At 40.2% G+C, this 60,948-nt stretch overlaps 3 protein-coding genes across 4 annotated transcripts; 2 read left to right on the top strand and 1 right to left on the bottom strand.

Moving 5' to 3' along the window:
- Positions 1–9,090: 9,090 nt before the first annotated feature.
- On the top strand, positions 9,091–24,048 carry cdcp1b (CUB domain containing protein 1b). The gene is made up of 9 exons (XM_053612302.1): positions 9,091–9,821; positions 13,253–13,468; positions 14,560–14,904; positions 16,773–17,138; positions 19,853–20,050; positions 20,863–21,243; positions 21,318–21,671; positions 21,787–21,874; positions 22,894–24,048. Exons 1-9 carry the CDS (start codon positions 9,770–9,772, stop codon positions 23,429–23,431), a joined length of 2,538 nt encoding a protein of 845 aa, XP_053468277.1. The 5' UTR covers positions 9,091–9,769; the 3' UTR covers positions 23,432–24,048.
- Positions 24,049–24,351: 303 nt separating this feature from the next.
- exosc7 (exosome component 7) lies at positions 24,352–32,911 on the bottom strand. The gene is made up of 8 exons (XM_053612314.1): positions 32,770–32,911; positions 32,429–32,530; positions 31,763–31,857; positions 31,296–31,461; positions 27,812–27,882; positions 26,887–27,010; positions 24,754–24,909; positions 24,352–24,528 (listed from the first exon to the last, which is right to left on the bottom strand). Exons 1-8 carry the CDS (start codon positions 32,824–32,826, stop codon positions 24,424–24,426), a joined length of 876 nt encoding a protein of 291 aa, XP_053468289.1. The 5' UTR covers positions 32,827–32,911; the 3' UTR covers positions 24,352–24,423.
- A 1,873-nt stretch (positions 32,912–34,784) lies between these two features.
- On the top strand, positions 34,785–45,519 carry hgh1 (HGH1 homolog (S. cerevisiae)). Of its 2 annotated transcripts, XM_053612311.1 has the most exons (7): positions 34,785–34,846; positions 38,672–39,276; positions 39,369–39,469; positions 40,444–40,542; positions 43,222–43,313; positions 43,455–43,577; positions 44,405–45,519. In XM_053612311.1, exons 2-7 carry the CDS (start codon positions 38,735–38,737, stop codon positions 44,666–44,668), a joined length of 1,221 nt encoding a protein of 406 aa, XP_053468286.1. In that variant the 5' UTR covers positions 34,785–34,846; positions 38,672–38,734; the 3' UTR covers positions 44,669–45,519. The 2 variants fall into 2 exon arrangements, with proteins under 2 accessions (XP_053468286.1, XP_053468287.1); XM_053612312.1 differs by lacking the exon at positions 34,785–34,846 and having other exon boundaries at positions 38,635–39,276.
- Positions 45,520–60,948: the final 15,429 nt, after the last annotated feature.

Genomic DNA, 60,948 nt, shown 5'->3' with positions numbered 1-60,948 from the left:
AAAGATGTGTGTGAGTGCAGGTAATAGTGTGGGAGAGATGGACTGAAGAAGGTGAGAAGGGATAGGATCAAGCGGACAGGTTGTGGGACGACTAGAGAGGAGGAGTTTAGAGACATCAGTCTCTGAGAGAGGAGAGAAGGAAGTCAGTTGGGAGTTACATGGAGGAGGAGCCGGTCTATGCATCTATGACAGAGAAGAGAGGAAAAGGTTTTGAAGAGAATGCGGGTGTTGGGAGAACTACCAATCTTCTCTTGGTAGGATGTGGCTTTAGCAGTGGAGATGCTATTGGAAAAAGAGGAGAGTAGTGTCTGGTAATTGGTTAGGTCATTTGGGTTGTTTGATTTGCGCCATTTCCTTTCAGATGCTCTTAGTTTGGCTTGGTTGTTACACAGAGCTTCTGAGAGCCAAGGGCTAGAGGGTGATGTGCGAGCAGGTCTGGAGGTTAGGGGGAATATGCTGTCAAGAGAAGATGTCAGAGTGGAACATAGCATGTCTGTTGCGGTGTTTAAGTCAAGTGAGGAAAGGTGGCTATCGGAGGGAAGTAAGGTTGTGACAACGGAGGAGAAATGTGAGGGGGAAAGGGAGCGAAGATTGCGACGAAAAGAAATAGACGGAGGAGACAGTGAAGGGGGTGGGGGGAGACAAATAGAGAACTGGATAAAGAAATGGTCAGAGGTGTGGAGAGGAGCAATGAGAAGATTATGTGTGGTGCAATTACGTGTGAGAATGAGCTGTTTGCCGGCTTTGTGGGTTGCTGGTGTGGTGAGCTGCTTGAGGTCAAATGTGGGAAGGAGAGCAAGAAAGTCAGCTGCATGTGGCTTGTCTAGATGAATGTTGAAATCACCAAGGACCAGAAGAGGAGTTCCATCATCTGGGATGGTGGACAGTAGCGTGTCATAACGCTAGTCATAACGCTAACCATAGCGTGTCATAACGCTAACCAAATCATAAGCCTAGAGACCTGGCAATCAGGCCAAAACTTTATGATGCTCAAACTTTCGGTCCGATCGCCAGATGGTGGCGCTATAGAGAGCATTTTTAGATAAATAGCCGTATCTTTTGAACCGTTTGTCACGAACTCAAGTGTCATATCTGTGGAATCCTTGGGACCAGATGAACATAACGTATATATCAATGTTCAACAGCTATTAGACGAGCTTAATGAAGGCCAATATTTCTTAAAATTATCTTGGTTTTCTTTTATTTAGCTGTTTATAGGATTGCCAAGTATTAAGTAATATCTTTTAACATCTTTAAGGGCCCTAAATGGCTTGAACCCTGATAATTGCTGCTTGCAGCTATGGTTGTTTTTATTATTATTATTATTATTATTATTAGGGGTCCAAGCACAGAAGGTGCGCAGACACCCTATTGTTATTCAACCTTTGCTTTTTCTTCTGCTTCTTCTGGCTAGGGTGTCTATCCATAGAACCATTGTGTAAAAAGTTGTGAAATTTGGCACACTGGTTGGAGAGGGTCTAAGGAATATTCTGACCAAATTTGGGCCAAGCCAACAGGGCCAAGCCTGAAACCTGTCTGAACAAATTTTATCAAAGGACTATTGATATTCAAAACCGTTCTCCTGTAATGCACTGGCAAATGCAAAAAAAAAAAAAAAACCCAGAATGTGAAGGTGTCTCAGCAATGCTTCTACATATCATCATGAAACCTGACGAATGTTGGTAGCCACCTTCAGGAACATCACCTGAGGCTATGAAACAAATTTTGTGACTTTTGGGTCAAAAGTTACAATAACATGCTGAAAGTGCCATTTTTCCTCCTCCAGAGTTTGTTTAATCTTCACAAACTTTGGCTCACATCATCATCTAAACTTGCAAAAAGTGATGGAAAAAGGCCCAGACTAATGAGAAAAAACGTAAATACCTTTGATGTTTTTAAATTGTAAGAAGAAAAACCATTTTCAGGTCAGAGCAGTAGCAATCACAACCAAAGGTCAAAGCAGCAACCCACATAGCCATTTTTTTCTGGCCCAGCTCCGGTCCACACATCCAATTCTCCCTCAGCCCACATACCACAAATAATGGCAGCCCATATTCGGTTTACAAACATGGGCCACACATAGGCCATAACTATCCCAAATGTCAGCCAATTAAAAGCCCATACATGGCTCCGCACAGGGCCAGAACAAGTTTCAATACCGGAATACCAGTCTTAACCATATCATCACCAGCCTGTAAACACAAACCCCAAAACTGAGCAACAACCCAGCCAACTCTTGCCCAAATCATGTGAATGAATAAATCGCAAGAAAACTGAATTACAGCGGCAGTGGCATTGGATAAGATGTTGGGCTACTGATTGGAAGATTGTGTGTTCAAATCCCAGCCCTGCCAAGCTGCCACTGTTGGGTCATAAACAACTATGAAAGTCAAAAAAACAGTATGACTGCTAAAATTTGTGTGTGTGTGTGTGAGAGAGAGAGAGAGAGAATCTTGGTTTATACATAGCAGGACTATAAATCCCAATCTGTCCAGAATCCCAATCTGATTCTGAATGTGTCCTGCAATCACTAGAAAGATCTGGGCCACACACACCATCCACAATCAGCCCAAGTGTTGTGAAATGACTGAGACCAAAGTGTACATTTTTATTCTTGAATAAAAGCACACTTGTGTTTCTTTATAATAATATATTTTATGAGTGTTTATTTTATATATCAAATGTGTTCCTTTCAGTAACCACTTGAATGACTCTCTCTCTCTCTCTCTCTCTCTCTCTGTCTCTCTCTCTCTCTCTCTCTCACACACACACACACACACACACACACTTCTTTATTTTGTATCGTCTGATATTTGGACTTCGCACACTTTACACAGTCCTACACAGTGTTTGTTTAGCAAATGAGACACATTTGCTAAACAAACCTTTAAATGGCACTGGAGGGGGAGGGGTCAGCTTGTGTGGAGAGTAAGAAGAGGGGCTCCTCGTTTTTTTGGGGTTTTTTTGGGGGGGGGGGATTCTTGCCCATTTTTAGGGATTCTAGTGTTTTGAATGAAAACGAACTGTATTGAAAACGAACAGGTATATGGGTTGCTTCTTTTCTCATTAAAGATGATATCGTGTAGAAATTCAGTACTGATAAAAAATAACAAGCTGATATTGTTGAAAATATAATGGCTATTTGTGTTTAGTGCTGCACTTCAAATTGTTGAAGAAATACCACATGAGGACGATGAAATGCTAAAAAGATTCAGAGTGAGTTTCAGTCCAGATTGCAGTTACAAGTGTCAGTCAGCACCATCAGGAGTTCCATAAAGCAACTTGAGGTTGTGAGTTCAAATCCACTGCTGGGCCCTTGAGCAAGGCCCTAGTGTTAACCCTCACCTGCTCAGTTGTATAAATGAGGTAAATGTAAATTGCTCTGGATAAGGGTGTCTGCCATAAATGTAACTGGATGGATTTATGAGAAAGCCTGGTAAACAGCTTTGAACATGGTTATGCAGTTAATTTTCCATATTAATCATACAGCCATACAACCTTTTATTTAGTGAAATCTTGTAACAGGACTGACCCTGTGATCCACGACCACAACAAGGCCCTGTGTCTTGGCCAAGTTCAGCAGTGAATGGCTCTCCACAAGACCTTCGACAACATGATCTTTTCTGTAGCATTGCAGCACTTTTCTTTGATGTGTTCAAAGAAAAAGCGTCAGCAGCTTGTGAAGCCGAAAGCTGAGCATCCCATAATGATTCATGTTTGGGTAGGGTGACCAGATGCAAACGGACTAAATGTGGGACAAGTGGTAGGTTTGTGTGGGACAATGTAGGACATATTTCCAACACCCAAAGGCCTCGCATTTTGATGTCTACCTGAGTGAATAAGAAACATGTACACTCGGCCCGTTTATATTTATTTATATTTATGTCTTTTGTATCAAACGATGTGACAAAGAGAAACATTACTGCATAAAAAATTAAGTGGGAAAAAAAGGATTTCTGTGGCTTGACCTCATTTGAGCCCAGTTTGAGTGACAGCTGACAGCTCTTTGATGACAGGCTTCAATACTTTCTTCACATCCATTGGATGAATGTCAGATTTGGCCACCACCCGCTGGGGACGATTGATTCATCAGCTATGCAACTGATGTTTTCCATCTATTTCAGTCTATAACTTACTGAAATATTATGGTAGAAACATGACAAAAAAAACAACAAAAAAAAACACTTTCCCAGATTCAGGTAGGGAATGATGAAGCTGGAGACAGCCTTGGAACAGCTCAAAAGGTGATGTATTCTTTATATTTCACATTTCAGCAGTTTTATTTTATAGACACACACATGCACACACGGCTCTGTGCTGGTTGGCTCTCTCTCTCTCTTTTGAGGCGGCTGTCTCTCCTGTTTTTATTCTCGCCTCAGCTCACTGCAACACAGAACGTTCATTAGTAGAATTCCCCACAGGTGTGCAATCCTTACCATTCACCTTCTCCGGATCTGCCCTCCATTCACAAACCGGCGTTGGAGCAGGCCCCACTTCCAGCCTTGGTCTGTTCAAACTCTTTATTTCCAGTCAAAATGTGGGACATCATCTCAAGTTGTGGGATGTAGGACAAAGGACTAAAATGCTATGCATTACAACACACAGTGGGACACCTGGCCACTCTAGTTGAAGAGGACAAGGGAATGACCCACAAGGGATTTGCTGTCCAGTGGTCTGTAAGAATGGTTGAGGCCAACCAAATAGCAAGTGAGAACAGCAGGCAAGCAAGTGCATGGGGCAAAGCTCAATATGGCCTGAAAGTCAAAGGTGTGGTTGTAAAACCCATAGACAGATTTCTTGCGCATGGAGGTTCAGGAAAACTCAGATCATACTGGGAGAACACCATTTATGTTGTTAAAGAGCAGGTAGCAGACAACCCTGTATACATACCGAGTCCTGAGAGCAGGAATAAAAAAGGAACAAGAAACCTACACTGTAACCTACTATTATTGGTAAATGTACCTGTTGATACACTTCCGCATCCGAAGGAGCCTGCAAAACAGAGACCAAGCAGACAGAGCAACAAAGGGACAAAGGACATAGATCGATTCGGATGAGGACAGCTCTGGAGGTCTGCAAGTTGGACAGGGCAAAGGAGAGAGGATACTTATGTTGGTCCAGGAGAATCCTCGTGTCTAAAATCATACACAAGTACCACTGAGAAGGAGAGACCGTGGATGGAGAGTCAAACACCAAATGAACTTAGCTCTGATCCAATACCACCATCAGGGGGCGATAAGGAGAAATCAACTGGCAGCAGAAAGCCATGCTAAACTGACTTGATCTTCAGGAGGGAGAAAAGCCAAGACAAATGTTTAAATATATTAAACATTTATATTCATACTGTAATTTTTGGTGTATACCAGAGTTAGCAGCTGTAGCCTATTTTATTTTGTCAGGGAGGATGTGACACGCACAAACGTATGTGCACATTTGTGTAATGTACTAGGTTCTTTTCTTCACACTATTCAGAATGGAAGTCATGTCTGTTATTTGTTTAATTTTGTTTGTGATCAATTACAGTGAAAATGCAGTTCCCAGTTTCCGGTTCCTGTTGAATACAGTGTGGCCTCCAAAGGACTACAACACCCAGGCACCCACCACAGACTCCCTCACGTTCACCTTTGATTACATACACCTGGACGTGTTTACATTCTGGCAGTATATACGGACTCTCGCCTCTCCCCTCCCTCACTGTGACGTATATGTTCTGTGTCTTTTGTTACAGTTGATGCCAAGTCATTTATTCGTTGAGTCTTTCTGGTTTTCTCATTTGTTCATCGCCTGACCTTTGCCTGAATCTTCACTCTGCCTTTGGATTCATCTCTGTTTTGTTTGCTACTTTTAATAAAATATTGAATACCTGCACTGATATAATTAAACATGTGTATAAATTGTAAAACAGAGGGATATTTTTTTCACCCACAAAAGTGAACTCTTCTTCCACTCAACTGTATACTGCTGAGAAAAACTGTGTTATATAACCTATCACTTATTTGTCCCTCTATCACATCTATTCATTCTGCTTCATGTAGTCTATGCTTTATCTCTGATTCATGCAGTATTTCTCATCTTTATGCATCTTTTCCCCTCATTTTTTATTTCTGATTTCTGTCATGAATTTTGTAAAAGTTATGATTATGATCATTACCGTTATTGTTGTTGCTGTTGTTAATCCAGATACAGAACCAAATGTTTCTTCATGTCATAGTGTTCATATTACATGATACCAGATGCAACATTCACCAAGATCTTTGTGAAACCACTTCTTATATAATAACAATAAAGATGGGAAATGTAATCGGAAATGCTGCTTTGAGATTACTCATGTTCATTCTGCAACACTGGAAAGTTCCATTAATGGAAAGAATACATGGAAAGGATGTGAGCACTTTCAGAAATAGTCATTCATGGGGTTACTCAATGATTCTTCACTTCCTAAGCTTTACTTGGAACACGTTATGATAGTGAATCACTGCATGTGTAGGTTTCTATAGAGCCTTTAAGGATTCAGCCACAGAACAAACAAAGAGCTGTTAAAGGCTTGTAATGTTATGTTTGGAAACTACATTATATGTAATGTATTGTTTTTTTGTATTGTTAATGTATTGTTGTAATGTAATTGTTTATTCATCAAAAACCCAGATGTGGATATGTTACTACAAGGACAAAGGTTACATCTGCAACCATAAAAAGTGTTTAGGTCATCCCTCTTGGCAGGGAAGTCTTAACGGTTCTCTGGAGATTCCTACAACAACCTGATTATCAGAAAGAGATCCAAACTACACCCCTATTAGGAAGCGTAGAACCTTTAAGGCTAAACACTGGCAGACGTAGCTGCCAACTTATAAAATTCACTGCAGATGCTCATGACAGGTGACAAATTCATGACGTCATACAATTTCATAAACTGCATAGCTAGCTCAAGAGAATATGGGGAAAAACTACTCTTTTGACCAGAAATGAAAAATCAGATGTCTTTCCTCTTGACTTCTTTCCTTCCTGGTGACCACACATAAGATATATCTGCAAAATAAAAAAGAACAAAAATTTCAGGCAAAATAAAGTTTGCTCTTTGCCATCACAGCCATCTGTGACATACATGAATCCATTTTCTTTCAACACTTCAAATACATAGCAGCATGGCGACTCACTGGCTGCTTCAGGAGCTGTATATATCAGTATAGATCATATTTTAATGGTGTTTTTGTGGAGATGCCAATGATCCTGACCCTTTCTGCTCTCCAGACCTGCCTGATCCATCCTGATGCCCTACGTCTGGATGGAGCTCTCATCAACTGGAGGCTACAGCCTGGAGATTGCTGAGGATGGTACCGCTTGAAGTACCATGGAAATGGTTTTGGACCTCAATTCCACATGGATGTTCTCGCTGTGGTTGCTGGGATTCCGGTTGCTGCGGTGGCCTTGGGACTGCAATTACCACATACAGTTTTACATTCAGGTCTCCTGAAGTGAACAGTGGACTAGTACAACAAAGACTTTGTATAAAAACCATAATGAACTTTCTTTTACTTTCACACTATCTGTTGTTCCCCAGATGAGGACGGGTTCCCTTCTGAGTCTGGTTCCTCTCAATGTTTCTTCCTCATATCATCTTAGGGAGTTTTTCCTCGCCACCGGCTCGCTCAATAGAGATAAATTCACACACTTAAAATCTCTATACTGTGTTTATATGTTTCTGTAAAGCTGCTTTGAGACAATGTCCATTGTTAAAAGTGCTGTACAAATAAAACTGAATCGAATTGAATTGAACTATATACTGTCATATTGTTGCTGACATGAGTCCAAAATGATGTAAACAATTCTGTCTTCCCCTGGGGGGAAAACCTGAAAGCTCATACTGTACAGTGACATGATCACAATGTGCCACACTGTTAATAATAATAATAATAATAATAATAATAATAATAGAAACTAAACACATCATAGTGTGCTTCTCCCCTACTTTTTGTGTTTACAAATCAACCAGAAACACTGAGTCTACTGCTTAAACGTTTTAGGCATTTTAAATAGTTTGGGTTTGTCGTTTTTATTTCAGCGCTGCCTTGGGATGAGTGGGGTGTGAATGTGTGAATGTGTGTGTGTGTGTGTGTGTGTGAGAGAGAGAGAGAGAGAGAGAGAGAGAGAAAGAAGCAGACGAAAGTAAGAGAGAACAAGAAAAATGAAATGCACAGTTGCTTTAAGTTGTTTGGATTAGAAAATACTTCCACATAAACTGCTAATTAATGTCACACAGCTGTGTATAATAATAATAATGATAATAATACCATATGTGACTGTAACCATATCAATGGCCCTTGAGGATCCAGTAAGAATTTGCCTTGGATATTTGTGTTGGTTATTAAAAAAGAATTAACAAGGAACAAGGACATAATACCATAATTTGTAAGAGACGTTAAACCTCAAAGATAGATGAATGAAGACGTTTCCTGTTGTGGTGAATCCCACAATAAACTGAAATGAGAACTAGTGGCAATTGGCACACTTCCTCATTTCAGCTAATCGGATTATTAATTAGGCGTTTGCTGATGAGGCTGTGCTGCCCTCGTGTGGTCACCTGCCACCACAGCACAGTATTTTCCCAGAAGAAATGTTGTGGTTCTTTGTTACGATTATTTCGTATGATCAAACTGACTCTAAAATATGGGTGTAGTCAATATTTATGTCCCCATCTATTCCTATCTCAACATAAACAGTGTGTGGTGAGAGAGAGAGAGAGAGAGAGAGAGAGAGAGAGAGAGATTTATGTTGGAATTCGATTTCAATGCATTCGAGCTGCAGTGTGTGGAAAAAAACATGGACGCTTCAATGTTCATCTTTTGTTTCCAACAAGCTAGCCAGCTAACCGTGATGAGTGATGTATATTTACCTCCTCAAAACAGTGAACTGTAGACAGTGTTATAGATTTTACACATGAACATGTCTGTGTGTTGATTGATCTAAAGCGAATACCCATGTAAAGATAAAGATGTGCTACAGTGTTTAATGTTCAGACTGTGAGCCGCCATGTTGGTGTGACGTCACCTGCTGAACTCGGGGTTGAGAAGACCATCCGAGTTCTCGTGGCGGAATTCCGAGTTTTCTTTAGACTTTCCTAGTCGGGAATGACAAATCACCTGAATGCAACAATAGAGACGATCGTGTGAAACTGGATATAACTGATTTACATTAGTTTGGATGTTATTGTTGTTGTTAGGTGGCCTGTACAGACCCACGGGGTTATTTTATTGCGTTCACAGGAATGTGTTCGGGCATGTGGAGACAGTGAAAGAATCCAAGTTTAGGAACTGAATGTCAGCATACAGAGCAGTCCGGTAACCATCACCTGGTGCATTCTGGGGGATTGAGCAGTCTTAAGTGTGCGCGTGAAAAGCACATTAAATAAATAAAATAGCCTCTTCGGTGAGCAAATTAAAAGAGTCGGACGTTATTTCTAACACGACTTTTCCGTCAGTGGGTTAAGATGGGAGTTGGTTGTCACGTTCTCAGGTTTTGCGCTTCAACTCGCCCGTCCACGTCAAGTTCGGGCAGGTAGCAGGTACACGCCCAGCCAGGTGTGTCAACCCGGAAGTGGAGCCGCAGCTCAGCTCCAAGGGCTACCGAATAACCCATTACAATAACGTGCTTTTAACCGACATGTTAAGGAGAGCCGAGAAGTCTTGAAGACAAGTGGAATATTGTCCTCCTTTTTATTCTCTCTCTCTCTCTCTCTCTCTCTCTCTCTCTCGGATGGTGGATTAAAAACAAAATGAGTTGGCTGCTGTTTGGACTGCTCCTGGCTCTGACTGCAGAGAGTTCAGGTGAGAATCTAACAGCTCCAACTAACTCTCAGTCCAGGTCCAGGTCATGGGCTTTCAGGTGTGATGGGGTTTTAACTAGTAACCTTGAAAAGTGCCAGTTTTAATAGGCTGTAGAGGGATTAAAACATGATGGAGAGGTAATAGCAGCACACAGGACACCTTCTTATTCTCCACACGTTGTTTTAATTAAGTGTTTCTTGAGCCAAAAGATCCTGCTGTAATCATTATCGGTTTTATTTCTCATTTTGCATTCGTTTCAATTCTTTTCCCCACACCCGTGGATCTTCAGGTCGATTCCCTTAGATCGTAGAGATTTAATGATGGGGCTTGCAGAGAGAAATGAACATCCAATGGTCAAAAACGATCGATATTATATCTCTTACTGCAACCAGCTACACAGTGTAGACGCACTATGTGCAACACGTTCAGACAGTCATGCATTGTGCATTGAGTAGGATAATGATCCTGACGGATCACTGTGCTGACGGCAGTGGTGGTGCAGTGGTGTGAGTGGGTCACACACGGTAATGATGCTGGGATTTATAACCACTGCTGGGGTGAGAAGTCACGCAAGTACAAACATCCAGCCAGCAGGAGCCTTGTGATCAGAAACTGACCATTGAAGGGCTCGGGGGAGAATGTAACGCTCAGTACGTATGGGAAAACAATAGTGTGTAATAGTCTCTAAGTGTACAGCCACAAGCTGCATTATAAGGCAGGTGTAATATATAATAAAATGTTCACTAAGGGAATACACACTGCTTAAAAAGACAAGCGTTGCTATCCCTTCCCATTATACACTGTCCATGACTTCAGTAACAAGTGGGTTACAGTGAGTACAGTAACTGCACCTGTGTGGTAGGGCTACATGAGAAAATGGCCAGTAGTGTACTGTAGGTACGATGTACTAACTACATACAGAATTAATGAAATAAATGTGTTTTTGTGTGTATGTATTTATAAATAAATGTGTTCGAATGTGTTCTGATGCTGCGTATGGGATTCATACGCGTGGGATTAGTTTTACATCAGGAAGTCGTCAAACCGGAATACCCGTAATCGCAGCGGTGCGGGAACAACAAAGAGTTGTACTATTAAATGTCACGCTGTTGAATTGTTCGGAATGGCTTGTGCCTCTGTAAACATGTCTCGTACTAAAGTACGGCAGTATCAGGATCTGGTATGTTTGCCGTGCGTTCTCATGATTGGGAAAAGATTGACATATTGGCTTAGAGACTTGCTGACCTAGGATGATTAATAAAATAAATAAAAAATAAACACGTTCTATCTGTTCTAGTCAATTCTATGTTTATTCTTGATTTGGGATTCAGTATATTTATGTCTATATCGAGTTTCAGTCAGTGAAAAAAAATGTTTGTGTGTATGTATACAGTCGTGAAAAAATAAGTACACCTCATGTAAAAAATGTTTTAATGTATTTAGACAAGCAAACATTTGATCCTGTTTGAAACAGTGCCTATTAATAAAGTTGATACACTCTATCAAATGACACATAAAATTGACATTTTGTAGTAATTTTCACAATTTAAATGAACAACAAACAAAACAGATAAGTCACAGGGTAAAAGTAAGTACACCCCTACATTTAACACAGCTTCAAATCCATAAAATTTTAGTCAAGATTGAGTGCCAGTGATTAGAACCTGCTTTGGAGTGCAGGTGGAACCAGTCTTATTTATACCACTCTCATATCCAGTGTCTGGTGTTCCCTTTGTTATTGAGGTGTGTGGTGTCATCATGCCAAGATCTAAAGAGATCTGTAAGGCCTTCAGATAAAAAGGTCATGGATGCCTATGAGTCTGGCAAGGGATTTAAAAATATCTCCAAATGATTTGAAATACATCATTCCACTGTAAGGAAAATCATCTACAAATGGTGCAGATTTCAAATAACTGCCAATTTGTTCAGGACTGGTCATCCCATTAAAATCAGCCCAAGAAGTCTCCAAGATCCCCAAAACTTCCACTACAGGAGCCGCTAGAAGGATCTTGCAGCTGTTGGTGTCAAAGTGCATGCTTCTACAATCAGAAAGAGATTGTAAATTTGACCTGTATGGGAGGCGTTCCAAGAAAAAGCCTTTGCAAGACTACAGTTTGCCAATGAGCATATAGGCAAAGACCAGGCCTTGTGGAATAATGTGCTCTGGACAGATGAATCAAAGATAGAGATGTTTGGTCACAGTAACAGCAGACATGTTTGGTGCAGACCAAAAAGAGCTTTTCAGGGGAAGCACCTCATACCAACTGTGAAGCACGTGGTGGAAGTGTTATGGTTTAAAACATGAGGGAGGCCTCATGTTAGAAGTTATGCTGGGTTCCTTTGTGAGCTCTTGCTCTTGGAGTGATCTTTGTTGGTCTCCACTCCTGGGGACGGGAACAATGGTGTTGAATTTTCTCCATTTGTACACAGTCTGTCTGACTGTGGATTGGTGGAGTCCAAACTCTTTAGAGATGGTTTTGTAACCTTTTCCAGCCTGATGAGCTTCAACAACTCATTTTCTGAAGTCCTCAGAAATCTCCTTTGTTCATGCCATGATACACTTCCACAAACACGTGTTGTGAAGACCAGACTCTGATAGATCCCTGTTCTTTAAATAAAACAGGACACTCACTAACTCACACCTGATCGTCATCCCATTGATTGACACCTGACTCTAATTTCACCTTCAAATGAACTGATAATTCTAGAGGTTCACATACTTTTACTCACAGATATGTAATGTATGTAATATATAGTGTCTGTATATAATATTTACTCTGTCATTACTTTATTTACAGCCATTTTTGGAGAGTCCATCCATTTTCAGAAGCTCAAAAGTAATCGGACAATTGACTGATAAGCAGTTTCATGGCCCAGAAGTATACGTGTGTGTGTGTGTGTGTGTGTGTGTGTGTGTGTGTGTGTGTGTGTGTGTGTGAGAGAGAGAGAGAGAGAGAGAGAGCGAGAGAGAGAGAGAGAATCTATGTTACCCTTTCGAAGTTTGTTCAGAATTTCTTGCATTATACTGAAGGTCTAAATATGTGCACCATCACTTATGCAATATTTATGCAATCAATATCTCTCAAGCCTAGACTTGTGAGGAAACCTATTACTCTAGAGACATGGAATACCAGCAATAGCGCAAGCTAATTCTTCTGGTAATAAGGAAAGTTCTTTCTTTTTCATCAAAGTTCAGACTAATTCCAGATAAAACCATTTTCCAGAAGCACATTTGATGAATTATATATTAACCATCTAGCATCTGTGTATCACTTTATCACTTGATCACTAGGGAATAGGTGAATCATGTTAATATACAAATTATACAACGATCACCTAATCAGCAGTGGTTTTCAACTCCAGATGGGGTACTTTTAAGATAATCTAATGGAGCATTTCAGCTGAAAATGCACCCCTTTTTGTTGTTCCAGAGGGAAATGCAGTAAGTGTGATCACAGGACGTTACACCAAGGTGATCATAAGCAGATTGAAAGAGGGCCCCAACTGTTCAGTGTGTGTGGGTGAAGGCTCCTCCGAGGATTGTAATACACAAACCATCACCATCAATGAGGCTCAAACCACTCAGGTGAACTTCACCTGCAGCAGACCTCAGGACATCTTCACTATTAATATTTCTAGAAACTTTGGTAAGAGGCGACAAAAGAGCTTGCTAGTTGGTAGTTGTTTCCTGTTTCATTCTGTTTCTTTCATTATTGCATGTGCGTACGCAACGGCTGTACGTTATGGACCTATACTGTGCACCGAAATCAGTATTTATTCTGTCAGGCGTACTGATATTTACGGTAAGTGGGTTGAGAGCTCCTCGTAATCAGTTTACACTTTTCCTTTGCTACGGGTTCTTGTATATGCATGGTCAGGTCATGCTAATTTAACGATCTATATCTGTTTCATGCTGATTTGTTTATCATTGTAGCCACGTAAATATTTTGAGAATGTGGCCATTCACTGCACTACATAAATAGGTAGTGTTCCCCACTTTGCTATCTCATGTCTAAAAACCCGGGGTCTCATTGATCTCTTACTACATGCATAGTTTTGTGCATAAGGCGTTTCTGTGCAGAGAATGTGATTCAACAAGTTTTTCTTGTGCACATGCATATGCGGGAGTCCCTAGTGGTAGAAAAATGTAATTGCAGGTAAATAGATTTGAGGAGCAGGTATTCTTTTCTTTTTCATTCTGATATTCATATCTGCTAATTGAAAGACTGATTTCGGTCAGAACAGGGTGCAGACAGATGACACAGATGAAACGTAAAGAACATTATTGTCTTTTCCGGCAGCGGAAAAGAAATTGGGACATGAGATTGTTTATGGCTACATGTGTGCAATCGTATTTATTTAAAATTTATAAGACCACTCGTAAAAGTGCCAAATAAACCATTTTTGTTTTAGTCTACGTCCTGCAACAGTATCTCTACTTCACTGTCAATTAAGTTCATCAACTTAGACCTTTTGACATGCTCCATGCTGTCTGTAAGTAAGGAGCGGCTAAAGGTAAAGTTAAAGGAGAGTTGTTCTTTATGCATAATGAGTGTGGCTGTGCATGGGCAGAGCAATTTAGTATGTGTAGGGTTTAACCTCCATCGTGTACAGCTGTGCGTATGCATGTGTAATAAATGCCGATTTTATTGTTTACCTCATTTATCAAAAGCCGCAGTTTCACATATTTGACACATTTCTTCATCAGCTTACACTGAGTATATTTTGTTCCTCGTAGATTGTTCAAAGAAGTGCAATGATCCCATACAAGCAGACTGGCCCTTCTTCCAAGATTTCAACAGAATCTTTACATGGGAATTGAGAGTCTCGGCAATCACCAAGTCATATCAGCTAGAGTTTCCAGCTCCAGGAATGAGACAGATCCAGTCATTAGAACAATGTCCTGACAAACACACTTACTCACTCTTGATGTATGTACGGGCAGGACCTGTAAACCTTGGCGCGTTCTGTCAAAATGGTACAATCTCTCGCATCCAGGTTCCTTGGAGAGGGCGCATAACTCTGGAGGTTCCCGGAGAAACAACCCTGAGCTCATATTCCTTCAAGTACACTGAGGCTGTTGGTAAGGAACAACAGTCCACTCATTCACTCGCACTTAGTAACCACTTTATCCTGGTCAGGGTCGCAGTGGATCCAAAGTCTATCCCGGGAACGCTGCATGTGAGTTGATAATGGATAACGTTTTAGTCTGAATATTGAGTTATGAATATTGAGTTATGGTCAATGGTAGTTTATTTATTTATTCATTTACTCTGCATAAGATATGTACGGTGGTGTGAAGAAGTATTTGCCCCCACCCTGACTTCTGTTTTTGTGTATCTCTCATAATAAATAGTTTTAGATCTTCAAACAAAATACAACATAAACCAGAGGCAACCTGAGTAAACACACAATACAGTTTTTATTTATTTATATTTTTATTGAAGCAAAAAAAGTTATCCAACACCTATCACCCATGTGAAAAACTAATTGCCCGTTAAACTTCAAATCTGGTTGTGCCACCTTTAGCAGCAATAACTGCATCCAAACTCTTCCGATAACTGGAGATCAGTCTTTCACTTACTTCTAGGACTAGGTCTTACTCCTACGTCTTGCTGTGTAATCCAGTTGCGCTTGAGTTTCATCTTACAGACTGAAGACCGGACATTCTCCTTTAGGATTTTCTGGTAGAGAGCAGAATTCATGTTTCCCTCAATTACTGCAGGTTGCCCAGGCCCTGAAGCAGTAAAGCATCCCCACACCATCACACTTCCTCCACCATGTTTGACCGTAGGTATGATGATGTTTTTGTGGAATTCTGTGTTTGGTTTACACCAGATGTAACGGGACACCTGTCTTCCAAACAGTTCCACTTTCGACTCCTCAGTCCATAGAACATTCTCCCAAAAGGTTTGAGGAGGTAAACCTCTAAACACACATCAGGGTGTGTTTTGGCAAAATTCAGACGAGCCTTAATGTTCTTCTGGGTTAGCAGTGGTTTTCACCTCACAGCTCTTCCATGGATGCCATTTTTGCCCAGTGTCTTTCTGATAGTGGAGTCATGAACAGTGACCTTTATTGATGCAAGAGAGGCCTGTAATTCCTTTGATGTTGTCCTTGGTTCTTTTGTGACTTCCTGGATGATTCGTTGCTGTGCTCTTGGAGAAATTGTGGAAGGGAAGGTTCTGGTAAGGGTCACTACTGTACCGAGTATTTCCATTTGGAGATAACGGCTCTCACTGTAGTTCTTTAGAGTCCCAGAGCCTTTGAAATAGCTTTGTAAGCCTTCCTAGACTGATGTATTTCAATCACCTTCTTCTTCATCATTTCTGGAATTTCTTTCAGCTTTGGCATAGTGTGTTACTGGGTAAGACCTTTTAACCAACCTCATACTGTTGTAAAAGTTCTATTTATGTGTTGATTTGATTGAACAGGGTTTGCAGTAATCAGGCCTGGTTGCGTCTAGTTCAGCTGAACCCCATTATGAATGCAGTTTCATAAATTTGGGGAATTAGTAACTAATAAACAAATACATATTCACACAGGCCCAGTGGGTATTGGATAACTTTTTTTTGCCCATCAATGAATAACATTATCATTTAAAAACTGTATTGTGTGTTTACTCAGATTGCCTTTGTTTTATATTAGATTTTGTTTTAATTTCTGAAACTATTTAGTATGAGAGATACACAAAAACAGAAGAAATCAGGATGGGGCAAATACTTTTCCACAGCACTGTACCTGTATGGTTAGGTTTACTTGATTTGTAATATGTATTTATACACGTATACACGTGTATAAATACACGTTTGCCTAATTAAGAAATCTCACAAACCATTGGGTTGTCAACATGGACAGCAGATGATGATGATGATGATGATGATGATTTAATGAATAAAAATGAATCAACATTGTATCCAAATGTTCAATATGATCATCTCTTTTCTGTAGGTTCACTGTTAACTGTAGATGCCGTCCTACCTCGTGGCCAATCAGACACAGACTTCTTCAGTGCCAATGGCATCCCTACTGACTATACAATGATGTGGAACTTTGTTTTACCACCCAAGCATAACTTCACAGTCCGTTTCCTGAAATACAACGAACCAGAATGCCAAAGCAACGCAGTTAAAATAAAGTACCAGCTGGCCGACACAGCTCCAGTTGAAAAAACACTGACGGAAGAGCAACCTGCTAATTATCAGGGAAACTTCAGCTTGTTTCTGACAAATTGTAATGTCAAGAGTGTTGGGGCTCCCAGTGTTCCTGGGCTCTTGCTCAACTTTAGGGTCTCTGTGTCTAGGAGTGGAGTTCCAGGTAGGAACATTTTTCATATGTGAATACAAAATTACTTGTGAAAATGGATTGAATTGGTCAGAATGAATGTGCCCTAGTGGCATCATATTTAACAGGCATGATATTTGAGGGGTGTGTGTGTGTGTGTGTGTGTATATGTATGTATGTATGTGTAATTAATATATATATTACCCAAATTATTGGGTATTATTATACAACCTAATTGGGTTGTATTATTATACAACCCAAATTCCAAAAAAGTTGGGATGCTGTGTAAAATGTAAATAAAAATAGAATGCAATGATTTGCAAATCTCATAAACCCATATGTTCTTCACAATAGAACACAGAAAGCATATTACATATCATCAAACTGAGTAAATGTACCATTTTAAGGGGAAAAAAAGGTCATTTTGAATTTAATGGCCCAACACGTCTCAAAAAAGTTGGGACGGGGGCAACAAAACAACATTACATTGCCAAAAAATTAATTACAGATGAACACTTGCACACCAGTTCAGTAAATGAGCATCAGTGCCGTTGTTTTTTCCTAGCTGGGTATGGACAGGATTTCACCCTCCTATTGAACCAATATAGACTATAAATATAGTCATATTATGTGTTGTAGTGCAATACCTTAAACATGTACTATATACACAAATCAACTGCTAGTGGAAGTGAAGGAGACAAACTACTAAGCAGAAAGAATAGTTCATTTCTTCATAAAATTCTATGCTTATTGTTCCAATAAATGAGTATTTATGGTTAGAAAACTAAAATTAAGTATTATGTGAGAGCAGTAATGTAAACATCAGTGGAATTATTTAGAAGATATACAAACAGTTGAGGTACTTTTTTTTAAACATTAAAAAAATGCTCTAGTGTGTTTGCTGTTTGACTTTGAATACAAACTTCTTTAGTATTTTGCTGGTCGGCTCCCGACGCAACGTCACCACACGTGCGAATTCAAAGTGTCCGACGGTCTCGACCAGTGCTTACTATGTAAATCTGCACGTTCCAGAACACTAAGAGGGTAGCGATCTGGCAGGTCAGGAGGCACGAGAAAGATCACGGTCCTCAAACTTACAGACATGTGAAAGTGCTTCCAGTAGCCAACGATATTCAGTGCTGATAGGTAGGCCTGTGTAATTGATCACACTGGTACAGCGACGTTATAGCGTAACAAACTTAATAGCAGTGAGTATTCTCAGTACAAAGGGAAACATGTATGGATTGCAGTTCATCAGTTCATGTGCCGTCACCTCGGTTCACTACAAAACACATTTGCCCAAAGCACTTTGAAAACAAAGCTACGTTTCATACAGTAAGTGTACGCACGATAAACATTACCTGCACAACATAATCAGGAAAAAATCGTCTTACCGAAGACTAAATATTCCACAAAGCTGTCATGTCGGTGTCTTCCTCCTCTTCCCTGTGTCTCTTACGTATCCATGAGCGCACAAATGGCTTGAGATTGAACTTTGTAAGCAGTGGACCCACGATGTTCAAAACATCAGAGACGAGATGGTGGGGAATGTGAAGGGATTCACGCTGCGAGCTACAAACCTTTATTTTTAGAGAAACCCTGCTCGTGCTCCACTTGAAATCAGTGTGGTGTTCACAGTAGCCATCAATTGCCTCAGTCCTTCTGGAACTTTATGTGTATTTGAGTCCCTGTATTTCCTAAAAGCCTGAATGACTGTATGAGGGCTGTTAACTGTATTTAATTCCAGTAGGCAGTCAATCTCAATTTCAAAGCCATGCGCAGGTGGATGACATTTAGCCAGAAACACCTCCAGAACTCATTATCTATGAACACAGTTCTCTGTGCCATCCACAAATGCTGGTTAAACCTCTATCATGCAAAGAAGAAGCCGTATGTGAACATGCTCCAGAAACGTCGCCATCTTCTCGGGGACAAAGCTCATTTAAAATGGACCGAGGCAAAGTGGAAAACTGTTCTGTGGTCAGACGGATCCAAATTTGAAATTCGTTTTTGGAAACCATGGATGCTGTGTCATCTAAACTAAAGAGGACTAAAGAGAAGAGGGACTGTCTGGCTTTTTATCAGCACTCAGTTCAAAAGTCTGCATCTCTGATGATGTGGGGGCGCATTAGTGCCTATGGAATGGGCAGCTTACACATCTGGAAAGGCACCATCAATGCTGAAAGATATTTACAGGTTTTAGAGCAACATACTGTATTGCTTCCAACCAGATTCCATCCCAACTTTATTTCTGAGAGACTCTGCCTCACTAAGATGCTCTTTTTATACCCAATCTTCTTACTGACCTGCTGCCAATGAACCTAATTAGTTGCAAAATGTTCCTCCAGCTGTTTCTTTTCAACAACACTTACTTTTCCAGCCTGTTGTTGCCTCTGTCCCAACATTTTTTTTGTTGTGGCCATGAAATTCAAAATGACCTTATTTTTTCCTTAAAATGGCACATTTCCTCAGTTTAACCATTTGATATGTTTTCTATGATCTATTGTGAATAACATGCGTGTTTATGAGATTTGCAAATAGCAGCATTCTGTTTTTATTTACATTTTACAGTGTCCCAACTTTTTGGGAATTGGGGTTGTTGAATATTGTTGGTGTGTGTGTGTGTGTGTGTGTGTGTGTGTGTTTGTGTTGCTCATGTAATATGTGAATTAGAGGTTAAATGTAATGTTTTACCTGTGCATGGGGCATGTGGTTATTGCAAGTTGGTGTGATTTTGTCCTGTTCAGATCTCTGCACAGTAGATCTTCGGAGTGATGAAGGGCTAAGTCTTCAAATAGAGAAGAAGAATCTGGACACGTTCTGTGAGATGCGTATGGATACAGTGGTGCAGGAGAAGATCGTAGTTCCAGCAGGCTCCAAAGTCAATCTGTCGTTCTTGGACTGCCCCAAGGACGATCTTATTCTCACAGCCACGAAGACCATTGGTAACCATTTAATATCCTCTTATTTGGTTTCATCAGTGAGTGAAAGTGCGTGTTTACAGTCCGTAGTTAAGCCAGAAAATGGGATCTGTTTAAAGGTATCACACTCCTAGTTTATTTTCTCATTTTAACCTGCTATATTTGTAATATTAATAAACAATATTTTACTAAATATTAATAAAAAATATGTTTACTTAATCTTCCAAATTAGAAAAAAAGTTTTTATTTATTTAAACGATGGATAGATAGCTCATCTTGTATAAAAACTTATATCGTAAAAAAGCTGCTTTAACATTTTACTTGTAAATTGTTTGTACGAGTGTTTACACAAGCAATTTGTGTTCATTCATGAAAATCCTGTCATTTTAGAACATATCCTGCTCATGCTCCTGAGTGTGTGTGTGTGTGTGTGAGAATGTACGCATAACAAGACTAACTAACGTAAACCTCGCCTTATTGACTTCAAATCATATAATTTGCATGGATTACTGGACTCTTCTAACTGGAATAATGTATACTGTCGAGTTTAAATGTATTATTGATTGACAACGTTTAGAAGATGCCCTTATCCGCAGCGTCTTCTAGAAGAGCTTCGGAGTCTCTTTTTAAAAACACATCCTCATGCTAGTTCACTAGGTCAGGGACTAAGAGTACCATCAAGCTAAAACCCTGTATTTCAACACACTTTAACTTGAATGAACATTTTGTGAAAGCTAGTTGATTGGTATTAATGTCATTCAAAAGATGTTATTAATATGATTTTAGGGTTTTGATCTTGCCTCACGTTGACATTTTTACCTTTCATCCTCTTTCAGCGTGCCAGAGTTTGTCCTTGTGTCCAGTAGCTGGGACTCTCCTCACCATCCCGATTTTAAGCTCCTGCCTGCCCCCCTCCCTTAGCCAGGTCATGTGGGTCTTGAATGTTCCTGAGCAAGGCACTGTGGAGCTGAGATCACCTCAGGGCAGCCTGTATCAGTCAGTACCCGGAGTGCAGGAGTGTGAGGGCCTGCTGTCTACACTGGTCTCTGCAGACAATGGCATCATCATTGGCCGTTTCTGCTCTGCTAGCCAAGGCATCATTCAGAGAGTTCAGATCTCCTCCAACGTCACAGTTACTGCCACTGCAGATGGGAATAAGGACCTAAGACAAGAGAAGGCACCTGTCCTCAACGTGTCCTTTAGTTCAGAGATCACAGGTAGGCTTGAGCTCACTGATCGCTTGGTACGATCTTATTAACTGTCATTATAACGCCTCGCTCTTTTCGCTCAGAGACCTTGATCTACACAGTCTCTCCACTAATCTCAACCCCTGCACTCCTCGTGACGCCCAACTGGCCTGGGGCGATGAAACCGGACTCCACCTTGTCATGGATCGTAAATGTTCCAGAGGAGTACAGTGCTCAGTTGTGCTTCATCAACATCAGCTTGCCACGCTGCAGTGTGAATCACGCTGAAGTTAGCATTCAGGAGCTGGACTCGAATGTGCAGCTGGGCTTCAGGGAGGACAAGCCATTGGTTCTTGAACACAACATTATGAGGAGTTTCTACCTCAACATGTCCAACTGCACACCTGATGAAGGCAAATTTGCCATTCTCAGCAAAATCTCCTTGCAGAAGAAGCCCAGTAAGTTGTTGTTTTTTCTTTATAATTAAAATGTTCCTATCTTATGTGAATCTCTAATTTGTGAACAGCTGGTGGGTATTAACACTGGCATTAACACTGTTTATTTATCTTGTAGGCAAACTGTTGGGCATCGTTTTGGGTGTGGTTGGCACACTGTTGGCAGTCTTGATCATCGTTCTTATTGTAGTTTGTGTGGTAGTAAGGTAATTCATTCTGTCCTATACATTTTTTTTGTGTATTCTTACTGGTGTACATTTCTACAATATTGATATAAAGCAACATTTGTGGGCGGCTGTGGATCAGGTGATAGAGTGGGTTGTCCGCTAATCGTATGGTTGGTGGTTCAATTCCTGGCCGAATGTCGTTGAGCAAGACCCTGAACCCCAAATTGCTCCCGATGGCAAACTACCGACTTGTGTGGCAGCTCTGCTACCATTGGTGTGTGAGTGAGTGTGTGTGTGTGAATGAGACACAGTGTAAAGCGCTTTGGAACCACTAAAGTTAAAAAAAAAAATGCTATATAAGTGCAGATTTACCAACACTGGGCTTCATTTATCAATCTTTTTGTAAATTTTGGCTGAAAAATTGGCCAATTTTCTTCGTACTCGTATGTTGTTGAATGCCAAACACCCGTAGATTACCGGGTGTGTGCATGGCACGGCTCATTTGCGTTTGGTGAAAACTCACAAAACTCTATATAAAAGGCACATTGCACACTGCTGAAATGACAAGTAAACAGCAAAAAAAAACTATTTCCCAGTGACCCACAGCCATTAATCTCTCTCACACCGGTGTGCTTTCCTCGATGCCGTGTAGGAAAAGCAGAAGCGTGGGTAGCGTAAGGAAGTCGATGTTGGCACGCATCACAAAATACATCTGTGTGTGTTTGATTGAAATCCATCCAAATGTGACTGTGTAACTTGTATATAAAAGTACAGTAACTCATCTTGATTTATGATTTGAAGCCGATCAGTTGAGGTTTACATTATCGAGTCTTCTACACACGAGATTTTCATGAATACCAAATTCTTGCTTAAATCCTCCTACGAACGATTTACGAAGAAAAGTCCGAATAAACGATTGTGTGTTAAGGGGTATGGACTAAAATGTTATGTTCTCTGTACCAAATTGGTTATGCCACATCTTAGTGCGCCTATGTCACTTGAGCTGTGTTTGTACAGAGTCAAACCTGAATAATATCTGACTTCTGTCTCACTAACAGAAAAAAGAAGCGGCAAATGAACAGCAGGTCCTCCATTTACATTCCCAAAGGGAACGCTTTTCTTCCTGGTGATGCGAGTTTCCCAAAATCACGAGCCAACAACGAGTCCCACGTGTACACCTGCATTGATGATACCATGGTGTATGGCCATCTTCTGGAGCAGGACGGGAGTGGTCCTGGCCATTTCAATGGCCACCAAGTGGATAGTTATCACGCGTTCGCCGGCCCCATGGACAAGATACTGGATACTGGATACGAACAGAATGTGGAGCGAGGACCTGACAAGGATAAGTATCATCCCTTCCTGGCTCCATCCGCAACCTTTATCCCTCCCAGGCCTCGGACTCCACTGGGTCCTTCAAACTCAATGGACTATGAGGACCCCAGGATGGTGGATAATGTACTGTATACATTCAAAACCCCGGGCGACCCAACTCCAATCCGCCTCTCTGCTGCAGAACCAGCGCTTTTGCCAGAGCCTGAGGCCGAGTCTTTCTCCGAGTCTGAGCTTGAGCCAGAATATGAGGAGGCCATGTAGTGCACAGTGGAAAAATGAACCATGTGACTCAAAGGTTGGAAGTTCTGCTCTAGGATCTGGTAGTACATTTAATTTCTGCTGGGAAGCTATGAAAGAGGGCTCCCGAGCTGCTCAGGAGCTCGTGAAGGTTATAAACGCAAGCAGCATATGCCTGCCTGTACTGAACTCCAACAGCGCCATCAGTCAAGTGTGTGTGCGTGTATACACACGCACACGCGCACACACACACACACACACACACACACACACACACACACACACAGTGTTCTCTATGCCTATTTTTATAGACGTTTCACAGAGAAACTAAGCAGAACCGTCTGCTTCTGTAAATCCTCAATGTTTTTATTTGTCTGTCTATTTTTTTCCTTCTTCTTCCAAATCCAGTCTACTGACAAAGTCTTAAGGAAGCTTAACTTGCTTGTTCATAAATTCTGCTCCGGGAATGAGAAACTTGAGAACTCTGTGAACGTTTTTATTTTATTTGGTGTCTGCTACTTCTGCTGAAAGACTTCATCTGAAGAATATCGAATAATCTGGATTCAGGTGTAAAAATGTAGACGTATTCTGAAATATTTTAAAAGTTGTATACTTTGACATTTTTTAAATAATAAATTTTAATCCTTAAAAACAGATGCGTCAAAGGGCACTTTTTCCCCCTATTATTCCTTGTCCCCCATTAAACTGTGAACTAATTGATATTGCGTCTACGTATTAAACGTCTACAAGCAACAGTTCCACGAGCAGCGTACGCCGTGCAGGAAAGGTGAAGGAAGATCACCAGTGAAACTGTAATGAGCTGCTTTTTTTTTTCCAGAACCTACTGTCAAAGAACTAGAATACACAGCCACTGTTTCGTTCAGCAGTGGTTAGCAAAAATGTTTTGCTCAGCATGAAGCGGAAGAGCAGGAAAATCAACCACCTTTTTAAAAATTGGAAAAACAAATATTTATTCAAGATTGGAAAACAGAACTAATACAAGTTAAAGAAAAATGCTATGCCAGGAAGCCCACTTTAGTTCTCTCTCTTCCAAGATTCTCTTCTTTTTGCAGCAGCTCCATCAGAGGTACGTGAAGCATCTTCCCCACTCGCTTTCCTGTCTAATCTCTCACACACACACACACACACACACACACACACACACACACACACACACACACACACACACACACACACACACACACGAGTAGTGATTGGCATAAATTTGATTAAGGATTTGTCAAATGAAACAGATAAATGACACTAATGAGAAATGTGATGTATTTATGAAGATCATCCTCTCTCTCAGCATATATTTGAGTGTCCATCGTGTAGAATCTGCCCACCTCTGTCATTTCAAAGATACTGTCCGGGTCCAGACTGCCTCCTCCGAGCTTCCGTACACAAGTCACTGTTCCTTTGTGGGTGACTGAAATCAACAGACTGGCCACGGAGCAGGATTTCTCCTGCAAGGTTGCGTCCACTACATGCCTGTGGCCGATCTGTTGCGCACGCGCACACACACACACACACACACGGTTTAGGTGGCTAAGCAGGTAAATTTGAGTTTAGTTTAAGCAAACTCTTGTTTTTCGGTCTCAACAACGTGGATTGGTTTTTAGCGGCTTTCGTCGCCATGGGAACTTACACTACACGACTAACCTGCTCGGGAGCAGGTTTTATTCTGGGTCAGAGAACTCGAACCCAAATTGGACCAATCAGCTGTGAGCAAAGTGATCTAAACCTAATGCATCGAAGCGAACTCTTTAGTGTTTTGTTGTGATGGTTTCAGCGCTTGTGGAGAATCCTGTGGAGCTCAAATAATAAGAAGGGCATGTCGAAGGAAGAGAACTTTTAAGGACAGACACAATCCCCTGGGTTTTCCCGATGACCATCTGTATGAAAGATCTGGATTTTGGGCAGATGGGAGAGTTTATCTCTGCCAGGTTCTCAAGCTTCACGTTAAAAAAATCTGAGCCGCGCTCTTACTGTACCGTGTTGCTTTGCGGTTTGTTTGTGAGTGATCCATTTCATGTGGTGGCATTATTCCTGTCATAAAATATTTTCACAAATTGATATTTATTTGATTAATATTTAATTCAAATAATTTACATTTATATGACATGAAATCTGTTGGGGTTATCAGTTTATTCTCATTGTGAGCTTATAAAAGTAAACTTGCGCATTTACACAATCAGCAGTGTTCCCGAGCTTTGGCAGCTGCAACCGTGGAGCTTTTTTTGCGGTTAGTGTATAGGTTTAAATTCCTCGTATTTCAACCGGAAGTGTGCACACCTGCTCCAACCCCCCCACCCCCACCATGCTGAACAATATTGGCTGTTTACTGTAAACGTCAGACTTATGTGCACGCTGAACCTGGGTTTACTGAAAAAGTTGATAACCTGTTAGTCATTTAATTAACCCAGGTTGGATTTGTTTGGTTTTGTCAGCTCAAAATGTACTCTGCAACTCTCTTCTGGAGTACCTCCTGCTCTGCTCCGCTCACACCTGATTGAGCTCATCACCTAATGAACAAGTTGGTGTGCGATGCTGAAATCCATTATATTCAGAACCTCTGATACGGAAAAGTGCAATGCCGCGGTCATTCATCTCAGAATTCCAAGTTGGGAACCTAACCAGGGTTCTCTGATCAGAATAACATGGCGGCGCAGTCAGTCAACGCTTAAACGCCATAATTTTTTTTCTTGATAAAACTTGATATGTAGCTTTCGTGCCATGAAAACTTGTTTTAACAGCTTTGTAATTTAAATTTGTAAAACAATTCTGCTGATTTCAGCCCAATTTTACTAACATAAGACCATTGTGACATAATATTTATACGCAAAGATGAACATTATACATCATTTATCTAGGATTTATTCATTAAATTAATATGTTTATCAAATGCAGAGACTAGCCCTACAAATATGACCTTGCTCTCCGGATCCACGTTTTTCCGAGCTGAAGCACTGGAAGACTTTTAGATCGGAACTCTGGAAAATCGACTCGAACCTTTCGGAGTAGAACGGATTGCAGCAGTAGAGCATGGAATGATGCATCATGACATGGAAGTCAGGCCTTTTAGCTGACTTTGGAGCTCTATTTACAGTTAAAATGATGCCTCAGGTGCTGCTATGGAGCACATGATGCTTAAGATATGGTGAAGCTGTAGTACATTTTGTTTACAAGATTAAACCTCTGTTCATAACAATGCACATTGTTTATGATTCAGAAATAAATAGGAAGTCTTTCCATCGTTAAAATTTTGTTTAAAACATTCTGAGAATCGTACTGAATCAGCTCGTAAAGCCAGTAATGCGACTCGAATCGAATCGCATCGTGGCCAGAGTGTATTGTCACACCCCTATAATACACTGAACTGTGTAGGACTGGGAAGGTGTGGCGTCGGCGAATAAACACTGCAGTAATACTGACGGTAATGAGTAACTGCTAAATAGCAGGCGGTGGTCCATGCGTACCTTGCACAAGGTCACGATGCAGGGGACGTTTTCCACGTTGAGACGCATGCAGTCATAGGGGTCATCGGACAACTCGATCTCTTTCCCCCCTTCCTCGTCCTCCGATATGTGAACTTTGGGAATCCTGTTTATCCGAAGAAAAAGTGGTTTCATGTCAATTCTGAATGCAACAGTGCAACGTTCTGCAGCTAGGCTTGTTCGAGCAGGCAGATCCAGGATGGAGTCATTTACCTCGATTAGTGATGTTTTCAATCTGATGTAGTGAATATTTCAAACACTGTATGAATACTAAAGTAACACACCATGATTTCTTCATTCAAACTGCATGAAAACATTTATTTGGTTATTTTCATAAAATCATACTGACATCTTATGATATGAAGTGGTGTTGAGACTGGGGATGGGGCATGGAACTGATGCACTGTGTGTGTGTGTGTGTGTGTGTATATATATATATATATATAAATACATTGTGCAAAACATCATAATCAGACTCACATATTCTCATGCACGTGTGTTTTTTTCTAACCGAGAATGTTAACACTACCAAAGATTTCTGGTGTAAATGGTAGTGTTTTTCATGATGAAGGAAAAGATGTTTCAAACGCAGCACATGCTTATGCTTAAAGAAAATAACGCAGGCTGTATGAATAATAATGGTGAATAAAAATAGAACTGAACCGTGAGGTGGCTAGGCATTCTTGCTCTTGAGGCGCTGATTTATGCTCTAATGCTCTTTCAGGGCTGTGTAAATACTGTCAGGTAAAATGATTTGCAAAGGTTTGATGTTCCAATCTAAAACAACATTACACAGTACAGTGAGAATCTCGACTCCTGATTAGCCGTCACGACCGTTCATTCAAAACAAGATCAAGCAAATTATTAGATGACGCACAGACATTTTGCATAAAGTGGTGGTGTATACCGTGTGTTGAAAAGCGCGGCTTTGATGGCGATGGACATTGCGTCAAACAGGTTTCCATCACACTGGAGGAGCTGGAAACAGACATATTGGCATGTAAAAGTCATGATTCCAGTGGCACAGCTCCAGTTTATAACATATATAGCATCTCTTTATGGTGGCTGACAAAGCTCCACTGCGGCACACTGCAAATGTCACAAAACACATTCATCAAATAGGCTGTAAATTCAGCACACGCATACAGCTTTAGAAAAACTCACACTACAATGGAAATGTTGTTTAGAGACACTCGGAAGAAATTGACCTATTCACACTGGACTTTTTCTGACAGAAGTTAGTTGGATTTCTATGCAATATTGACTATACAGTACAGTTAGAGGTGGACCGATTGTTATGCCTGCTGATAACCGATTAATTGACCAACCGTTTTTTGAAAGTGATACTGCAACCATAACACTCAAAATAAAATACTGCTGAACTTTATTACAAAAATAAACAGTACTGACTGTACTATGAAAATGTACTGTAGTTTTGTAAATGAAATACATAATTCAATAACATGAATATATATTAACTATTAATAAATACTGAGGTCAATAAAGATACAAATCTAAACTGAACCGAAAAGTAACACTCCAAATAACAAATAAAAATAGAAACGCCCAAAATGAATCAAAAAACACTTCAAATAACACAACAAACTTAGTCAGCGGTAGTTTATATTTCGCCTCTAGAGGCCGCTCTGATAAAGCGGCTATTAACTGCTATGACCCGAGCTATGAACTGCATGCATGTAATATTACATATGCAGTCAGCTATATCACGTGTGAAAAAACAAAGGTTTTAGTAAGTTCTTGAGCTACAATGAGCCCCCAGAACAGCTTTAATGCACCTTGGCACAGATTCTACAAGTTTTTGAAGCTGAACACCATCATTCCAAAACATCATCACTCAGATGGTGTTTTGATGATGGTGAGTTGAGATCTGGTGACTCGGGAGTCTCTTTTCTAACCTCTAAGAAGATTGCAGAGAGGTCTACTCCTGGTCTATATACGTAGGTTTGTGCATGTGGACTTACCTCTTCGTGACCGACCACGCAAGCTTTTCAGTCGGGTTCGAATTCGGTGACGCGTTTGATGTTTTTGTCTCGTCTGTAGGAGATGCTGAGGTTCTTTCGAAAGGGAAGCAGTCTCAGGCTAGTCCTCTAGGATTTGAATGTTTATAAGCATAATTCCAGCCACTGTTTTATTAGTAGAGCGATACATAAGCACCAGAGAAATTCTCAGTAGTGGATTGTGTAGGGGTCAGCGCATCAGCTCTCTCAACACACGACGCCACGGCTTCATTCTCAGAGCTATGAGGAGCGAATGAAAACAGTACCGAGCCTCAGCTACACTTCATTACAGGTGACTTCACCCTGTTTTAGGCAAAACACTAAAAACAAATCTTACATAATTGTTTACTTTTTAGACTGTCCCTTAATGTTTCCTTTAATATTAACACTACTATTTCCTGGGTTGAATGCTGTGGAAACCCCTTCCTTATGCTGTATCTTGGAGGTGGAGACAAAACTTGAAGGGGAAGGGGGAATAGGGGAAGGAGCTCACTAAATCATAGGATGTTCAGGGAAGAGAGAGATAACTAGTGGACTTCTGCTAATAAGTAATGAATTTGCTTAGTGAGTAATTTATTGTGATTACTCAAGTAACAGATTTGTTGAGTTACAGTGAGAAGAGTAACTGCAGGTCTTTCACAATTGCACTAAGTTAGCAACAACACAAGTAGCTAAGATAATGTTACATGATTATTTACCTTTGTGTTAGCGACCGAGTAATTACTGGTCATCTTACTAGTAGCTACATTGGTGAAGACAAGCATTTGCTAGCAGAGATTAGCAAGTTCTCCAACCTCAGTTCAGCTCCTGTTTCCCCGAGCATGGATCTTCTCTACTCTCTGTTATTTACTAAATACAGGCAGGATCGCCATTTCCTTTAGCATATTCTTCTGCAGAAGACCCGGTAACGCCACTCTCAAATCTCTTTTAAAGTCCTCCGGTTTAAAGTGCTGGCTGCACACTCAAAAATATCCATCATTTATCAGCGATGTAGAAACTGATTTAGTGTTCTTAATCAAAAAGAGATCACTAACCTGGTCGGAAACCAATGCAGAAACCCTGCAACAAGCTACTTGGTTCTAATCTGAACGAAGTATCCATCAAGAAATATATTTAAGAATGGGACTGACATTAGTTAAAACGATATCCACTTATTATTATGGATAAGCTCTAAAAGACAGGGAGTGCTATTCGGCTTAATGAGCACTGGTTAGTTTCAATGGTAGAATTAAAAAAACACTAGAAGATCTTTATAGCTTAATGTCCTGTCAGTGGCTAAATGATACTAAGCGGTGGTCTAGCCTGCAATGAGCAGACCTGTAAACATACAGTATCTTATAGAAACTCAGAGTGTGTACTGAGAGAGAAATAAATGTCGTGAATGTCAGAAAGTCTCTTAAAGCGTAAAACATTGTAGTTAGTGGGCATGTACCAGTTTGTTTTAGGATTAAAACATCAGGGACGCTGAGGTGCTGCCCAAGCAGAAACTATAAACTCTTCCATTATAGGCAAATCCATTCCATTATAGGTAAATCCTCAGTAAGAATGCGACGGATGTAGAGCTACGTAGGTTTATTACAGCAATTATAAACTAGACATGTTCATTAACTAACAAGCTAAGACTTTATATTTATACTGGAATTAACAGATGCTCTTTTAACAGATGAACGTTTAGAAACATATTGATATAAGGACTGGAATCCCATCCGAGATTTATTCCCACCTCATTCCCAGGATAGTTTCTGGACCTTGACAAGTAAGAAGTGCTTGGATGGATTGGACTGAATGGATGGATTGAAAGGATGGGATGGATGGATTCGATTGATGGATTCTATTGATAGATCGATGGACTGGATAGACCGAATAGATGGATGGATTTGATAGACTGGATGGATGGATGGATTGAATGGATAGATCTAATGGATGGATGGATTCGATTGATGGATGGATTGAATGGATAGACCGAATGGATGGATTCGATTGATGGATGGACTGGATAGACCGAATGGATGGATAGATGGACTGGATAGACCGAATGGATGGATGGACGGACTAGATAGACCGAATGGATGGATTGTATGGACTGGATAGACCGAATGGATGGATTGGATGGATGAATGGCTCTCACTCCCCTTCAGTGTGAGTTATACACACTTCCAATCTTTGTTAGATATTTATTACATATGTACAAATATAAAACCAATTTTTAATGGTACATCAATCTCCCATCACAGATCAGGTCCATCTGAGAATCCTCAACAATCACCATTTCTGCCAGGTGTTTTTTCATTTGCAAGGTGTCTAGGAATTGAGAGTGTATATATTCTAACATGTCGGGCCATTTTTATGAAGTGTTGGAGTGTAACTGCTCACCAGCACGTCCACGTACAGAACCCAGCAGCTCTCTCCTGGGCTGATACAGAGGCTGCGCAGGTCCAGACTGTGTCTGTTGTTAAAGACTTTATACAGATTGTTACTCAGCTCCACACCCAGCTCCTCACCCCCACGACCTTCAAACTCTGGTGTGGCGTTTGCTGAGCTGAAACAGAGGGGGGGAAACAGTGCGTATATCATGATGCATATACTGTATCATAGAAATGTCTAACGATACTGTAATATGACAGTCTGGTCATACTGCTCAGCCCTATTGAGAACATATGCAGGTTTTACCCTCTTCGTGAGATTTGTAGCCAAAATGCCTGCAATATGAAGAACTGCACTTCAACAAATAAAATCTATTTTCAGTACATTTCAGTTTCACTAATTCAAGTTTAAACTTAAGCTGCATCTGAAAAGCCAAAGATGATCAGGTGCATCCTGTTCACTAAATATTTACTTACCAGTCAACAAAGAACTCCAGATAACCCTCATCGGGCACCATGGGCCTCGGCCTCCCGATCTCAGCTTTTATTCCCACTAGAATGTCTGTCTGTCCCTGGAACGATACAGAAACACTTCATCTAACATTCAAAGCCTGGTTTATTACCTACAAACACTCTACAGCTAGCACTTAAAGCTTAACCTCTAAGATGAAACCAGTTGTCATACCCGGTGTTAGTCAGTTCCGTATATATTGGCCTCTTTCCGGCGTGATCTAGCTTTCCCCCTCGGAGGGAAGGTGTTGCTCAGTGTCCATGCAAACGTTTCCAGATCGAGCTAAAGCATGAACTGAGTGGCTCCTCAACATAAATACCTGCTTTAGGATAGTGCCTAATTGAACACGTAGCTAAACCTACAATCAAGGTCGAGATCTGTTGTGATGCACATACGCACGTCGAGGAAGGGGAACACCACAAAGGATTACTTTATGATACTGATGCTTTAGGAAGAGCAAATGAGTGGATGTTTGTTCCAGTTATCCAGTGTGTGTGTGTGTGTGTGTGTGTGTTATTATTTAATAAATATGAGACTGAATCAGATGAGCTGTGGTCTGTTTTTCTGCACATCACAGGTTCTGAGCTTTCAGTCTTGAACACATGGACATAACAGCTAGAGGAGAGGTTTACCAGGCTGACTTTAGCAGATCCATCTGTGTTGGACACCACGTCTGTCTCTATCTCCATATGTCTGTAGTCCTCACATCCACGGCCGTCCACTCTTAAATCATCCTGTCCCAAACCAAACCAAACCAAACCAAACCAAACCAAACCAACCAAACAGCCAACATATACACACTCAGGATAAACACTCCACTGAAAAGCAGGACTAGCAGTTAGCTAACTGTACATAATGCGGTAAGATAAACTGATGTATGCTTAAAAAAGGATACATATATAGCATTTATCTGTAGAGCAGGTCCAGTAAAAGTAACCTAAATGTGTAGTTAAATAATTGTATATTCACCCACCCGGACTCCATGCATTATATACACTTTCTCCGCTTCGCTAACTTGTATAGTTGCCATGTTTCAAACGCACCTCGGGCTCGAAGGCTGAAAACAAAATGGCGTCCTACCAGAGCTATAGTGCACTATGTAGTGCGCGCGAGTTAATGTTTTTTCAGACTGTGTAGTGCAGTCATGTAGGGAATATAGTCTCGTTGAAAATTCAGCCAAGACGTCAAGAAACGTCATCAAAAAGCGCCGAGCAAAGGGATAAACAGGGCGGACTGAGGGAGCACGAGCGCTGTTTGTGTCCGTCCCCTTCCGCGTTCAGAGCCATGTATGAGTTAGAGCAGTGGTTTTCAAAGTGGGGGCTGCTGTACATGTACATTAATGTACATTTATTTCATTTTATTGTATATAAATATAAAGTCTCATTGAAGTCTGTGCTTTTGATATTTATTGTTGTTTTTGTAATGGTTTCATGATTGTTGTTGCTGCTGCTGCTATTATTAGTCCTTTTTCCTTGTCATCTTTAAAAATGCTCCACTGCACTTGTTCAGTTTATTAGAATAAGATAGCCAATACTGCTTAATTCAATAAATGAAAGACTTATACCCAATCATGTTACTGATCTGTTGCCAATGAACCTAATTAGTTGCAAAATGTTCCTCCAGCTGATTCTTTTTAGCAACACTTACTTTCCCAGCCTTTTGTTGCCCTGAGACGTGTTGTGGCCATGAATTTCAAAATGACCTTATTTTTTCCTTCAAATTGTACATTTCCTCAGTTTAAACATTTGATATATTTCGTATGATCTACTGCGTATAACATATGGGTTTATGAGATTTGCTAATCATAGCATTCTGTTTTTATTTACATTTTACACAGTGTCCCAACTTTTTTTGGACTTGGGGTTATGTGTATGTGTGTGTGTGTGTGTATATATATATATATATATATATATATATATATATATATATATATACACACACACACACACACACACAATATTGCAAATGCAAATATTAGCACAAAGTAACAAATATATACATAAACCATAAAGCATATGAAATGTGCAAATGTGCCTAAGGCTTCCTGAGCAGGAAAGTAGAACAGAAACAAAAGGAATCCAAAAAATCAAATCAAAGAAAATAGGTACAAAAGTTTCTTTCCTCTGCACTTGTACATAATTTTAAGGAAGTGAAAAAAATACTTTTAGATGCAAATGCTTTTAGGCATTTATGTTCAAAAGAACATGGCAAGGATAACAATGCATTTAATGCAAAATCCTGTCTATTATTATCTGAATCAAAACCTTTAAAAGTGTGAGTTCTGGTGAAATAAGGGGTTCCTGGTTTGTTTGTTTGTTTGTTTGTTTTTACCAAACTATGCACATCTTTCCAAAAACTCTTTAAAAATATAGTCATAAAACAAACGACCTGTTGTCTCATCATTGATTTTACAGAAGAAAAAAATCCTTCATTTCAAATCTGTGATGAAACCACAGTTCAGTTCGATTCAGTTGTATTTGTGTAGCGCTTTTAACAATGGACATTGTCTCAAAGCAGCTTTACAGAAATATATAAACACAGGATACAGATTTTAAGTGTGTGATTTTAAATTTATCCCTATTGAGTGAGCCGATGGTGACGGTGGTGAGGAAAAACTCCCTGAGATGATCTGAGGAAGAAACCTTGAGAGGAACCAGACTCAGAAGGGAACCCGTCCTCATCTGGGTGACAACAGATACCCATATACAGCAAACTTTCTTTTAGTAACTGTAGTATTTTATTGATTTAAAAAATCTGAATAAAAATAAAACATTTGGTTATGGAAACCTGATAGTGCAGTTAGTGGGTTAGTGTTTGATATTCTTATTCTGAAGTTATGGACACATCATTAATACAGATTAATTCATGTTTTCTACTGACATAGTCAGTACACTATCCTACACGTACAGTTTCTACTGTATCCACAGAGTATGAACATGATTACACCGCCACACTCCAGTCCTGCAGGTGGCAGTAAAGCACCGCTGTTCATCTCCAAAACAGGGAAAGAAGTCGCTCTCTGTCATACATGTGTTTTAGTCCTGAAGTAGGTAAGTACACTGAACCTTAAAAATGATCAATCTGTTAGTCATCTTCACTGTTTTCAGGTGAGAAATCATCTCGCTGTTGTTTACTGCGTCTTACTTTTAATTCTATAACATCTGATCTCACGTTCTGATCTGATGGTAATGTTACTGTGTGATATTGATTTCTTCAACAACAACAAAAACCTCACAGTTGGTTATTGAACAATAATGTTTATTTAACATCTTAATAAAGACTAGAATAGAAGTGTGTAACACTGCGATGCATTTTGGGACAACTAACCAGTAAGACCTGTTTATGGCTCACAACATTACTACTACTACTATTACTACTACCACTCCCATTACTAACTATTACCGTTACTACTACCATTACTAACTATTACCATTACTACTACTATTACCATCACTACTACTACTACCATTACTACTACTATTACCATTACTACTACTATTACTACTACCACTCCCATTACTAACTATTACCGTTACTACTACTATTACCATCACTACTGCTACTACCATTACTACTACTATTACCATCACTACTACTATTACCATCACTACTGCTATTACCATTACTACTACCACTCCCATTACTAACTATTACCATTACTACTACCATTACTACTACTATTACCATTACTACTACCATTACTACTACTACTATTACCATTACTACCATTACTACTACTACAACCACTACTACCATTACTACTACTATTACCATTACTACTACAACTATTACCATTACTACTATTACCATTACTACTATTACCATTACTACTACTACTACTACAACCACTACTACCATTACTACTACTATTACCATTACTACTACTACTATTACCATTACTACTACAACCACTACTACCATTACTACTACGATTACCATTACTACTACTACTATTACCATTACTACTACTACTACAATCACTACTACCGTTACTACTACTATTACCATTACTACTACTACTACAACCACTATTACCATTACTACTACTATTACCATTACTACTACAATCACTACTACCATTACTACTACTATTACCATTACTACTACTACTATTACCATTACTACTACTACTACAACCACTACTACCGTTACTACTACTATTACCATTACTACTACTACTACAACCACTACTACCATTACTACTACTAATACAACTACTATTACCATTACTACTACAACCATTACTACCATTACTACTACTATTACCATTACTACTACTACTACAACTACTATTACCATTACTACTAGTATTACCATTACTACTACTACAACCACTACTACCATTACTACTACTACAACCACTACTACCATTACTACTACTACTACTACAACTACTATTACCATTACTACTACAACCACTACTACCGTTACTACTACTATTACCATTACTACTACTACTACAACCACTACTACCATTACTACTACTACTACAACTACTATTACCATTACTACTACTACAACCACTACTACCATTACTACTACAATTACCATTGCTACTACTATTACCATTACTACCATTACTACTACTACAACCACTACTACCATTACTACTACAATTACCATTACTACTACTACAATTACCCTTACTACTACTACTACAACCACTACTACCATTGCTACTACTATTACCATTACTACTACTACTACAACCACTACTACCGTTACTACTACTATTACCATTACTACTACTACTACAACCACTACTACCATTGCTACTACTATTACCATTACTACCATTACTACTACTATTACCATTACTACTACTACAACCACTACTACCATTACTACTACTATTACCATTACTACTACTACTATTACCATTACTACTACTACTACTACAACCACTACTACCATTACTACTACTATTACCATTACTACTACTACTATTACCATTACTACTACTACTACAACCACTACTACCGTTACTACTACAATTACCATTACTACTACTACTACTACAACCACTACTACCATTACTACTACTACTACAACTACTATTACCATTACTACTACAACCACTACTACCATTACTACTACTATTACCATTACTACTACTACTACAACTACTATTACCATTACTACTACTATTATCATTACTACTACTACAACCACTACTACCATTACTACTACTACTACAACTACTATTACCATTACTACTACTACAACCACTACTACCATTACTACTACTACTACAACTACTATTACCATTACTACTACAACCACTACTACCATTACTACTACTACTACAACTACTATTACCATTACTACTACAACCACTACTACCATTACTACTACTATTACCATTACTACTACTACTACAACTACTATTACCATTACTACTACTACAACCACTACTACCATTACTACTACTACTACTACAACCACTACTACCATTACTACTACAATTAAAATTACTACTACTACTACAACCACTACTACCATTACTACTACTATTACCATTACTACTACTACAACCACTACTACCATTACTACTACTACTACAACCACTACTACCGTTACTACTACTACAACCACTACTACCATTACTACTACTACTACTACAACTACTATTACCATTACTACTACTATTACCATTACTACTACTACTACAACTACTATTACCATTACTACTACTACAACCACTACTACCATTACTACTACTACTACTACAACCACCACTACCATTACTACTACAATTAAAATTACTACTACTACTACAACCACTACTACCATTACTACTACTATTACCATTACTACTACTACAACCACTACTACCATTACTACTACTACTACAACCACTACTACCGTTACTACTACTACTACAACCACTACTACCGTTACTACTACTATTACCATTACTACTACTACTACAACCACTACTACCATTACTACTACTACTACAACTACTATTACCATTACTACTACAACCATTACTACCATTACTACTACTATTACCATTACTACTACTACAACCACTACTACCATTACTACTACTACTACAACCACTACTACCATTACTACTACAATTACCATTACTACTACTACTAAAACCACTACTACAATTACTACTACTATTACCATTACTACTGCTACAACCACTACTACCATTACTACTACAATTACCATTACTACTACTACAATTACCATTACTACTACTACTACAACCACTACTACCATTACTACTACTATTACCATTACTACTACTACTACAACCACTATTACCATTACTACTACTACTACCACCACTACTATTATTACTACTACTATTACCATTACTACTATTACCATTACTACTACTACCATTACTACTACTACTATTACAGTGATTAGATGTTGGGAACGGTGGTGATCAGTGATTGGACGTTGGAAACGTTAGAGATCAGTGATTGGACGTTGGGAACGGTAGCGATCAGTGATTGGATGTTGGGAATGGTAGTAATCAGTGATTGGACGTTGGGAATATAGGTTTGCACAAGTACACCACAGTCAGACGTTACACACGGGTGGTGAGTCGAGTGAACCTGCTCTCTCAGCTTGTTTAACAGCAGCCGTGACGTGAGCTGGAGAACCGTATCGAGTACAGGACAGTCTGCTCAAAAAGTCATTACATTTGTTGCTAGGCATTATTATTTTAAAAAAATAAATAAAGTTGCTAAAAGCATCTAAAAGTTTACCAAATCTAGCTTCAGGAGCTAAGTTGGCAAGACTACATGTAGTGTAATACAAAGCAGACATGACGCTTCCCCAAACTGCAACAGGACTCCACTTGTTAGATGTTCCAGTCATGTCATCTTATCATCTGTGTATGTCTTTAGTTTTGTAGACACCACGATCTTTTTGAAGTGCTTGTAGCCTATGAACAGTTTGGCACACACACAATGCTAAGTGACACCGAGGCTCAAGAGCTCCTCTGTTTCCTCCGACTGGACACGAGGGCGGACGTTAAGGGCCAGGGTACGGAGTACATCCTCGGTCTGACAGGAACGCGAGATGGCTGCCGCTACCTACGGACAAAGCCAGACTTCCTCAAGGCTCTGGTCACGTTGACAGCAGATATCTCTATCGCCATTGTAAAGGACTGTTACCATGCCCTGGTCAACCTCTCGGCTGACGAAACACTGCACAAGCCCTTGGTGAAGGAGGCAGGCATTTTACCCGTGCTGCTAAACCACCTCCTTGACCCAGAGTACGAGTTCTCAGATCGCATCTGCTCCGTCCTGACCAACCTGTCCAGGCATGAAAGGACGTGTGTGGACGTGTTACACGAGCTGCAGGAGCAGGAGATCGGCATGGCCAAAATAGTCGAGATCTTCTGCACCGAGGGCTTTAATAAGAAAGCATCACTGCATTACCTGGGACCTCTGCTGTCCAACCTCACACAGTTACCCGAGGCCAGGCACTTCATCCTGGACAAGGAACGGTCAGTCTGTGTTAGTGCAGGACCTACAACAAGCTCTATACTGCGCTCTTAACAGCCCGAACATCAGCCATGTTGTTTTCTTTTTGCTGCAGGTGTGTGATCCAGAGGCTTCTTCCCTACACACAGTACGAGGCATCAGTCACCAGACGTGGTGGAGTTGTAGGCACGCTCCGAAACTGCTGCTTCGACTACAGTAAGCTTGAGCTCTTATAATATTTTGTACCTTTCTGACACATACTGTACTTATCTACAGTAGTGACTGTAGTTAAATATTTTCCTGGAATATATATTTATTTCACATTGCGGAGTAAGAGTTGATCTAGCCTTGTAGTATATACACTGCCGGTAGCCATTTCCGAACACCCTACTTTATAGCATGTTTGGTTGAACGTCGATGTTTAATTTATTAGTATAATTTAACAAGTAAATATAAATAAATAAGTAAGAACAAGTAAACAATAGATATAAGTGAACTGAGAGATATTTATGACTTTTTATTAAATTGATCAAATCTAATTGGACACATCTGATTAAAGGACCTGTAGCAGACAACATTACAACAGTATATTTGTTTTATCTTCTTTTTTTTTTTCTGGTACATGTTTGGAGCATATTTTTAGCCACATTAAGATCTGAGCACTTGCCAATTAATAGATTTAAATGAATAGATAAATGAAATCGTCTATTCAATCTGTTATTTAATAGATTTAGATATTTGGTGTAACTCAGTGAAGACAGGGATCCCAGGGATCCATGAAGTGTAGCCAGGGTGGGATTTACAAGTTATTATTATCGTTTATTATTGAGGTCTTATTCAGTTATTTGCCTGTTTGCGTGGTCGCTTGAATTGACGGGGGTTCATCTGAACCTGAATAATAAGTAGCCTGTGAATAATGTCGTGGAAAGTTCAGGATTAAAACGCTCTGTTGCTCCAGTCGATAGCAACTGTGGGAGGTCAAATGTATGGGTTGTGGTGAATGATGAATGAAATATTACAGAGTAATTTCTAGAAATTCTAGTAATTTCTCCCCCCCCCCATATCTACACCATTAAAAGAAAACCTGAAAGCCTGATGAAGTAAACGTAATGTATCTAGAACACTGACACGTCTTTGGACCTGTTCATCTTGTGGAGGATGAGGACGTTTTATTTGTATTTGTGTTGCAGCCCATCATGAGTGGTTGCTAAGTGACGCAGTGGATATTTTGCCCTTCCTGCTCTTGCCCCTGGCCGGTCCGGAGGAGCTCTCTGACGAGGAGAACGAAGGTAATTCTTCTCCTTTTAGCTCTAATGGAAGGTTTGTTCTGTACTGAAGCGTGACCACATTCAGACAGTTAGGGTTATTCAAAGAAAGGCAGAGTATATGTATCGTGCTCAACACACAACAGAGACAGTGGGTTAACTATTGATTGGCTAGGCGGAAGGGCGTATTTGCCTAAGACAGGAAGCATATCAGTGTAAGAGAGGAACAACTCCATATATGGTATTTGGGAAGACATAGGAATGCGAGTAAGACATGGCGAGAGGCTTGATCTGTCTGTACCTGGTTGGAGTGGAGGAAGAGTTAACAAAGCAACAAAGAGGAAAAGTGTTAACAAGGGAACAGACAGGGAAGAGTGTTAACCTACAGTAAACTTATCAGGGTTTTACTTTGAAGTCTTGTTTGTGAGACTTTTTTCCTTGTTTAAAAAAAAATATATATTTTTTTAGACTTTTATACTTTTTACTCTTGCAGTTGCTTATATTCGTCAGTAGAGGGCGGTGTTAATTAATTTAATCACTTGCATGCTGAAGGACATTAATCCATCCTGCAGTCATATGATGCAGCAGCACTTTATTCCTTTAGCTGTCTCACCTCCTCATCTGTACACTCTGCGCAAACAGATAAGGTTCCAGTGCTTGAACTTTCATGCTAATACCCCAGTAGATTCATTGTGCTCATCATCTTGTAGCTCGCTCACTAGCCGAGCCGAGTCTCTGCCATGACTTGCGCAACTAGTCGCATTGCTTTCTGGAATATGAGTTCAGTGCTTGCCGTCTTCACTTGTTCTACGCCGGATAGGACATGAAAGTTATCACGTGTGTGAGATTGTTGAATTTTTCTTTTCTCCTATTAAAGTGCACCTATTATGCTTTTTCAGATATTCCCTTTCATGTAGTGTGTTACGTCGCTGTTTGTGAATGTAAAACGTCTGCAAAGTTTCAACAATCAAAGCGCACGACAAGCGGGGTTATCGACTCCCAAAAGAAGGAACCGATTCTGAACAGCTGAATCTAGTCGTTAGTGATTCCAGACTTTACTTCCTGTACTAACCTACGTAGGTTTGTAACAATAAGCCCCGCCTCTGGTCTTCATCGGCTGCTCGCTGACAGACGGAGCTGAAACTCGTTACGGTAGTGGGCGTTTCCTTTTTGAAACACGCTGACAGCAATAGACCAATCACAACAGACTGGGACATCTGACCAATCAGAGCAGAGTATGCTCTCTGAAAGGAGGAGTTTAGAACAAATCCTTTAGAACGGATCATTGATTTGTGATACTGGGGGTGAAAAAAAGGTAATGCTGCAGTTTAAATTATGAGCACGTTAAAGTGTTTTTTGACCTTGGATGCATGTAATTCTATTGTATGAGACGTTTAAAACAAAATTATTCACGTTTCAAAACAATAATAGGAAATTACAATGCTGAACCAACGAACAGATTAGCACCGTAATCTCTAAATACATCCCAGATATTTCCGTGTATGCGTTTCAGGGTGGAGGTTCCTTTAAGAGTGGGACTGTTTCATAAAAAAAATAATAAAAAAAAATAGGCAGAAATATTCCATTCGAATGCAGAACGAAGGATGTGGCCATTGTCACCAGTCAGTTTGTATCATTTTTATATGATATCTTTTGTGCAATATTTTCCCTTTTTAAACTGCACTTAGGTTCTAGAAGTATAACCAGCCTGATAAAGAGAAAACAGCAGCTCCAGAGACCAAAGCAGGAGAGGCACCACTTCTTTAAGAGTATTATTGCCAAATGCATGTTTGTGCAGAGTGCACAGAGAGCCGAGATACATGCTTGGAAGCTTTTGATTATTATTTGTATATATTACTTTTGATTAATATATACAAAATACTACGCTGTATATAGACTACAGCAGTCTTGTTTCTGCTCCTGATCACAGAAATGGGCCTCGTTATCAGTACAGAAATAAAATGGTGTGTCCCTTCTCCCCCCCCGCCCCCGCCACTACCTACTAAAGTAACGAGCTTATTAAAGTAGCTCGCTTTGTCACGTTTATTTATCACTAGCTAGCAGCGTGATGCCGTGAAGTTCTATATGCATATATCACACTACATGGCCAAAAGTTTGTGGACACCTGACCATCACTCCCAGATGTGGTTCTTCCCCAAAATGTTGCTACAAAGTTTTAATCCCACAGTTGTATAGAATGTTTCTGTACGCTGGAGCATTATAGTTTCCCTTTACCAGATCGAAGAGGAACCTAAATCTGTTCCAGCATGATGATAACAGTGCTCCTGTACACAAGCCAGCTCCATGAAGACTCCATGGTGCGTTAAGTAAATCGTTGGAGTGGAAGAACTCGAGCGTCCTGCACAGAGCCCTGACCTCAACCCCACTGAACGCCTCTGGGATGAACTGGACCTGGAGTCTCCTCGACATCCCGACATCAGTGCCTGATCTCAGTAAGGATGTTGTAGCTGAATGAACACAAATCCACACAGCCACGCCCCAAAACCTAGTGGAAAGTGGATTATAAGAGCAAATTGGGACTAAATCTGGAATGGGATGTTCGACAAGCACATATGAAGTAGTAGTGTTGCCATGGCAATAACGTCTGGATTGGCCATGGACCGAAGGCATTTGTCTTTTTTTTTTAGCAAATTAACAGAATTTAGCAGTGTGCTGAACACTGGGTTGTATGTTTGTGTGAAGGTTTGCCTGTGGATCTGCAGTACCTTCCAGAGGACAAAACAAGAGAAGAAGACCCTGACATCCGCAGGATGCTTATCGAGACACTATTGCTGGTAAGAAACCTGTTTTCCTGCTAACTTCTCTGCTTGATGTGATTTTCACGTACGACTGCTGCGAATGTTCCTACTGCGATATTAAAAGCGTGTGCGCAGTTTTAACGTGGGCGACGTGATGGTGTGTCTGATTTACCACAGCTTACAGCCACCAAAGCGGGACGGCAGATTATGATGAAGAAAAACGTCTATCCCGTTATGCGTGAGTTTCATAAGTGGGAGAAGGATCCACGAGTGATTTCTGCCTGCGAAAAGCTTGTTCAGGTATAGACCCACCTCTTAAAAAAAAAAATAAAAATGTTTTAATATAGGTGTGAAGTTTGTCAAATTCTGTCATGTCGTAACGTTTAAGTGTTCTTAAGAGTCTGAAATCTGATTTCAGTCATACAGCATGAAACAAGTTTCCCTTTCCTGTGGTCTAACTTTACCTGCTTGGGTGAACGGATAGCGTGCCAACAAGTTCTTGTCTGGTTGTTGTGCTTGGTATGACCCCAGACAACGAGCGGAGGGAATTCAGTAAACCAAATAGAGATTTATTGGCTCGAGTGGAAGGAACGAAAATAGACAGGATGCACTAATTCGCTGGAAAACTCCTGGTTTTGTCACTGTGGCATGGTGGCAGTAGTAACACGAGAGCGCAGTTCCATGGAAAAAATGTCACGAGGTCTTCTAATAAAGCTTGGTGAACTCCATAACATGTGGGAGATCCCTTTTGATCTCGGTCCACAAGCAGAGCTCGAGTCATTTTGGGTTTTTACCCAACTGTTTTAATCACCATCATAAAACATTCAGCATGCAAGGCTCAATATAAGCCTAATATTTACTTAAGATTAATGGCTTTTTACTGGCCTCGTGTTACAGGATTATACAATATATTTTCCCCATCTTGTTAGGTTGTCTAATTAATAACAATCTTATAAAACTTAACTGGTGTCTGGAAGCTCATTAATCAGGTTATACTGTACTCCTGCTACTGACTGTTCTTACTGACTGTTCCATGCTATCAGACATACTCCTGACGTTGAAAGGGTCTGCCCTATCACAGTCTCTTTTTCTTTGTTTTTAATTTTTACTGGGTGTGGGGTGGTCAGGTTTTGATCGGAGACGAGCCGGAGGCAGGGATGGAGAACCTGTTGGAGGTGGCGATTCCTGAGGACGTTGAGCAGAAGCTGAAGGACGTGGATGCCAAAGAGCAGGAGCAGATTGAGAAAGAAGAACAAGAGCTGCTCAAAGCGGAAACCGAGAGGCGTCACAGCTCAAATCCGGAAGGGGCTGGAATGATGAATGGCCTGCAGGATGGACACCAAACACACATCTCACACACATCTCCAGTTCCTAATGACTCAGTTCTATAACCCCGTCATCCAGAAATGAGTTTCTGTTATTAAGGCTGTGCTGTTTTAATATTATGAGCTAGTAAAGTGGGTACCATGTGGAGTAAAAGGCACGTCTTTATGATGCACTTGCTTACATTTAGGATGAAACTGGGTCCGGATGGCAGTATACCAATTGGAATATCAGCTGTGGGCTGGAAAAATGAGTCACCCTTTTAGTTTTCTGTACGCAGATTTAATAATACGAACGTTTTATATTAAAATCCCTCTTAGTCCATCGTATCTTGACTGTGATATCAGTTTTTGTGTTGTGGACACCATTTCCCATTTCAGCTGCAGAAACTACAGAAACCTGAGAAGCCCATTCCCAATGCTGAGTATGTACATGAGGAAGTCCTCAACTTATTCAGCATTGGGAATGGGCTTCTCAGCGTTCGCACTGCTGTACATCTGCGTTGCTAGATGTTATTTAATAGTAGGGCACAGCGTGAAGGTATATTAACGGGTAGAATCAGATGGTGTGCTCGGGTATTTTAGGTTATTTTAAAAAGATGCACCCCATCACACATCACAACCCCTTGACAGTCCCTTACTAGTGCCATCTGCTGGCCCCAAACATTCTCATCACTTTAAAAGGCACTAAGAGAAGTGAATAAGAGAATCTTATCAAAGTATCAGAGTAGATAATATGCATGTAGCATAGGCTTGTGGAATTAAAGACGTTTCCTGATGAGAAAAAGCAGAAGAAGAAAATAATCATTCATTACCTATAATAATAATAATAATAAAAAAAGTTACTCATGAATACCGGTGTCTTTTTTTATTGTATTTGTTGCTAAAGAATTTAGGAGTTTCCAGGAATAATATGCTGTAATCTAGTACATATAGGACTGTAGCCACAAACTCCTGAGCTCCAAAACTCCTCTGAGCAGAATCTCAGGAGGCGTGTAGACCAGAGAGCAACAGGAAGTCCTCACTAAAACATTCGTCTTGCGTAAGCCCTTCAATCTGGTCAGGGTAATGATGGATCTGGAGCCCTAGGCACGAGGAAGGAATACACACCTCAAGGGACACCAGTCCATCAGACAGCACCGTGCACACGCACATTAACGTTTCAGGGTCATTTAGAGTCATCAGTTCACACACCAGCATGTTTTTGGGAGGTGTGAGGAAACCAGGGTGTACGGCAGCACGTTTACTTAAAAAAAAAAAACTGCTGTAGTGGTTTGTGTTGGGAAGCCAAAATCTGACGGAAACAACCAGCAATGGGAAAGCGGCGCCTCAAAACCTGGCTCGGAAATATTTCAATGTAAAATCCTCCTCTATGACATCTAGTGAGATACTATCACATTTACAACGTGTACAAAATTAAGAAAGAAATCACGGCAAAACAAACGGTAAGATGCAGAGTGCTGCACTTTGTCTTCGTAAAGGAAGATTAATTCAATAAATGAATCCAATAAATAATCGGCCCATCAGATTGCATCCTGTAAGTATTCAAATAGAGGTCATTTGTAAGTTACGACCTTCTACTAGGAAAAACCTCCTCAAGTCAGAAACTCCTACTCAGGAACTCGGGACGCTCTCCTCATCTCCGAGTTCAGCAGGTGACGTTAAATCAACATGGTTGCTCACAGCATGAACGATAAAGAGTAGCACCTTATCTTAATGGTAATCTTGGAGACCATTAAGATAATGGTCTTAATCTCGAGCCACACATGATTTTACGGAGATACTAGAGATCCAGATCCTTTCTGCCTCTGGATGGAGCTCAAATCTTCTCCAATTCCAGACTGCTGGGACTACAGCTGCTCCTAAGGCCATACAGACTTCATATAAGTCAATAATGAACTTTTTCACACTATCTGTTGTTACCCAGATGAGGACGGGTTCCCTTCTGAGTATGGTTCCTCTCAAGGTTTCTTCCTCTTAAAACATCTTAGGGAGTTTTTCCTCGTCCCCGTCGCCACTCAGTGGCTTGCTCAGTTGGGATAAATTCGCACCTTTAATATCTGTATACCGTGTTGATATTTCTGTAAAGCTGCTTTGAGACAATGTCTACTGTAAAAAGCGCTATACAAATAAAATTGAATTGAAGTGAATTGAATTGAATTAAGGCCATGCGTGTAGGCTTTTGAAATGTCCCTCGGGTCAAAGACGATGACATCAAAGCGTGTATAGCGTGAATATGTCCAGGAGATGGAAAACATGATTTCTAATCTTGCTTAAAATGTTCAAGTGATTAGTTGTAATTACACTTGGCCTTCCCCGACACGTTTAAACCTCAGGCCTGTGAGGTATGAGGCAGTGCTTCCTGGTCGGATCTGAACGGCAGATGGCCGGAAAAGTAGATTTCACGCGCTCGTACGTGACAACAGCCAGGTTAATGAAAGAAGGAGCAATGGGAGGCAGACTTGGTGCAGGTACGCGACATCACATCATTCCTTTCACTGTGTGTTTTGTTTGGCACGGATGCGCAAGAGAAAACGACAGTTTGTTTTAAAGTGTGGCGATTAGTAGCCTACTGGCTCTGGAGCCTTTCAGCGCGTAACTGACAGGTACAGTTAATCTTCAGGCTGCTTTTCGGCAACGGCTGCGATCCCTCAGCGGAAGACTTTCCAGCGGTCCAGAAGGGGAAATTACCTAGAGAGATCTTAAACTTTTTGAGGGATATGGCTGGCTAATATATTCTTTTGACAGCACCTCGAAGGAGGCGGTTTGGAGCTGTCGAGAAACCAATTATCGTCGGACTGCGAGAATGCGGTTTGGAACAGTAGCCGGTACGAGTGGTTAGTGTTCCGGCGCAAAAAGATGACCTCTGAGAAAATCATCGGAGACAGAGCTGTGCTTTCCTAGCGTGACATCCGGTTCTAACACGAGCCTAAATCAGTTTTCAGTGAACATTGTTTTATTTCCTGTCTTTCCCTAGCACGATAATAGATAGTAGAAGCTCTTGTGCTTGGCCCAAAATGTCTCCATAAGTTTCTTATGCTCAAACTGGGATATGAATCATCTGATCAGGTAATAGACACTGCTTCTGCCACGTTCCTCATTGCCAACAATGTGTGAACAATCCTGCAAATTTATCTACAGCGTATTAATAGCCTACATAGTGGATATAATGTACTATTAGTGAAAGTGTTTTTATTATTAACTACTACTATTGGGTGGTTTGTCTTTTTTTTTTTTTTTTTAGATTTTAGTTTTCCTTGTTTGTCAGCTGAAAAGAGAGAAAAAAGGAAAGGAACAGAAGAAAGGAAAGCCAAGATAAGCCTGTAGGCATACATGTTGTTCTGATCAGATCTGAGCAGACACAGCAGGTAACAATTACCTTGACTGAAAGAAGACATTTTACAATTTGGAAATGAAAGCCTTTAAATCAGTGTGAATTACATAATAATTATTATCATTATGGCATGCTATAATTTCCATTTCCATTCATTTATCGTGGACTGCACAGTGGCACAGAGGTTAGCGTTGCCTCCTCACAGCTGCAGGGTCCCTTGTTCAACGCAGAGCTCTGGTTTCTGTCTGTGTGGACTTTCACATGTTCTCCCCATGTTTGCATGGTTTTTCTCCACGTTCTCCGGTGTCCTCCTCTCATCCAAAATGTAGGTGGACTGGTATGAAATAAATGAGCGGTTGAAGGATTGTAGAATTGATATGGAGTAATCCAAACCAGGTCAAGATCACAGCAAGGATACATGTCTGGAACAGTTTTTCTCTAATAGCTTTCTCCCTGATCGAAGTATATTGTAAGGATCTTTCGTGCTTATTAATTGGCATTTGTTGGTGGCAGAGGCAACCCCGTCAACGCTGTTGGTGTCGAGTTCTACTTATTTTAACCTAAATTTATTTGATTTCATTTTATCAGGTTCAGGTTAAACTCACTCTTATTTTATTCCGTAGATACCCTGAATCACCCCATGCTATGAATGTGTGTGTTAATATGTGTGTGTGTGGTGCCCTGTGATGAACTGGTTCAGGGGTATTCCGGGTATATTCCCATCTCATGCCCAGTGTTCCCAGGACAAAGCAGTTCTTGATGGTAAAAGAATGATTTTAAAGTACCTCAGCTCTTCTTTTGGTTCACAAAAACCAAAGGTGGGGGAGTTCTTCCCCTGAGCCCCTCTATCCCACCCCTAGTCATTTAGCAGAGGGTAAGGTGAATGGTTGACATGTAGTAGGAAACCTGAGGTCATTTACGCAGTAATTTGAAGATTTGTTTAGTTATTTTGAATTAACTCCTTCATCTCAAAACCTCTCCTTATTAGACAAACTATATTTTTTCTTTATTTTGGATAAAACCACAATCTCAATTACGTGTCCTTATATATATATATATATATATATATATATATATATAATGAAGAATACTATAAATAGAGACTGTATCTCTATTCTTCTGACTGCCAAAGAGCAGGGAAACAAATTCGCTCTTTCTCTCTCCACATTCTGACTCATGGAGTAGTAAATGAGCTTTTAAAACAATGAAACAAATCAGTACTTCGGTCCCACATGTGTCCCAGGTAATATTACTTCCTCTGATGGTCCAAAGTTGGACAATTGTTGAGTTTAAGTACACCTTCTTGTTTGATTAGGTGCTCTGGTGTGCACTGCGTGGATCGGATGTGGAGAGGCACGATGTCCAACAGGTGGTAAGAGTATTAACCAGGAAGCACACAGAAACCAGATGGACCCAGGCCACTGGAAACAGACTCCTACGCTTCGTACAGCAGGGCAGCCTAAATGAGGAAGAAAAACAAAATCAGACAAAATCAAGCCACTACTTAAATAAACGTCCGGCTGGCGTATCGTCATTTTTTCACAGATCTGTGTGTGAGAAAGGGGTCTGGGTTCTTTGAAATTTGTCTTCCAGTTCACCTCCACTGCTAAAGAGGTTACCTAAAATATACAAACTATATGCGACAAGCATTTTTATCTGTGCATAGTGGCCCGACCTATATATGTGCAGACCTCAGAAGTCGTTCCCAGCTCATTCCACCAAGACTCTGTGTGACGCTTTCACTTATAAGAGGTTTATACAGATTTTCAGCAAAGAATAGAGCTCTTTAATGAACAAATAAGAAACCCTCACAGCAGTCACCTGCTTGTCAAGCCTTGCACAACTCCACCATGCTGACGCAGACTCTACCCGACCCATCTATTAATCACAATAAAGGTAAGTGCGACTTTTTTCCCCCACACGTGCATACAGACAGGTGACGAATTAAAGGAAAAACCAACACTTACTGAAGCGCTTTAGTAAGGTCTTGGACCACTATGAGTTGCCCAGAACAGTTTCAATGTGTCTTGGCACAGACTCGTTCTCTGAAACTGTACTGGACAGGGATTAACACCGTTCTTCCAAAAGAAATTCCCTCAATTGGTGTTTTGATAACGATGGTCGTGGAGAAGCTGTCTGACACGTCAATCTGTAATCTCTCATAGCTGTTCAGTTGGGTTGAAATCTGGTGACTGTAAAGGCATCACTTTCATACTCAGCAAAATAGTTTTTTGAGAACTCATAACCTGTGGATGGGGCGGAGTCATCCTGGAAGAGACCACTCCCATCAGGATAGAAATAAGGCGGTCAGTCAGAATAACTTTGTACTGATTTGACATGACTCTTCCTTCAAGGTGAACAAGTGAACCCAAACCATGACCGCACAGCATAACAAAGCCACTAGTGTTTCCTTTCGTTTGCCATCCACCTCTAGGCTATCTAATGTAAGTAACTACGTTTTCTATATAGCCATCAGTACTGTAGACGTGCTCCTCAGAGGCTTGGAGCAGTGGGGGTGTAGAATTTTCTACACCCCCACTGCTCCAAGCCTCTGAGGAGCACGTCTACAGTACTGATGGCTATATAGAAAACGTAGTTACTTACTGATGCTGTGTAAATCTTATAAGAATGTACTCCAGCAGTAGCATCACTTGATTGTGTGACATGGATATACTTCATTTCCACAACATGCTCCCATGAAGTTAAACCCAGCTATCTACACAGGAGCACAGATATTTTCAGTCAAGCCATGCAGCAGTGGATTTTGTTCTCAGAAAGGTGGATTCAGCATCCTATGTGAACTAAAACCATTTCATGCACCACAATAGGTGCTATATTTCTCAATTCCCTTTCATTTGACCTACATTTGACACGTCCCATATCATAAACTTTGCTGTTCATAAATCATGGTAACAGCAGTGTTTGGACTTTAAGATAGAGCTCCTGTTTCTCGCTCTGTGGGCCTCTGCCAAGCGTCTCCACTTCATGGCTACTTCTGGCCTTCGCACAAGCACATCGATTTGGATAATTCTGCAACCGTAAAGGTTCAACCTTACTGCCTCATTGTTTTTATTTTTCATATTCACTACAGTCAAATGTAAACGTTTAACATCTATTAACTACAGTATGACATTTCTTGGGTTCACTGGTGATGAACCCTATCCCAACCCCATCCCTGTTCTTCTGAGTGATGGAGGCTAAACTGTAAATAAGTTTGTAAGTGAGTGAATAAAATCAGTCATGACACAGACACAAACATGAAATAATATCGTTATTATTAACATCTCAGATTGCCAGTTAAGTGCTGAATGGCGGTAACTCTTTTCCTTTAAAAAGAAAAACAGACTTTGTTGAAAGGGCAAAAATGGAAGACTTCTCATGCTCATCTGTCTTAATTAAAATACTATGTTACCAGAAGTGCAGGTAATTAAGCTGTATATCACTTCCACTACCAAAATAAAGCTAGGAACCAAAACCATATCTGCATTAGCATGCCACGTCTCTCGATCAAGCTGATGAGAAGGCTGTATCTTTGAGTATTGAATGGCACTGATAAAGCTGCTGGTCTGGGCTCTGTACCCCAGCACTGGTTTAACAAGTCAGCTGTTTGGTCACTCAGTGTGTTGACAGACTGAGGGTCAGTTGCGCTGGAAGGCTCAGTGTGAGGACAAATAAAAGTAATTGACATTATTGAGCCCAGTGGTGCTGTAGAAGGGCCAAGCAACCTCCATTTATGACATTTCATGCGACATTGGAGATTCTACAGATTTTCTCTTCCGCTCTTAAATGCTATCCGAAGCATCAGATTGGGGAGGTGGGTGTGGGGTGTGGGGGTTAATGTCCCTTTCAATCCAGCCCAAGATATACAGTGTGAAGCAGTGAGCAGATCTATGGTGCAGAGCTAGACTCAGACAAAGACAGTGGTGATTCAGACTGTTTGAATGAGAGAACTGATATTCAGACTCCAGCGCGATTTAACCCCTCATCCTGATCTCCAGTCTGAATGGATGGACAGCATTTAACCTCCCGTCTAGAAACTGAGAAGGAACTGATATTTTGCCATTTGGACTGGACTGTCGTTGTTATTTCTTGTCATTGAATTTTATTATTCGAGGATTTTATTTCATATAACGTGTCCGGTACTTTCCGCAGAAGTGATAAAACCTGATCTGTGACTGAAGAGCTTCTCATGGGAGCAAAGGTCCGTATTCCTCAGTCATGTTCTCAGCAGGAACCGGTGTGACACGCACCGTGACTTATCAGAGAAGTGTGGGACAGTGACAGCTTTAGCATGAGTCGTATCTGAGAAGGCTTGGAGGGAACAAGCAGGACGGGTGGTCACGGACAAGCATCTGCCTCCCATTTAGCACATAGCCCTCAACTAGACCACCTCGGGCGTGATATTCAGTTTAAAAGCCCCCCAGAGGCCTCCAGAGCAGGGTTTGTTTCAGCACAGGCCTCGCGACTCTCTTAAGATGGCCAGATTGATTGCGTTCGATATGAACTGTATTTCGTTTAGCCATACATCAGGTGTTGGATTTCCATAAAGGTTTATGACTGCAGTAAATTTCTATAATTGTTGAGGGTTCTCTTGCTCTCATTGCTCTGTCTCATATTTATTTTAATCCGGTAAATTTATTGTTCTCTGTTTTCTTTCTTCAGACTAACAGTACACCTGTGTCCCTCAAATGATTTGAACTTAAATTAATAACCGTCTCATTATTCATTTCCACCCTTAAGATTTAAACTATTAAATTTAATGGCGAATGCCTGTGAATAGATTTGTTAAGATACTGTTTTAGAAAACTTGTCATTATTATTGAAAAATGTTGAATAATTTCATAATAAAGAAAAAAATATATACAAACTTTATTTGTTACATATGGTAACAAATAAATAAATTATATATATATATATATATATATATATATATATATATATATATATATATATATATATATATATATAATACTTCATGAGGAAAATAATACATTTAATAAATAACTCGGTTGACTTGATTAGGTTGGATTGCATTAAGGGATTTATTTAGGAAACTGCAAATGGACAGTAATTGCAACATTTAAGTAATGAACAAACGAGGGGGTACAAATTAGAAGAGCGTTCCATCATTAGGCAGTTAAATCCATTTAACAGTAATCTTCATGGTCACCTTATAATGTCATAGAGAACCTTTATATCTGCTTGCACTTGGAACATCATGCTCTGATATTAGACTTTCTTTTCCCATTGGGGACCCAAATTTGACGGTTGTCGGTTATATGGCCCTGCAACCTTATGCCATCAGTGATCAACTGCCGCAAACGCAGTCATGATGGGGTGAAATGGGCCTTTTCCTCAACAGTCCTGTAATTATAGGCAGTTAGAAATTAAACCGTTAGTTTGCCCCACTCCAGCTAATGTGCAACAGATGAGTTTTGCCTGGTCCTTGAAAACATGCTCCACTTTTCACCCAGTTTATTTTTGCGATCCAAGTACTGGTCCTGGAGGCTGCGACCTGTGACAGATGTGACGCTGTCTGAGTGTGCACCAGCGCTGACTCAAATACAGCGCTCGGTTTAACTTGTAAAGTGAGAATCACATATTTTTAGACCACTGTTCATTCGGGCTACATAGTGGGAACATGTTCATCTTTTCTTAGTAACAGGCTAGCCGGATAACTGTGATGAGTGATGGGTATTTTTCTCCTCAAAACAGTGAACTGTGTAGTGAGCATTACAGATTTAACAAGCGAATATGTCTGAATGTTGATTGATCTAAAGCGCTTGGGAAGCACAAGGCTGAATCCAAGGGCCAAACCTGGCCTGCAGTGTCATTTCCTTCAGCCCACGTGAAATTGGAAAAATAGTAATGAAATGGCCGATAGTACACTACTGCGCAACATTTTCACACTATCCAGAACTCGTAGCAGATGTGTAGCATAGCAACGGCCATTGTACAGCACACGTGAGCTCACATTACAGTGCTTAACTAAAACGATGAGCAGTAGCCTGTTTTCCCATCAGAAGGGTAGTTACTGTAAACCAGCATGTATATGAGTGCTCCGGTTCATACCCAGGCTGACTTGACTGCAAACACACAATCAACACTCAAACAATCTTCCATATTAATAATTTTCCCGTAAAATAGCACAAAAATGCTGATGTTCCTTGGGGAGAATTTGAGTTTGACACCCCTGATCTAAATCAGCATTAACTTGTATTGATGAACTTGTGTATATATATATATATATACAGAAAAACTGTTCACTGTTCAAGACGTGAGCAGCCATGTTGATTTGACATCACTTGCGTAACTTGGAGAAACCGAACTCGGAGTTCCCGAGTTGGAACTTTGTATGGTTTTTCCTGGTCGGAAATCAGGAACCATGAGTTACGACGTCTAGTCAAATACGCAGCAAAAGCCCAAAGATGGAGTTGCATAGAGCCAAGTAAACAAACAGAGCATGGACGTCATGCGTAAAGACCTTGTTCCTGTCCTTCCAGACCCTCTGCATGATTCATTAAGAATCACCTCCCTGCAAGCCATGAAGAATCCACCGAAGCCTACTGAGACTCACTCACAATGAAGAGTTCCTGAACAACAACACTTCGGCATAAGGGGATATGAAGGCAATGAAAGCTGTGTTAATGCTGTACATTAAGGTGATCTCCACAACTGGGATTTCATGTGCTGATAGACAGAGATAGAAGCTCAGGGATATATCGCTCCTCTCCTAACTGTCTTCCTCCTCCAGCTTCCTGTTAGAAGTGCACTTTCTGAATAACATCCAGGTAAGGATTTAGGGGCTTAGATTTACAGCCAAGGGGGGGTGGGAGACCTTACAGCTGGGGTGGGGATTATCTCCGAGCCAGGGCAGGAAGGTTTTGGGGGGGAATAAATCAGGGGGTCTCGCACCATCTAAAAAAGACAGGAAGGGAACAGAGAGATGAGGTAAATACCGATCGGTGTAACAATTGTGGTGAAGAGTGACGGACATGACAACCCAAGTTTGCAACGTTACGGGTTTTTTTTTATTTAGAAGAAAAAGCCTTTATTTGTCACATATACATTACAGCACAGTGCAATTCTTTTCTTCACATACCCTAGCGTAGGAAGCTGGGGTCAGAGCGCAGGGTCAGCCATGATACAGCACCTCTGGAGCCTTGCTCAAGGGCCCAACAGTGACAGCTTGGCGGTGCTGGGGCTTGATCCCCTGACCTTCCCCCATCTCCCTCATCTTTTTCCCTTCTTCCCCACCTCAAACAGACTATTGTTCCCTAGCTTTAACCCAGAGTCTTAACCATTGAGCCATTGGTGGGATTTAAAGATCAGAGTGTTTAAATAAACCTACACATATACAGTGCTGTTCAAAAGTTTTGTAAATAGATGCTGTAAAGCAAAGGTACGCTCAAAAATAACAAAAGTATATGCTTCTATATGAAAATAAAAACAACAACCTACGAACAGTAAACAGTAATAAGCTAAAGAAAGCCAAGATTGGGCATGATGACCCTTTGCCTGTTATTCTTTTCGAAGAACCATAAAGAATCTCGTACAGTTCTTATGGAGACGTCCACTGCTTCTGTTTTTTTTTTCAGCGAATCCCTGACAACCTGCATTCATTTTAATCTGCAAAGTGATCCATTACTCTATTGTTATCTTCTTTACTGACGTTACAAACAGTTTCGCCAGAAAAGTCATGTTTGGAAATATAAAAAGGTTTTTTATTTTTTTTGGAGCTGATCATCAAATAGTCATCAAGTCATCAAATAAACAACAACAAAATGTGTATAAAAATATTGTATTAAAAAATGAGGGCGCCTAAGACTTTTTGCACAGTGCTATATATTTAACTGAACTATTAAACCCCATTCCCTTCTTTTTCCCTTTCTTTGTCTTTTCATTGTGGGGGGAAAAACAGTAGGAGAAATGGGTAAATGGGTTCAGTTGCGTCTGCTGCATCCTGCTTTGAGATGCCGACGCAGTTTTCAGAAAGAAATGGTACTGGAACACCGTGCACGTCCAGACGTGGGCACTACATCCAGCACATCCTTCACAAACCCACAGTGAGTCATCAAGAATTCAACATATGACCCAAATGGGATTATTAATCTACTAAACATTCACAAACATGCTTCCACTTTTATATTTTGTACAAATGTTGGAAGGGAGTCAGCTCTAACGTGGAAAACCACAGAGTGTGTTTCTGCTTGTGGTGCCACTGTATTATCTACTCATGTACTACTCGTAACACAGGATATGACATAAACGTATAACATTTTATTTCTACGAACAATTAGGAAAAAGAGAAATGGCGTAAGGGTAATCCTGGCAGGCAAGCTGTAATCGATTCAGTATTCAGCTCTGGTGGTTAATGACCGCTGTGAAGCAGGTATTCCGACGTCCTGCGCAGTCTTCAATGACCAGAATACCGCTGGAGTCAAATTATCCTAGCAGATCAGCAGGAAGAAACCCAAGAGTACTGCCTTAGAATCATACAAAAACAAACCCAAACCCAGTCCTTGCACTCACAGGAAACCAGCACGACATGTGCTAGTGTAGGTGTGAGGGTGTCCTGGAACTTTTGTTAAAACACACACACACACACACACACACACACACACACACACGCTGGAAGAGGTCCGTGTGTGTCCGGATAATAAAAGACTGCTGCTGGGTGCCGCCAGTACTCGTTACTGCACACGGAGGGCAGGAGTCTGCCTCTCTGGCCTCTCCTTCAAAGCCACCTCTTCCATATCAAATGGGGTGCTTAAAGTAACCAGAGAGCAGGCTTTTACTTTTCTCTAAATTAGCTCAGGCAACTCAATTTTGGTGCGGTTTCACTTCCACCAACGTCTGCACAGCTAGAGCACCATGATGTCATTGCTGGGTTGTAAGCACATGTGGAGGGAAAAAAAAAAAAAAAAAAAAGGTTCCCCTATTTAGCAGTAATTTGTAACAGATCTGAATTAAGCTGGTTGCCAAGAGTTCACAGGACCGTTTTCCATCCAATTAAAAGACTGTAAACTACTCCCAAAATTTGGATTTTTTGCAGGTGCTCCAAATTGGGGTCAAAGAGTATCAAATCTGACTGCCTTTCGCTAAATGATACTCCATTTCAATAAGACATACAGGGGCTTCAGTTCCTTTTGGCTATTCATAACTAAGTAGAAAAAAAAACAGACAGTTTTTGCAGGAGTGTTTTTTTTTTTTTTGGGCGACATCTGCCAAAGTCTTCAAAGCTGAAGAAGGGCTCCATTGTCAGGAAGGACAACACAGTCAGACGAAATAAGATTGAGGATCTGTGAGTGAGCAGGTTGGCCTGCTCCTGCCTCTGGTGCTTTGCGTTCAGCTTGTGTTGGCTGCAGTGTCCCTAAGCGTCTGGGACAGCAGTCTTGTACGTTTGGATCCTGTGAGTCCGTGACGTCTGTGCGTCTAAGGATTCGTTTCTAAGCAGGAAGCGACAGGAATGCGCATGCCTGTACACCAGCCACAATCTAAGATCGTCTCTGAAGAAGTACATCTGCAACTCAAAGCATCTTTTTATATATCATCACAACTTTTATCTCAACCGCTGGAAGGAAAGCGATTGCAGACCCGTTGTTTATTCAGACATTATTCATAGTTAAATTGGTAACTGCCATCTGCTACAAGTCCACGGCGTAAAAAAAAAAAAAAAAGAGCAAAGCCGGCTCAGTGGTATCATCAGGGGAGTGTGGTTATGAAGAGATTTGTGTCGGTTTGCTTATACATTAACACTAAAAGCGTGACTGTATCTAATACTCAGTAAACCTAGACCCAGACTCATTCAAAACCATAATTGTCTTGGAATTACTATCATCCAGATTCCAAAGTGAAAACCTCATCTCTCGACTGCGGTTATGATTAGAGATACCTTCAGTATGACTCTGAGTGTGTGTGTGTGTGTGTGTGTGTGTGTGAGAGGGGCAGGGCAAAGGGTTCTTCAAATGTGATGTTAGGAAAATAATTTCAATGTGCCCTCACAACGTCAATAATGTGTTTGGCTGCTACTGTTTGGAATGAAAAAACCCCAACAACCTCTTGGCAGTGAGATGTTGGCCTTAAGTTCTTGTCTGTCGATGCCAAATCCAGACCGTGTGTGCTGATATGTCTCAGTGGGATAGTAGTACTGTAGGATGCAGCATTACTGCAGGATACATCACAGCACACATTAACACCAGTAAAGAGTTTGGTTGCTGTTTCTGGAGACGAAGCTGCTGGTCGAATTGTAAATGTAAATAGTAAAAACCTCACAACGTGGGACAACGTGCACAAACAACACAAGACAGTCAAAGGAGAACTTTTTTCAACAGTTATTTAGTTACGATAAGCAGGTAGACAGTAAGTTATTATAAGGTCTCTAAGCTCAACATAGGTAGCTACTGTAAATAGTCAGTAGTGATACATGTACCACTTATTTTACTCATTTTTATTCTTTGGAGCCACTAATAGAGTTGTTGATCTAAGTAAACAAACAAAAAAAAAGGACCAGTCACGCAAGCATCAAGCAAGAATTAGTGAATAAGTAGAAATAATCTTTTACTTCTCAAAAACCAACAGTGTAAACAGGTTTCTTTTTCAGAATTGTGCTTGATATTTTGTGTAGATTAATAATAATAATAATAATAATAATAATAATAATAATAATAATAATAATAATAAAAGTTGAATTCTTTCATGCACTGCGAATCGATGAGACTTATTGGTTCTTTCTTTGGAATTGATATCTTCATATACTCACAATCAAGTAACAGCAAAGTCCCAGTTTGAATAATTAGACATTTAAGCCCTAGAACTGAGGTCATTTAAGTTTTTTGTGATAAATTCTTAAAGTTTGACACGATATGTGAGCTGCGTATGTTCGAAGAAAGCAGAGAGAACTAAACGTGTGTGCAGTCGAGCAGCTCAGTTTGTGCCCAGTGTGTACACTTAATACTAGAGCTGAAAAGCGCCACTAACGGAGTTGGACACGCAGGGTGTGTGCGTAAAACGTGAGTTCATTGTAATGTTCATTTTAATTTCTGAGAATTTCTCATGAGATCAGTTTTCTGTGGCGTAATCAGGGGGGGGGGGGTGTGGTGGGGGGGGGGGTGAACACTTTTTGCCTAAATCTCTTCCAGAATTGTTCTTACTTAGTTCATGTTATTTTTCAGAAAACCTTTAAAAACGTCTTTGACAAAAATAAGAACGTATTGAAATCCTTCTCATGGCTGGATCAGGAAGCTGTCGCAACGTCGTGGTGGACTTTAACAGGTTTCTACATGTTTTTTATTTTATTTTTTTTATTTTTACACTTTCTAGCTTAACATAGTCTTGTTATATTGGCAGATCATTTTGATAATGTTAAGCATTTATTTCTAGAAAGAAACAAAATGCCAATAGAATACGGAAATGTAAAGCCTGAAATGAGTAAAAATGTCTTTTTGTTTTATTTTAATCTTATAATAGGAACTACTAGATACAGTGCTGTGAAAAAGTATTTGCCCCGTCCTGATTTCTTCTGGTTTTATGTATCTCATATACTAAATAGTTTTAGATCTTCAAACGAAATACAACAAGAAACAGAGGCAACCTGAGTAAACACAGAATACAATTATTTATTTAGTTTTAAATGCAGCAGAAAAAAAAGTTTTCCAACACCCATCACAAATCAAATTTGTGCAACCTCTTTATTCACTCTCTCTCCAACAGTTGCAAGACTGACTAGCAGATCCTGTGATGAAATTTGGGGGTCCTTGGAGACTTCTTTATGCGTCAGACGGTCTGCTCTTGGGCTGAATTTGCCGGGGCCGCCAGTCCTGGACAAATGGCACAGTCATCTGTGCCATTTGAAGATGATTTTCCTTACAGTGGAATGATGTATTTCAAATCATTTGGAGATATTTTTAAATCCCTTGCCAGACTCATAGACATCCACAACCTTTTTATCTGAAGGCCTTCCAGAATTCTTTAGATCTTGGCATGATGACACCACACACCTCAATAACAAAGGGAACACCAGACAATGGATATGAGAATGGTATAAATAAGACAGGTTCCACCTGCACTCCCTAAGCAGGTTCTAATCACTGGCACACAATCTTGAATACCTGACTCTAATTTTATGGATTTGAAGGTGTCATAAATGTGTGAAAATTACTACAAAATGTCAGTTTTCTGTGTCATTTGATAGAGTGTATCAACTATATTAATAGGTACTGTTTCAAAGAGGATCAAATGTTGATCCATAATGATCCAAATATGTAAAATAACCCCCAAAAAACTGCCTTTTCACAGGGTGTACTTATTTTTTCACATGACTGTATGTATTAGGTCCACTGATAGAAGCTTGACCACATTAGGACTCTTTTCCTATAACGATCGCTCTAATGAACATATAATGAACATTATTATAGGCCTAGAAACTGTTGATATTCCTGATGGCACAGATAATAAGGATGAAAATGTACAGTAGATGCAAATGATTGTTGTTAAAATACTATACCATTATATATACATATATATTTACCTTATCTCTGGCCAGACATGAATTAGTTAGTACAGATACGGGGCCATGTCAGAGATCGAACAGGAGAAGAACGACACTTCATCAAATCTGCATGTTCTTTCTATGGTTAGATCTGACAGTGTGCACACTGCATGCATTAGCATATTGAGCACAATACAATGTTGACAGAAAACACCACAGTAAATACTTCAAGAAGGCTTTGAATGATTCACAAAGGCAAGCTTCTTTCTGGATGGAAGCAAAAAAAACAAAAAAAAAAAACAACAAAAAAATTTACTGAATTGCCAAATCATTTCTGAGGCACTATTTCTCCGTGTACTAGAACACTCAAAAGCCCAGGACCTCTGGAGGAAAGTGAGAGTATGATACTGGTATCTTCTGCCAAAGCCCTTGTGTGAGTAATGAATACGGTGCAAGAACAGACCATTATGAATGATTTGCAGCACCTATATGTTTGACGTTTTTTAAAAGAATTTTTTATATCAT

Source organism: Ictalurus furcatus, chromosome 24 (genome assembly GCF_023375685.1).
Source record: "Ictalurus furcatus strain D&B chromosome 24, Billie_1.0, whole genome shotgun sequence".
Taxonomy (NCBI): domain Eukaryota; kingdom Metazoa; phylum Chordata; class Actinopteri; order Siluriformes; family Ictaluridae; genus Ictalurus; species Ictalurus furcatus.
The sequence above is the reverse complement of the archived record's forward strand: the minus strand, read 5'-3'. Positions and strand labels throughout refer to the sequence as shown.

Excerpts from the sequence above, each read along its gene's own strand:
- cdcp1b (XM_053612302.1), top strand. The coding sequence starts at position 9,770 with ATGAGTTGGCTGCTGTTTGGACTGCTCCTGGCTCTGACTGCAGAGAGT. Across the intron at positions 13,469-14,559 it reads TAATATTTCTAGAAACTTTG|ATTGTTCAAAGAAGTGCAAT; the intron begins GTAAGAGGCGAC and ends TGTTCCTCGTAG. Across the intron at positions 21,244-21,317 it reads CTTTAGTTCAGAGATCACAG|AGACCTTGATCTACACAGTC; the intron begins GTAGGCTTGAGC and ends CTTTTCGCTCAG.
- exosc7 (XM_053612314.1), bottom strand. The coding sequence starts at position 32,826 with ATGGCAACTATACAAGTTAGCGAAGCGGAGAAAGTGTATATAATGCAT. Across the intron at positions 32,531-32,769 it reads ATATAATGCATGGAGTCCGG|GATGATTTAAGAGTGGACGG; the intron begins GTGGGTGAATAT and ends GGTTTGGGACAG. Across the intron at positions 24,910-26,886 it reads GCATCGTGACCTTGTGCAAG|ATCGGCCACAGGCATGTAGT; the intron begins GTACGCATGGAC and ends CGTGCGCAACAG.
- hgh1 (XM_053612311.1), top strand. The coding sequence starts at position 38,735 with ATGCTAAGTGACACCGAGGCTCAAGAGCTCCTCTGTTTCCTCCGACTG. Across the intron at positions 39,277-39,368 it reads TTCATCCTGGACAAGGAACG|GTGTGTGATCCAGAGGCTTC; the intron begins GTCAGTCTGTGT and ends TTTTTGCTGCAG. Across the intron at positions 43,578-44,404 it reads CCTGCGAAAAGCTTGTTCAG|GTTTTGATCGGAGACGAGCC; the intron begins GTATAGACCCAC and ends TGGGGTGGTCAG.